This window comes from Onychostruthus taczanowskii, unplaced genomic scaffold, assembly GCF_017590055.1.
Source record: "Onychostruthus taczanowskii isolate IOZ18803 unplaced genomic scaffold, ASM1759005v1 scaffold17, whole genome shotgun sequence".
In the NCBI taxonomy this organism is placed as follows: Eukaryota; Metazoa; Chordata; class Aves; order Passeriformes; family Passeridae; genus Onychostruthus; species Onychostruthus taczanowskii.
Window position 1 is genome coordinate 10,764,742 of NW_024498906.1, and position 72,089 is coordinate 10,836,830.

Sequence of the window (72,089 nt, forward strand, 5' to 3'; positions counted from 1 at the left end):
CACAGAATCCAAGAGTTATTTTCTCATCAATACAGAACCACTAGAAAATCCTGCTACTTGGCAGAGCACAACCCTTAACCCAGGGAAGTGACCTATTGACTGGAAAACAACAGCAAATCTAAGTGGTCTGCTAACCCAGTTAATTTGCTCTATTTCCCTGTTGTTGGAGTTAAATGTTAGAAACTTCAAGCATAATCTCAAAATCCAAACTTCAAGCATAACCTATAAACCCCAAAAATATCTGCTTCTCTCCATTTTCAGTTCAGCTTTGTATTTAAACAGAATTGTCTTCCTGTGTATCTTCTAGACTTTAAAACCTGTCACTTGTAAGGTGTTTCCCTTTAAAGAAGAACATGTGAACAAACAAGACATTTCCCTTCTCTGTGACAATTTGGGACACTGACCATGGGTGCTGCTGATTGCTGTGCCCAGGGTGATGTGCAGTGGCATGAAGAGTTTGGTTAAAATTCAAAAGAATTGCTGCACATTTCCCCTCCTCTTTAATATCTTTATTTGCACTCTTCTCTGCAGAGCCTTCTGGACAATCCCTTCATGCTTACAATTTTCCTGACCCCTTCATTATCCTACATTAACTTCTTGTTAAAGACTTTCCTGCTGGGAAACCTAGAAATTTTCTTCCTTCCCCCAGTGAGATCTTAACTTAGAAAGAACAGTTATAGCAATAATCCAATTTAGGGAAGAAAAAAGATAAGACAGCTGCTCAGCCATGCTATTCAGCATTGAAATTTTTTTCTTTTCAACCTTCTTAAGTTTTTCACTTTTTTTTAGGAATGAAAGCTGTGTGGAGCAGAAATTTTGTTCTCATTTTTTTTGAAAATACATAATACTAGTTATTCATGCAAAAGCAGTTCTAAATTTAAGCAAAAATAAACCATAACCTGAAATCCCCTTTTTTTTTTTTTTAGAGCTAGCAATCACACCAGACAATTCAGCACAATTTTGACTGAAGTGCACGAGCTTAGCTTTTTACTTGAGATGGATCAAAAATACTCCCTAAATAAACTTTCCTAAAGTATTTCCAGCACAACCTTCAAAAGAGCCAGAGACAAAAAAGAATCTTCGAAGTCTGCTGCACAGAGGCAGGAGGTCAAAGTGCTCACAGAAATTGGTAAAGAAGTCCTGTTTTATCAGTGACACTGCAATTACGGACGTTTGATTTCTGTTCGTAGGACAAGGTCCTCTCATTGATGGAGAACCCACCGGGCATGGAAAGAAAGGGATCTTTGTGTGAGGAGCAGCAGCACATGACAGGCATCCTTGTGACCGGCTGGCTGACACGGCCCAGGCTGTCCAGGCTCAGGCTCTCCCTGCTCTCACTCGTTCCAACCCCATGACTGGAGTCTGCTCAGCTCTCCACAAAAAAAAAAAAACAAAAAAAAAAAACAAAAAAAAAAAAAAAAAAAAAAAAAGCCAAAAAAAAAAAAAAAACCAAAAAAACCAAACAAACTTAAAAAAACCAAAACCCAAACCCACGGCAACAGCCTTTGAAAGAGCTGTGCTCATGGTTAAAATAAATAGATTAAGAAAGAACAAACTGCAGCCCCCTGGGCAGTGCTTGGCCTGGCTGTTCCCTGAACAAGCTTGTTTCTAGATTGCAGCAGGTATCTTTCCCAGAGCTGAAGGGTTCTCCAAGGGAGTGATTTCCTTTTTTTTTTTTTTTTTTTTTCCCCCCTCAGGCATTTCAATGGGAAAGTTAAAAATAAATGAAACGAATCAATGCCTTTTGGCTGCCGCTGTTTCAGCTGATGCCTCCTCTAGCAAAACACAAGCTTGATATGGTGCCTGAGAGCTCTTCACAAGAGAAAATGGGCTTCTCCACACAAGATTTTACAACTGCAGCCTTCCATCCTTATGACTTTGAGTAATGTTTTGCTTCTGAATGTTTATGCTTTCCAGCTATGAGTGAATATATGAAATAGTTCTTCTGTGCAGTGGGAAGCAATCTAACAAGCCTGAGCTACACTGAGGGCACTGGAGGAGTTTACAAATGTGTGGAGAGCCTGTGCTGAGCAATCCAGGGGATTCCACTCAAGGGAGTCCTCTGACAGAGCTGGGGACAGCACTGTGCCTGCAGCGGAGCAGAAGATCAACCTAAGCAAACAAAGGGGCATCTTAATCTCCAGCTGAATGTAGGTACCCGAATCTCTGGTCTAGATTGTGGTCTTGCTAGGTCAGAGGGAAAATCTACAGGCAAAAGAAGGCAAGCTGGGCTGATCTGTGTTTTACAGGGCCAGTGTCTTACCTTAATTAGGCAGCACAGGAAGTGGATGAGTGGAGGAATAAATAACATGTTCAACCAATACAGAGCTGGGGAAGAAAAAGTCTCCCTAGGGTTAAAATTTTATTAAAGTCTTGCTTTTATCTGCTGAGAGAGGCATTTATTGGTCGGGGACAAAACAACATTGGTGGAGACTGAAGGGGCTGATGATGAGTTTTTGGGAACAGGCTCAACCCCAGCAGTCTCCCCAAACAAATTCCATTCAGCTCTTGTAGAGAGTGAAAGTTTAGTTCTACCTCCAAGGCAGAAGCTAAAATATGGGCTGGAAAGGTGAATTGCTCCATTAGGTACAGAGATTGAAGGAAAAGCTCCATGTTCATGTACAGCCACTAGGGAATTTCAGGGTGAATGTCACATTTAACAGTGATCCTGAAAAAAGCAAATAATTATCTGAAGGAAGCAAATGGCAGTACTATGTTTGAAAGTCCTGTCATACTAACTATTTTTCTGTGGTTTTGCAAGAGTGGAGTGGCACAAGCGCCATTAAGAAAAAGCCGCCTACCATCAGAGATCACATCAAGATGAATTGAATACTGCCCTTAGGCACTTCACAGGAAGCCAGAACACGTTCTGGATGGTAAAATGGGATAAGAGGACTTACATACTGGACACTTTAGTAAAAAGAGACTCAGAAGAAGAGTACAGCCAGAGTCTGCTGCTCCACTGATCAAGGTAAGGGTACAAAGTTCAGCATTCCACAAAATCTATCTCACTGGCCAAAATCTAGCCTGAGAGAACTCAAGAGCAGTCTGTGAGTGGACTGTTCAGGGACAGCGCTCCACAAAGGATGCAGCCCTTAACAGCCTGCCTGCCACACAGAAGCAGATGATGAGAGCAGGGCAGGGAACACAGCTCAGCATGCAAGAGATTGAGCATGTGGCAGCACAGAACAGGGACTGGATAGGTGACACCTCTTCCCTGTGGCCTCCAAGCCTGGTGCACCAGTGACACAGTGACACAGTGCCAGCACAGCACACCTACACATGGACACCACAGCAGCGCAGCCTTCTCAGCATGAGGGGATCACAGAATTGGTTCAGAAGAGGGGTCATTTGGCTACTGCTCTGTCCAAGAAGACCAGGGCCAGTGGAGTCCCCTGGAAGAGGCACTTGAGGCTGGTGAGGGGAGGCACAAGGACTAACACCAAAGGGGTTGTAGTCACCACAAACACCCTCCAGACAGGATGTCCCTCAAAGGGTTTTAATTTCCCTTTGGATTCATACCTGTTGGCCACAGAGGAAAGAAAGTTGTGCCCAGTGGTACCCTGGCCAGGCTGGTCAGACATGGGTGCTGGGACGCCCTGCTTGACTATCCTCAAGTGGCCACTGTCTCCTTCTGCTTCAACACTGCCTGCCCAGCTTTCCAATCCCAGGGCTTGGCCAGGCAGTGCCCAGGGCATGGGGCCAGCCTGTCTTCTCTGATCAATACCCAGCCGTGGGGTGTTCCTCCACATCCCTCCAAAGCCCCACAGTGGTGTAGCAGACAGGGAGAGCAGCATGTGGCTGGCTAGCCCCAGGCTCCCTGGCCCTTCAAGAGGAAGGCGGCAGGCTCTCTTACACCATCCTTCAATAATTTACTAGACAGGCACTAACAGCTTCCCCCTCTGTTGCAACAAGCAAGTCAAAAACAGTAGAGCAGAAGCATCCATCTCTGACATTCCTGCAGATCCTGTAATGGATCACTTTTGATTAATTAGTGAAACAAGTTTGAAACAGCCTGCAGGATTCTTGGTGTGTGCTTGTGTCTCAAACTGGAACAGGAAACCAAATCTCTCCCTATAAAACATGAACATAAAAACTCTGCCCTTATTGTTTCCACTTTCACAGAGGTCCCTTTTCTTTGCTATCCATGCAGAAAAGAAAACAATATCTAAAGCATCTTTGCTATTGTACTAGAACTAAAAATGAAAAAAAAAATTGTTTTGCTCACCTTTCCCTCTCTCACCTGTGAGCACACAGCAATTGCTTGACAAAATGTAGCACAAACACACAGCATGGCATTTCTGCTGTAGGTTTGCTGTCTAGAGTTTCCTCAGTTAAGTCTGGGACTCGCTTCCTACAGCTGGTTACCAGTTCAATACTTGAAGCACAGCTCATCTTTGACAAAGTCCCGAGATGCTTAATGTGGTACCAATCTCAGCCTGCATGGGCAACACCACATCTGGAGTCTCTTGAACATCAGCACATACTGTGAAGAATACGTCTCAAGATGCTCACTCAGAGAATTTTTGTTAATTTTATTATATGTTGCCCAAACTACCATTAAAATTTTTTTTAAAAAGTTAAGGACAGCAACTTTCTCCTTTTTTTTTTTTTTCCTGAGGCCTTGCACGCTTTCCCACGCTGGCAGATTGCGGGTTATAAATGCGTGGGAGTAATGCAGTTTCGATCAGTCAGGTAGGCTGGGTTTCTGTTAGCTGCCTGCATACCTTTGAGCCCTATCAGCACACAGTGATCAGTGGAATTCCTGGCATTTTTGTCATAGCATCAGAAGCAGTACTTTACAGAGTAAATACCAATGACCTGCTGTTCTGTCAGGGCTCTGTACTTACCTTTTATTTTCAAGTCAAAGGTTAGGCCTATTTATGTAAATCCTCAGCCATGGGCCAAGTAATCTGACCTCCTGGTTTTCATTCTCTTAATTGTTTCAGGTATTTTTCTTGAAAAGTTTGGTCAGTTAAAGCTAGGGATCTTTTTTTAAGGCGCCTTTGAAGGGCTCTAGGGGCTTTCATAGCCCACCCAGTTTGCAAAGTGGAAACATCAGTGACCTGATGCCCTGGGCACTTATTTAAAATTCATTACCAGGAAATAAGGTTTTGATATATAGCCTCTCTATGGTGAAGAATATCTTAGGGAACATATGCATGCCATTTTTTACTTTGGATTATGTGATCTCTGAAGCCACATAGAGAGGCAATAATAAATTATATTCCTGTTTGCCCTTCATTTCTAATAAGAACGTTTTCAGCTGCAGATAGTTTTGACTTCCCACATGCTGGCCACTGCTTACAATTCCTTTGTTACTTCACGCTTGGCCGTGCCATTTTTATTCATAAAAGGGTGTCCAAAGCAGTATAACAAGAAAAAGAAATTTACTGGTTTTTTTCAAGCTTTTTCTCTGAGATTCACCCATGCTTATATTCTAAGATTAAAAAGCAAGATGAATATCCTCTGAAAAAGAGAGAAATACAGCCAGTTTACTCATACATAGAGGAGTACAGCTACTCTAGATTTTGTCCATCACGCCTGGGCACAGAAGTTACATATTTCCATATGACCAAAACCAGCCATAGATAGCTCCACAGTGGGAGTAATTCTCTCCCCTCTTCAGGTATACTAAAACTCGAAACACTTATCCGGTCACTGTTTTCACTCTGACCATGGGTAAATCATATCAAATGCATGCTATCACATTTCAGTATTTATTTCTTCTCTAGTCTTCCTCCTGTTACTTGTCACTTTGAGGTATGCACTGGAAAAGAATAATTAATATAGTGCTGATACCAGAGCTCATGCTACCATATGAAAGCAGCAGCTCTAAACTGGAATTTGGCTTGTGCATTTTAGATCTATGGAGACCAAAAGCACAATCAGAGAGCTGAAGTTTTAACATCTGGGGCACTCATTATGCAGCTTATTCTCCAGGTTTATTCCTTTTAATTATTGGAATAGTCACTTGTCCGCTCTTGGTGAAAAAAAAAAAAAAGGCTAAGTGAAAAGCACCACTTACTTTCCTCACTGCTATGTGCTACTGCCTTGAAATACAATGTTCATTCTTCAACTTTCAGGTAACTACAACTTCATTCTGAGGGGAAAAAATTCCTGCATTCCATACCCAGCAACAGAGGAACACTGAGGAAATGTTAAGGAAGTCATTAGTAGCTAAAACACATAAGCTGGGGTAGAGTTAGCAGAAAATGCTATGGCAAACAGATGAGCAATGGAGGCACAAAATAATAACAATGGCTGGCAAATGGAAATAGAAGTCAAACTGTCAGAAAAGGTGAAATTACAGTCAGGGTCTCAGGCCTTCACAAAATGTGAACCCACACTCAAGAGAGTAATTGTACATTGGAACTTTTCCCCACCTCTCCTGATTTCACAGGCCACTTCCCACACTGAGCCACAATTGCTCAATATTTCTGCAGCAACTGCAACTGTTACTTACATACCAAATTTTGAAAATACTTTTACTTCCTTTGAACTGAAGGAGATGTTGTTGTTTGGTAGGGCAAGTTCCCAGGGGACACCATTTGAGTCCATCCTCTGAAGCCCTGTTTTCTACTAGTTCTACCAAAGTGCACATTTCTGTTCATACTTGTGGCCCCATAAAGAAGATGGGAGCAAATAATTACCATCCTGAGGTCTACTTTTTTTCATACATAGATACCTTCTAACATTAAATAGATGTGACTGCACAGCTTGCTTATGCCCAGAGGATGAGTGATTATCTTAAGGTTCACCAGCATTGGATGAGGCCAAGAAACTGGCACCAATCCATTTTTCTTCCCAAGAAGTCACCCAAAAAAAGTCAGCATTAACTCAGTTACATGGCAGGGAGCCTTTGTATTTCTCTATATGTCCCTGTTGTCTTGACCTGAGAAGGAGACATCAGGGTGGTGAGATTTAAGCCTTCCAAGCTGGGAACCCGCAGCATTTTACAGACCCAAATGGACACATGCTAATGAGTGCAGGAGTCCAGTTACAGAGTCTACAGTGAATATAAAATATCCAAGGGGACTGAAGGTATATGAGCGGATGCAGTGGAGCAGGAGGAAGGATGAATTATTTTAAGTTGAGGTTCCCCAAGAGCTCAACCAATCCAAGTCCTGCAATTTCCTTTTCACCCCAGCCATAAATTCCAGTACGAGGTTGTGTGCCAGTACCAGGCCTTGCTATGATCCTACTATGAGCTGGTTCAGGGAGTCAAATCAGGTAAAAAGTAACTCTGCAGAAAAAGCTGAGGCCTTTAAGAAGTTTAGTTCCCTGAACTGGCTCATGACATGACCATGCAAATATCAGTGCTGGCAAGAAGAGAGGGAGCAAGGTGCAAGACCAAAGCTCTGACTTGGACCTGAATCAATTTGGACATGAGCCCTTAAACAAAGAGCTAAACTAGTCAGTATAACGTCACAAGCATGCAATAATCCCCCAAACTGCTGCTCACATTCCTCTTTACACAGCAATCCCCTACTTCAGAAGAGTGCACGAGGACACATCTTTCTGAGGCAACAAACGTTTTTCTTCCATGCAGAATAAACCCATTCCACACACTGTTCAAACACAACCTGCCTGACCCTTAATTTTTCTACTGGGTCCCTAACCAGATATAAAAACTGAACTCTGAGGGCTCTTCAGCAGGGCTTGAACAGCTGACCAGATCTCTGCCAGCGTTTACAGGCTTGTTGAAAGACAAAAAGAGCATTCCAGTTCAACTCAGTTGCGCTTGCTAAACCACAGCGTTCCCAACCAAATCCAGCAGGTTTTGACTCAGCACTATTGTTCTTAGGCACATGGTAGACAAAACTTACTTGCTTCCCATTTTGTTGTTTTGTTTTGTTCTAAAGAATTGCCTCACATTCCTCTCTAATTCCTAGTGGTGTTTCATGGAATTTTGTGCTTTAAACACACAGCTGTCAGAACCAACAATTCTTCTGCAGATATTTCCCTTTTGTAGTTGTCCCTTTTCTCTTTAGAGACAGAATGGTCCTATATCACTTTTGACTAAAAGATATGTGATACTTGACAGTATCTTGGCCTTACTCCATAAAAGCACACTGTTTTATTTACTGTCCATGTAAGCCTGCCTGGGAGTTATAGATAGAGATATAAAGCATTTTCTATTGCTATTTCATTTAGCATTAAACAATTTTAATGTACTTCCATCAAATGTCCACCTTCATTCTACAAGTCAACTGATGCTGTCCTGCTTACTCTTTCCTCAGGCTTCTGATTTTTTGGTTTGCAAAGCCAGCTGTGCACATGGTGCTTGCACCACCTACCACCTGACTGACTGGGTTATCCTGTTTAAAACACCATCGTGACCCTTGGTGCTTCACATGGTCTTGTGACAGCAGCAGTTTGGTCTTCTTGCCCAAAGACAATTTTCCTGAGCAACATTTTGTATACTTCCCAAACATGGACCAGTTCCCACAGTTACAGAATATAGCCTTGGGATCCACAGTGCTGCAACCCAAGGAGCGCTGCTCAGAGCTCGGCAGGGCACAGACGAGATGCAGGCCTGGTTTTCAGCATGGCCTCTGGCTGGGCCCTGCAGGTCCTGCTCCCACAGCTCCCACAGCTCCCACAGCCATCCCAGCTGGCATTTGCTGCTCCACAGCTCCTTCCCTGTCCATTCCCTTCTCCAGGGTACACCTTGTTACAGAATATAGCCTTGGGATCCTCAGTGCTGCAACCCAAAGAGCACTGCTCAGAGCCCAGCAGGGCACAGGCAAGATGCAGGCCTGGTTTCCAGCATGGCCTCTGGCTGGGCTCTGCAGGGCCTGCTCCCACAGCCATCACAGCCAGTATTTGCTGCTCCACAGCTCCTTCCCTGTCCATTCCCTTCTCCAGGGTACACCTGGCACAGTGCAAACTGGCGTGTCCACACAAGCAGATGTGGCCAGGGGCTGTGTGTGTGTGTGGTGCCACATCCTGCTGCAGCCATTTTGCATGCTTCCCAAGCAACATTTTCCTGAGCAACATTTTGTACACTTTCCAAACACGGACCAGATCCCACAGTTAAAGGATATAGCCTTGGGATCCTCAGTGTTGCAACCCAAAGAGCACTGCTCAGAGCCCAGCAGGGCACAGGCAAGATGCAGGCCTGGTTTCCAGCATGGCCTCTGGCTGGGCTCTGCAGGGCCTGCTCCCACAGCCATCACAGCCAGTATTTGCTGCTCCACAGCTCCTTCCCTGTCCATTCCCTTCTCCAGGGTACACCTGGCACAGTGCAAACTGGCATGTCCACGCAAGCAGACGTGGCCAGGGGCCGTGTGTGTGGTACATGGCAATGTACAAACAGCCCTTGTGTCCAGGACCAAAACCTCCCCTCAGAGAAGGTGTGAGGACAGCGCAAGTGGAAATACCTGTGCAAGCTTGCATAGCTGCCTTAATCCAGTGACACAGCCTCTCTCAGTTCTTGGTCTGAACACCCTCCCTACATCCACATGCCTTTCCTCTCTTTCACTCTCTGCCAGTGGCCTCAACAACCAGTCTGGGCTCCAACCAGAAGTTCGCACACAGGAGAACTGGAATGGTTTCCAGCCCTGTCTTCACACTGCTTGGCTGGGGTGTGAAATGAGGCTTCATTCTCAGGGGAGATATTTGGGTCACAGTCAGGGATGGAGTGACCTACTTCTGTATCCTTGGGAATTACTTTTGCTCTCCATTTCTGACTCAAGAGCCATGCCCAGACAGATGTATTACCACAATATTGCAACTGTCCTAGTGAAACCTGCCAGCCCTGACTGATCTTGGCACCCCTCCTAATACCCCTGGAACCATTCACCCCTCCTGGCTGGTCTGCTGGCATGGGAATAGACAGAGCATCTCGGCAAACCTCACTAGGCCATCCTTGCCCTTTGGATTAGCCCATTACAGAAGGATGTTTCAGCATATGCAATGCAATTACGTCAATATCAAGACACAGTGGATTTCTCTCCAACACAATTTCATCAAATCAAGAAAAATGTCCTAATTCCTACAGCAGTAAGTTCTCTCCCTTCCCCCTCAGATACAACATTAACCTTCTCTACTCAGCAGCCCACTCACAGGATTGCTGATAGCTACTAATTAAAAAGGTTTTTAACTGACTGCAAAACTGGACTGAGTGAAATGATGAATATCACTGCTGTAGATACGAATTTTAATTTGGATTTTTCAAATAGACAATTACAGTTTATATATATATATATGTATACATATATGCACAGACATCCTTACTTATATGTTATTGGATATTACGCAGAGCATGGCCCTCCCATGAATGAGCATGAAAAAAATACAAAGCTTGTGAATTCAAATTCACAAGTAGAAAATGAAGAATATTTAATCCCTTAAAAATGTTCTTTCCAGAAAGTAAGAAGTCCATTTTCCAGGATTTGCCCAACTCTGCCAAAGGGCAATTTCTTCCATCCTGTCATCTATTGACAAGATCACAGCTCTGGACCCTCTCAGCTGAGACATCATAGTTGAAAGTGGCTGTAGTTTTGAACTTCAGAGCCAGAAGTAATAAGTCTCTGAAAAGAGGAGCTAGTATTAGCTCTCACTGGATGACTCAGGACATTTCAGCTTTCTCCTGAAGAGCTTTGGATTTAATCTGTTCATGTTTTCACACCCAGAAATGAAGCAGATTCAGCAGCTGAAGTCTGGTCTGGATGGCTGCAAAAAATGATTGAAATGCAACTTGAGTGAACCCTAGGGGCTCATTATCCAGAAGATACCCTCCTCAGTAGCAACTGGAAATATCATGCTTCTCTTACAAAAAATACACAGTCCTTCTTCTTTGAAGCCAATTTCCAAGACCATTTTTCAAATAAGAAAAGAGAAATTTTGTGAAAAGAAAAGAAACTGCAGTTCACTGGGACCTGGCAGAACTGATTGCAGCATTGCACAGACATAATCCATCCTGTTTATAAAGAGACAAAATATCTCTTCGAAAAAATTTCCTCCATTCATTTGTACATGAGCATGGTTTACACCCCCACTCTAAGGACTGAACTTCATTTTCGTAAGATGTTTTCTGCCTCCTCACAATGGAAATCCTTCCATTTATTGCCCCCCTAAACAAATAAATATATCAAAGAGGATTTTTTTTTTTTACATTTGTTTTCTATCTGGCTATGAATTAATTTGTTTAAACTGGTAGGCCAGAAGCAGATTTTTGGTTTTCTAAAATCTTATCACTCAAATCTTAGTCAATGCTAAATGAGCAAGAAGTCAACTGTGCCTCATCATCAGGGTTTTCAAGGAGGAGAGAGAAATGGAGATTATGTTCTAAAATCTGGTTTTGATTTGTCCCAGAAGCAAATTAGCTTTCTTTCCTTCCAGCAAAGCAAGGTGTATAACCATTCCATCACTGGTCTCTTTTTAAAAGGATTTCAACAAGAGATATGAACTGCGCCTTCATTTTCAATCTATAGAAGAATTGCAGAAGTGTTTCTTTAAAGGAAGGAGGCGTTAAGAAATGTTATTGAAATGTGGGAAAATAAATAACTTTTATCCCTCATGATCAATATCAGCAAAGGTGAGGAGACTGTCAGAGGCCTAAATCTGAGGCAGAGCTGAAACTCCCCCTGTTGGCATCTGGTGGGCCATGCCTGAAAACCATCTTTCCTCTGTCTCCACAAACCTTTGGGGGCTCATTTCCAATGAACAGGTACAAATAGTCAGTTATTTGCTCCTTAATGCCAGCCAGGAGAGAAATTAGCCAGATCCTCTGGAATCTGTGCTACTGCTCCTCCCTGCACCTCGCGCTTGGCGAGCTGTGAGATCTGAAAGTGGAATAAACCTACGTAACAGAGCAGGCTGGTGATAAGCTGCAAAGTAGGAAGGAAAATTAACCACAGGGTGCAGCTCAGTGAAAAATAAAACATTAAAGGAAAAGGTGCCTCCAGCCATCCTGAAAGCTGGGGAGAATGGAGCAGTGCCTGCTCAGTGGAGACGACAGGTATCAGGCAGTGCTTTTGCTAACAGCCCATGAATTTATCCTTGGGTTCACAAGGCGGTGATGGCATTATCAGTTGGTTCATCCATCATCAGAAAAAAACCATCCCACCACAAATAAACAAATTGATCTATGGAGCTGGCCCCTATCCAATGGCAGAAAAAAAATTAGAAAGAGGAAGAATTACACATGTTAGTCTGGCTATGGGTAGCAAATGAATCTATCATCAAATCCAGCTAATAAGCCCACTCACTTTGTGTCAGGGAAGCTACATATCCTGGAGGGATTCTTGATTCTTCAGGAACTGAGTTTCAGTCATCCTGCCAACTGCATTTGCTGTCAATTGGAGCAAATTCCTACAGCCCTTTCTCTTTTTCTTTTTTTTTTTTTTTTCCAGTCATAATTAACTTCCCAGACCATCTTTATGCACATGGATCGGGGTTAGCACAGACAGTGCTGTTTGCCTGCAGACTGAACATATGCTGTGGGTCTTCTTGTTCCCTCCTTTGTACCTAATGGTTCTTCTAAATCTCAAAATTCAGAGTAATGCATCTGACGATGCCAAGGACAAGAACTAACAAGACTTTTAGCACTGCAGAGCCAATACAACTGTGAGGAAACAAATCAGCACCTATTCTTCTCTGCGAACCACAACCACCTATATCTGCTAACCTGCTGAGAGTAGAAATATTACTTTTGACATTGATGTCAAAACCATAGAGCTACTGTTTGATGGTTGAGTGTTTCCAGCATTGTTAGCCACACAGAAGTGTTTGCTCTTCCAAACATGTTGTAGAAATTGCTGTATTAAAGTCCGCTTTGTATAAAATAATACCACCATGACACGGCTGAGTGAAAAATTTATGTGACCGTGGAAAGGGCTGGACAGCACAGACTCAAAACATGCAAGATCTGTGAGGAGACATCTCACCCCTTTCACAAAAGGCAACAGACACCAAAGATTGCCTTAAGCCATGCCCAGTTTATTCTTTGCAAGGGAAGAAGTATTTTGCAGCCAGAGTAAAACTGTTCTTCAATAAACACTGAGTGTATCCTTTCCTTTGCACAATCCTACTGACCTAAGTGCAAACTCTCAAGGAGTGTAGTGCTACCCACAATGACACAGACGACAGGATCTCATTCTGCTGTATTGACCCTGCAATTCTGCAGTTCCTGCTGTATCTGTGCTACATTAGCAGGAGGTCTGCTCTGATCTTTCTCTTCTTGTGAAATCATTACCCCAAGAAAAGCTAGATAGTTATTAAATATTAATTGAAATTAAACTCATACATGCAGTTGTTCTGACAACTCATTTTAGTGACAGCAGAATTTTGTTCTGTTTTTCACATGAAAATGTGAAGAGACTACAAGAGTGTTTCAGCACTGCACAAAAAAGCAAATATCATTTCTGTCTGTTCACCCATGACAGGAAGAGTTAACCACAGGCACGCTGCTCCACATTGTACCACATCACGAGCAGGAAGCCAGGTTCAAGCATCCTCTACACCATCACTGAATTCAGCAGCACAGAGTTTCTCACCTCTGTGCAACTGCCCTGTGGCCTCCCCTCTTCTCAAGTCATGTTTGTGACTCGAGAGGAGCACACACACACTACAGGCACCTGGCAGAGCCCTAAGGATCTCACTCATCACTCCCCTCCTACAGCATTTCTGAACAGCACAAATCCCCATATGGACCTTGTCCATAATGGAAATCATATTTAAAACAGTCTTTTAATGATAAATCATTTGTGGGGGTGCTTGAAGTTCTTCCTAAGCTCTCAGCAAGCACAGGGGTGACAAAGGCACAGGGAAAGAGCAGTGGATGTCAGCAGGGAGTCAGTGTTACAAGTGGGACCACCAGTGGCTGCCTGGGTCAGGAGGTCCCTGCAGCAGCTGGAAGTCCTGAGTTTCCTACTGGAGGCCACCTAACAGAGATGCACTATTCAACACCTGTAGAAGCATCTGTTAAGTGATCCAGTTTCAGCTCAGAGGCATCAGCAAAGGTTGTCCGGAGATGCTGATGTGCCAGAAGGACGCCATCCACAGCCCATGCACATCCACAGCCTGTGCATCCTCAGTGCCACAAAGAAAAAGACATAGAGAGTCCACCATGGAGAGCAAGGCAGTGGACAGCACTTACAGCAGGCCCTGAGGAGGCTGCTGGTCAGGAGTTTCCTTCCTGGGCATCAGCTGCAGCTGAGCACATTGACCCAACACTCAATCAAATGAGAGGTGCTCCAGCAGCCCCATGCTGCTTCCCCAAGAGCAGAAGCTCCAGCAGTTTGGTGTGTTGTGATAGTGAAGCTCTTCTCATGAAGAGCACAAGCACTTCATGCCAGGAGGGGAGCAGTCACAAACAGTTTGAACATGGTTTCATGCCCTTTCATGAGCTACACACAGTGACAAATTTCCTTTGAGCATCCCTTGCATCCCTACCAGGCTACCACTGGTCTGGCTTTAAGACCAACTGAGCATCCACTCTCTTTTCTCAAATGCATTTTCATCAAAATGCCTACTTTTGCTTTAGGATTGCTTTGAATGCTAAGGCATTCATCTTTTTTTTTCTTCAGAACAAACTGTTCGTAATTTCACAGGTTTTGTTCTTTTCTCAACGTGCTATCTGCAAATGGATTAGCTTTACTTTCAGCCTCAAGTGCTTCTGTGCAGGCATTTCAAAGTGAAAGAACTTTGGAAAAACAATTTTCTGGAGTGCTTCAAGAAAACAAAAAAATCACATGTAGTGACTTTGAATTATGGCTTTATATTAAATTACTTAAATTCTTTAAGCTGGAAATTTTAAAGGTTTTTCTAACTGTTCAGAGAGAGAAGTATATAAAATAATACTTCTTAATACTTTCACTTGTTCTTTAGTCTCAAATCAAGTTCTCTAGATGCTCACAATGGTATGAAAGGTGAAAATCATTCATTCAGCATAAAACCTTACTCATCAATCAGGGCAACAAGTAGGAAAGGGAGGGAAAATAAACTGCACTGTTCAAAATAAGCAGACTAACGGCGTGATTCAGAGCATTTAAAACTAGGCTCCTGTTCTGAATCATCCTCTTGAGAAGTCTCTCCTTCTCCAATAAACAGAGGGGAGTTCAGGAGGCAAGTCTCCTTTGGCTGAAATAAACCACTGTGAATTAACCCTTTCACTCAGACCATAATTTTCTTCAGAAATCCATAATGCTCAGCTTCTGGATCCTCTCTCTTTTCATAGCTTCACTGTGGGGTTAAGTCATCCCCCTTTAGAGGGACTTCTCATTTTTCTGTTCAGCTTCTGGATCCTCTCTCTTTTCTATGTGGGGTTAAGTCATCCCCCTTTAGAGGGACTTCTCATTTTTCTGAATGTTGCAGTCATCCTTGAAAGACATAAAACACAATCAGCAAGGGGAAAAAAAAAAAAGAAAACAAAGGAAAAAGTGAGAAGAGCTGAATGAACAATAAAAATATCAGTGCCAAAGGACATTAGTCTTTGTTGTCTGGGGCAGCACAACACGAGGTCTTTCCCTTGTTCCTATTGCAATAAGAAATGAACAAAACTTGCCTGCAAATATTTATTTCTATTTAAAACACATTAGTTTGGCCATATTTGCAGTCACTATGTATCCACTTTACTTGATCATTCCAGCACCCACATTCCACCAAGCTGCATATTTAACAGTAAAATTCACAATTTGCACTGCTTGATGTGCTACAGAAGCCATTCAATCAGAGAACAGAAATGATTTGACCGCAAATTTGCAACTGTAAATATTTATATCTAAGCATTTCTAAATGATGTGCAGTACAAGAATAATTGCCAAATCAATTCAAAAGGCAAAACTGAATAAATTAATGCATCTATGAATTATTCATGAATTTTACCTTCTCATATAGTAAGTTCATTATTTCTCTGTGTAACAGTAAGCAGCTAATATGTCTGAGTGCATTTAAAATATCGATTAGTCTTCTGGATACACTATTCAGAGCTTTTAATCAACAGAAGATTTCAATAAATATTAAACTTTCATTTAGGGAAAATATGAGAAATCTTAGTTCTAGGGATAATGTGTGCAATTATTCCAGAGTATAAGGAAAAAGTATTTGCAATTTATCCAAAATATCAAGAGAATTTTCCATAGCTATTTTAGCTCAGATGAGTGTAATAATAAAGTGTTCAAGAATTAATTGACCAGGAATCTTTCCAGCTTGATTAATCTTGAGAAGATCAATCCAAAAGACAGATCTTGACTGTTCCAAACAGCTACACACTGTGGAGAGAAGCCATAATTTTCTCTAAAGAAAATCCCACACTTCTCTTGCAAGGAAGAAAAGACCAAGATACATCTCTTATACCTTGGCAAATCTGGGAAACCCTGTGAAGAGCTTGGAGACAGGAAATGAGAGCAGCTCCTGGAGGTTTGCTGTTCCATTGTGAGATGGGGCTCAAGGACAGAAAAGAGATGTTGGCCTCAGCTCAGCTGCGTGCCCCAGAGCTGGGCGTGGGTTTCACCCCACAGCCCCCATGGCACAGCCTTGGTGACAGCACAACATCTGTGCCCGTGGACCCAACACATGTTAAGAGCTGCCACTGCTGCCTCTGACCTTCCTTGGGGACTGTGCATTACATTCTGTTTCTGACTTCAGGCAAGAGCTTGGAACAGCAGTGCTCTAGGTCTGTGTAAATTGGGCACTACTGGTAGGAAAACCAAGAGCAAGAGTCTCTCTGGGAGGCATCTTCCTGGTTACTCAGGTACAAACACCAGGAGCAAGGTTTAGAGTGATGGGGGTTTGTCAGCCAAATCAGTCAGAAATGCTTTTAAACCCTTGCAGAGTCTGGGGCTGTTGATACAGATTTTATATTAGATTGCTTTATCCCAATTATTTCCACCTGTTTTCTTGCATTTTGTTTAGCTGTGTATGTGTTTGCTTGGGAGACAGAGAAGGGAAAAAAAAAAAGAAAAACATTGCCAGGCACATTTGTCTACCACTGCAGAGAAGGTCCAGTCTCTGATCTTATCTTCAGAGGGAGATGGCACTCTACAGTTAACCCATGCAGAAACTTCAAAAAGCAGACTGTTGATGACAGAGTCTGGTTTATGAGACCAGATAGTCCAACCTCACAGGTTACTCTACAGTATGAGGAGGTGTGTGCATCTGCTGTGCTTAGAAGTTTCAAGTACACAGATATTTCCAGATAAGACCAACTTATCTCTGCAAACTAAGCAGTGAGCAGAGGCTGCAGCACAGAAGGGATCTGCAGACAGACAAGATGTAGTATCTTCTAGATTTTGTGAGCCCCATTCAGCTATCCTACTTCTCTTTGCTTTGCTTCATTTTGGTGGTGCCCTCAGGGAAGCAAAGGAAACATTTTTCAGTGTGCACTTACCTACAAGCAGTTTGAAGTCATACAGTATTATGCAAGATATGAAGAAGTCATAGAAATTAAAGGCCACTTCAAGGCTGTCATCTAGCTCAGCCCTTCTTTCATGAGTCAGAAATAAATATTAATAGGTTATATGTAAAATAAGTTTGTGAAACTCCTAAAGGAAGAGGGCAACACTGAGAGGGACCTCAGAGTGCTCAGTTAAAGCTCACTCCAATCTTTCATCATACAGTCTGTTCTGCCTCCACTGAAAACCATCTGAAATTTCCTTTTGCTGTAAAGCTTTAGACCAAGCTCTGAGCAGCTAAGATGGATAGCTAAACTATTGTCAAATTTGTGCAATACATGATACAGAGGTAAGACGCTCTTCCTGTTTAAGTGTGTATTGGCTAAATAGTTATGTAGAGGTAAGGAAAGCACAGGGAAACTAAGGAAGACATTTGCATTTCTGTATTTCTGTATTGCTTGTGCTTTAAGAAAAGAGAAAATCAGAGTCTGCGTGCAAGATCATTTTTAGCTTGGTCCCCACTGCTTTTAATAAAATGCAGAATTCAGATTAATTCAATATAGGATCATGTGCTCATCATCAATCTATGTCAGCCAAGTCATATGAATAGATAAAGTCACAAAACGTTACCTTAGCCTGCAAGGATTTCCTCAGATTCTTCCAAACAATGGGAGTCCCAGGAAGACTCCCTGGGATGTCCTCTGCAGCACCTTGTCTCTCTCCACAGAAAAATTCGCTCTCACAAAGCAAGTCCAAAGAAAGGAGGCACCCCCACACTGCACATGGGCTTTAAGAGCTTTTACACCAGGCCTGTATCAATTAATTCAAAACAAAATTGGAGATGTCTTTAGGCTGACTGCCATAAGCCAACCTTCCCAGTTGAATGCTTCATTTTACTAAGAGCTAGCTATAATGAATGATTTGGCTTTGCAAAAATAAATGGAGCATCAAGACAGAGGATAAATGGCCATCAAACCTAAATGAGGCATTTGTCACAGAAGTACTGGTAAAGAACTTTTAAGATTACCAAACTATTTAAAACTCAGCTTCAGCCTAGGGTGAAATTCCCTTTTTTTTTTTTGTTTGCAATACCATGCTGCTGACTAAAAGAGTGTTGTTCCACTCTCATCTCTAAACCTTCTTCTCCCATACTGCTGCTTAGCAGACAGTACCCACCTGGCATTTGCACTCTCCTTCCTAAATACCACAGTGAACACCCTTTTGCTTATTCACTATTCATCTCTTTGACAAGTTCTCTATTCATCTGTCTGTCTGACCCAGCTCATTTTGAACTCTGATCGTGTCCTTCAAAACTTCTTGCAACTCCACCAATTGAAGTGTCAGATTTTAAAAGCATCTCTTCCATCAGTCAAATTGTTTGTAAAAAAGATAAGTATTTTTGCATCTTATTGTACATCAGAAGTAGCACAAGATATATTAGAAATGTTCCATCTTGATAGCACTGACTTTGTGGATAATTTCTAGTCATTTGTGAAACTGGCTGACAGTGATTATCATTTGACATCCCTCTGAGCAAAATTAAAAAAACATGGTCATATGGAGTGCAGACCAGTTGTATTTTTCATGGAGTCTGGAGACCATTCAGGGCAGGAATGTGAGGAATCCCCTGACTGAACTTGATTTGTGAATGTGTTTGAGTTTGCAAATCCCCATTTAAAAAATGGACCACATTCTGTCATCACTGTCTCAGGGAGGAGCTCTCTCATGGCAAGCGTGAGGAATGGCCAGAACCAAATGTTTTGCACATTCACTTGAGGATGAAACAGAAAAAAACCTCCAGCTGTTTATTTGAAACTACAAAAGCCCTGAAAAATCACAGAAACAAGATTTCAGGTTACTTTTCAATCACTAGTAATGTATGTTAATGACAAACCACATATGTAGCATCACTGCAGACCCTTCAATGGCTTTTTCCAGCCAAGAAAATTTTATCCAGGTGACCTTGTTGGGAGGATTAATCACAGTGCAGGCTTCTCTCCTCATCTTCAGTGTATAGAGCCAAATGGGAGGCCAGAACCCCAGAGAAGAATTTGAGAAGCGTGAATATTTGTTAAACCTTTTTTAAGCTTCATTTTTGTTCAAGGGCAAATTACAGCACAGCAAATCTCTGGAGTACTTCTTCATTTTGTTCAGCCTGAGCACAGCAATACACAGTTTCTGGAAACCTGCAGTTCCTGATGAATACCAGGAAGATCTTTAAGTTTCCTATCAGACATGTATTAATTTGATTCAGCTCAAGCTTGGGGAAAAGTCTCTAGCTAGAAGAGAAGGAGCTGCAGCAGTCACACACTGATTTTCCCCACTGGCATGTCCCACACTCTGTGCTAACCCAGGTTCTTGCTGGTCCCATTGGCACAATGCTCCGCATCATCCCTCATGTGGGGTGGACAACCAAATTTTTCTCATTCCACACCTGTCAAAACTGAGACTATTTCTCACTTGCTTTCCAAGGTATTTCTTCTGCACATGCTGCTGTACCTCCTGCCTTCCTCACTCCTTTCCTCGGAAACATGCACATGGGGACACCCTTCCTTTATAATCTCTCTTCTCCTTAAAGTCACATCTTTAACTTTATGTTTGAGGGTTTTTACCCAAAAATTTCAAGAAAAGATCTGATGATACACAAACCCTAACTAGCTTTCCAAGAGTGAATTGCTGTAGGAGAGATATCTACTGAAGAAAGTGTTCCTCTGATTTATCACCCCACTCCCTCATTCCTATTGCTCACTCCTACTACTGAGGCTGTACAGACCCAGTAATCCCTACAAAAAAAGAGCTTGACCTTTATATTTCCCAATAAAGGATGTAGAAAGCTTTGGTGCAATTTCATCAGATTTTCTTCAAATAGATTATCCTATCCCTACAGACTCAACACAAGAACTGAAACCACAATGAAAGGTTTTGCAGCTGGAGGTAGATTGCTACTTAATAATGGGTGCATGCACAGAGATAGCTGAGCCAAAGCTGAGATTGTTTGATTAACCATTAATTTTTAGAGTCACTGGAAAGCAGTTTCAAAATCACTAAGAATCACAACACTGATTTGAAAAGGAATCAGAACAAAAGTCTTGCTATCACCATGGATACAACAGAAGGGGACCCAGCATCTAAGCAAAAACCTTGGAACTTCATACTTACACTGTTGGGCAAAGTAGATCACTTAATATTAATATTTAGAATACGTCCTGCTCGTAAATAAAATGGTAATCAACATACAAAGCAAATCTTGATCTGGTTTGTTTTTTTTTTTTTTGGAGTACAAGCATTCATCATTAGTTCATTTTATTTTTTGTTTCTGTACTGCCTGTGACATCAACACAATGCAACACAACAGTGATGTAAGCTGATAGTGGTGTTTCAAATGCAAGGTAACCATGTGATACTTTAAACTATTTGAGAATAACTATAATTTTCCTGTATTCCCATAAAGCCTGAATCAGCCAAATCAACACTCTGATTTAACAAACATTATTAACGTTAGGATCCAGATTATAAAAATATTCAGACATTTTACTCACAGAGATTTTGGTGAGCTTTAGGTGTTTGAACGCTTTTATTGATGTGGATCCCTGGCTTTGGTTTACTGTCAGTGATGGATCAAAACCAGTGGAATGCTGATGGGTGTTTGGTCTTGTTCCAGCCTCAGCACTCCTCATGACTCTATTATCATTTTTCCTTCACTGACACCTCCAGAGCCTTGTGGAAGACTTCAGCTGCAAGAGGCAATGCAGCTACAGACACAGCGCTAATTGCAGAGAGCAGACACAGCTGAAGGGAGCAGGAAGGATTTTTTCTGCTGCCTTCATGCAAAATTTCTTTAAAATTCATAAAATGCCCCACTGCATCAGACTGAACTAAGTATTGATTAGCCAAGAGTTCTGTCTTGGACAGTGACCACACAGCCAGAAAAAGGTGTAAGGACAAGGTAAAGATGGTAAAGATGGCATGGATTTAATTCAACACACTTGCCCAGTTTTTATTGATTTCTTAAACTAGAAACAGCTTTTGCTGATGCTTCTTGACGAGATCTTCTATGATGTTTTTAAGTGCCTTCTGAGCATTGAATTAACACTGTGCCCTGTGACAGGGAATGTCATACTTCATCATGACATGGAATTCAAATCCTTATGAAAATACTGGGCTTAAATGATGTCTCTACTTCCTTCAGGTTAATGGCCCTCTCAACTCCAACATCATGTTTCATAACCGCATATAAATAGCAATATTTAGCAATTGCACATCACAAACATATAGGCTTCATAGAGTCACAGGATGGTTTGGCTTGGTTGGGTTTTCAAGATCACCTAGTCCAACCCGCTTTAAATCCTCTTTCAAATGCCTTTCAATTTAGACACCTGAAATCAAGGGCTAAGTCCATCTGCCCAGACGTGCTCAAGCAATTGCAAGCAATTCTAGCCCAGAAGCTGTGGTAGCTACATTTGTTCAGCAAAGTATTACAGATAAAAAGTCCTTTCTGTCTCCTTTTCTCCCCATAAAATTTCACCTGGGACCCAAAAATAACCTTCCAGATAACAGAAATTGGTACATTGCCACAAAATGTTTCCACCTCAGCAAGCTAGCATTTCTGGCAAAAAAAAAACAACCCCAAACTTATTTAGTGAGGAATTTCAAAGAAGCTGTAATGAATTACTTGACTAGGCTCCCCAGGCCTTGCTCGTGGTTCAGTAAATGTGCTGATCTCTGCCTGATGGCATTTGGCTTAGTTTTTGTATCCCTGAAAAATAAACAGAAGGTTTGCCAGTGGCTTTGGTGAGAACAGATTGAGGCTATAAAGAAATCAAGACAATTTCCTTCTGGAAACCGGTAGCTTTCTGTTAATAGAGGAATTCAGAGGAAGAGAAAGCAGCATGACCTGTGGAAAGATTTCATTATCTCAAAACATCCAGCCTTTTGAAAAGGAGGACATGTAATTAAAATGTAGAGATTAAAAAAAAAATTATCTCTGAGTGTGCAAAGCAGCAGCCCTGGAAGCAGCTTCCATGGGCCAGGAAAGGAAGGCAGGGAAATGGCAATGGGCACTGAGCCACAAAAGTCCTCTCAAAGGTGGAAAGTGAGGCTTGAGCTGTGCACTCTGCCTGGAGTCCAGCAGGATCAGTGTCCAGCCCCAGCCTGGGTCACACACACTGGGTGGTGTGCATTTTCTAGGGGGAGTCTGATGAGGATATGAAAAAAGAAGGATATTTTTTCTAAAGTCTTCTGCATCCATTTTCAATGAAGAAAGGAAGCAAGAAAACCTGCAGCTGCTGAATGTCGGATGCATCAAATCCAGGACTGATGGTACAGCTTTTTGCAACTTCTTTCCAGCCTAATTTTGCACTAAAAATACATTATGCCATTTCCTAAAAGGTTTCACAAATGCTTCTAGTGCACCAGGAAGTGAATAATTTTCTTTATCCTGACCAAAAAAAGTCTCAGTTCCTCATTAACCTTTTCACAGGATGTAATCTCCTGTAGTTCTGCAGAAGAGATGTTGCCTAGCTGGGGTGTTCTTGCTTCCTGTTATTTCATAGCCCTACGGGGAAATAAACAGGGTTTCGAAGAAAAAGAGAGGAAGTGAAAATGGCAAGGGAACAACAGAAGCATCTCTATTATTTTTTTACACCAGGTTATCTCTAGATTGCCGTGCCATTGCCTCAGGTTTAAAGAAATCCAAGGAGAAATCAAGCAATTCACACACAGTCCCAACTGCTGCATGAGATTGTACCTGAAGCAGATGGTATTTAAAACCCATTGTAGACAGAGTATGATCACACAGGCTCAGGCATCCATATCATTTTTGCAGCAACATGAGAGGGACAATGATATTGGATAATTCAGGACTCCCGACACAGGGAAAAATTATGAGGAGGACTCCATGATATCAGAAGGCTAATTAATTACTTTATTATACTATAGCATTCTGTACTATATTACAATACATCTAAATTGAAATTGCACAAGCACTCAACTCAACATCAACAAAATCTCCTGACCGACTGTCAGGACACAGTTTGCAGAGATTGGTCAAGAAAACAAAACACTCACACCAGAATCCAATCAAGAAATTCCTTCAGGTAAATAATCTTCCAACACATTCCACATGTTCCAAAACACAGGAACAGTAAATGAGATAAGAATTGTTTTGATCGCTGTGCTTCTCCAGGAAAAACCTGAGAGAGAGAATTAGGTCTCTCTCTGTTCAGAGAATGTGAATGCCAGACCATGAGCCCACAAAGGTAGTGAGAGCAGGAGGACAGCAAGGTGACCTCGCTGCGGCGTCACAGAGCTCCAGGAAGGGCCAGCTAGCCCTCACCACAAGGCAGAGCTGCACAGAGGAACTCCCTCCTCCTCACAGCTCCTTCACCATCTCAACACTTCAGGACCTCTGAGAAGAGCTCAGGCCAGCCAAGTCCTCCTGTTCAGCCATGGCCTGCACATCAACCAGGTAAATGCTGTGATTCAGTTACTTCTTGTATTCTCCTCAGTCTGTCCTCTTCCACAAATGCACCTCCACCACCTACTGAGATCTTATTCAGCTGCAAGGGGATCTAGGCTCATCTTCAGGACTCTCTTGCCCTCACAGGGACATTTTACTGTCAGCCTCCCTCCCACACCTATGAGCCCCAGGAGACATAACCATGGCTGGCAGAGATGGCCTTCCCCTTCCACTACTCGTCTTCAGCTATTCACTCACTCCCTGCAGCTCACAGTCACTTGCCTTCCTCCCTCCAGCATCCAAAGCAGTTTCCTAAGCCAGTTTGGGAATTATTTGTAGGAAGAAGTCACTCATGACTGACACACGAGCAGAGGTTGAGCAGTGTGCTGTTTCCCAAGCTGATTGCTGGCTGTAAACAGCTGTATGAAGGGAGGGAGGTGACAGAGGCCAGGCAGCCTGACCCTCATCTGAGCTGCACAACCAGACAATTAGCCAGAGTGTGTCGCACATCTCTAATCTGCACACAAAGGTATTTTACCTAATAACTTCCTGCGTGAAGCAAATGGACCAAATAATTAAAGCACCATGAGCAATCTTACTATTGATGCAATTTTCTCACATTTTTTTTCACACACTCATCAAATATTACTAAAAGGCATTCCAGCAATATGAGACACTAACAAAATTCGAAAAGGTAAGTGGACATGCTGTTCCCAAAAAGCGTTTTTCCACCTTTTTTCAGCCTTTAGGAACCAGAGGGTGTGGAGGATGCTCATGGAAACCCAGCAGAGCTGTCCCTTGCCTGTGATACCACCCAGGGCAGGCTGAGGGGACATGCAGCAACCTGAGCAAGGAGCGGGTGAATAAATCACAACAGATTCCAACCCAAGCACTTCAAGCTGTATTTTTTTATGGCTGTAGCTCATTCTTCCTCTCTAGCTCCACTATTCCAGTCTCTTACAGCAGGACATTGCCTTATATTATAAATACATGTTTACCATCCACAGTCAAAGTAGCAGTGAATAATGTTGGATTTTCCCTCTAGCCAGTGGGCATCTGCTGCCTAGGAAGTGACCAATGAAGTGATAAAGCTAAATCAGAGTCATATTGTATGTTATAAGAAGAGTCACATATCAAAGCTGGGTTCTGAGGTTTCCAGTTTGAGTTATTTACTTGATTGTATATCTTTCTTGATCTTGAAAGGACTCCCAAAAAGCCTAAATCTTACCAAGCTGTTCCCTTGCTTGGCATCCTATGGCATTGTGTGGTTTTTGTATAAATAAAAACATAAAACCTTGGTAAAAGACCAGAGGTTTTGTCCTGTAAAAACATGCAGAGCGTGTGGAGCTAAATTACAGAAACAATGACAATATTTTTCAAAATGGAACTCCTGAGGGTTTTGTTGACTAAACACATACATATAAAGCTGAATATTTTTTAGTGCATTTTGAATACTTAAAATATATTAAAATTAAAGAAAAAAAATAGGACAGAAGCAACAAAACACCTCATCCTTTGCATAGACTTTTAATGAAACCAGTATCTCATCCTGGTTGTTTTCTTACGTTGTTTTTGAAAAATTTAAATAATTCCTGCTAACAGGAACAACTGAAAATTAACTGTTCAAGCTCAAATGTTTTCTAAGTGTGCCAAGAACAGACCATAAAATGGGGAAAAAAAAAGAAAGAGCACTAATTACTTTATTTGTCTCCTAAAAGTAAACTAACAAGTAAAAGCCTTTAAAGAACACCGGTCAGAAATACTGATATCAAAGGAAAATACTGCTGATAATCCTGGATTCATTTGCAATGACTTATTCCATATTTTATTGCACAATTTATAAAAGAGAATTGCAGCAATCGGAGCCCTTGCATTGCTACAAGAGATTAAAAGATTTTCTTATCAGACAACTCAGAATTGTGATGATTCACACCTTCATTATTTCTTGAAACACTCCAGCTTCCTCCAGAAGGTACAGCAAAGGTTTTGCATGACTACATCCCTTAAACTAAACAGTGCCCGTGTCATTTTCCCACGGTGCTCAGAACAAGCTAGGGGTGAAAGAGTAACCCTTTTAAGCCAGTTAAACAACCGTCATTATTTTAAAATAAATGAAGAGGAGCCGAGTTATTTACAACTCTGTGCTCATGTTTTATGCATGCCTTACCTTGGAGACATTTGATAGCCCCCCACAACACTTTGTTGGCTCTAAACTTCAACAAGTGTTTGCCAAGAAGGTCACATTGGCCCGTTCACACTGAGAAAGGTGAGATTTGGAGACACAGTAAGTAACAGGACAAATGGGAAGACACTGGAAAATTATTTTTGCTGCCAGGGTTTCCACACAAGCATAAAACCTGGGTCAGGGAGAGCCCTTTCAGTTAAAAGTGAGTGCCAGGACTTCTCACTGCCAGGTTAAATCAAGGATACACCCAGCCTTGCTGTGCAGGGAGGACAGCCAGGAGAATGAGCTGCTTGCAAGGAATTTCTTGAAATCAGCAAAGAGGAGCCATCATACCCATCGAGAGTTTCGTGGGATTCCCCAGCCAACCATTAGCACAGACCAGACTGGCATCCAGGGTCTCCAAAAAAGATGGAAACTCAGAACCAGAGAGTAAGCACCTGAAACCAAGAGGGGGTGGTCCAGGGGAGACCTTCCAGTTTTGCAAACAGGTTTCTGGAGAGCAAGAGACCTGAGAAGCTGTGCTTGAGAACCATCTGTACCCAAATATCTTGTTCTTCAATTGCTCTACAACATCCCCATGTGAAATTATGTTTTGGTTCTGTAACAGGTAGATACCTTCTCCAGATATGGCTTTTACCAGGAACATCAGTCCTGCCTTGGTAAAACCAGGGGAGGGCACCCATTACCTTGCAAAGAGTGATGAGGGGCTGTGTTACAAGTCCTGACTTAAGGACTGTGTGTTTTTACCCCACATTGCCCCCATTATTAACCTCAAATATGACCCCAAATAAGTCTAGGAGCACCACTTTTCTTTTGTGATCTCTCCCACTATACAATACTGAGCAGTATTGCAGTTGGACAGTGGCAGTCACACCAGAGATGTCCAGCCTGATGCCCAGACTCGGGGCTGACATTCTTTGTCCTGCACATAGTCCTGCAGCAGGAAGGGTGAAAGGTCTCCCTGTGCCCTACAAGACACAGACATGCCCTGTTCAGGAGGCTGCAGCTCTGTTTTGAACACAAAATATGCCCAACCACACATACATTGGTGTCTCTTGGTATTTCTGTTGTAATCTCATCTATTTGTGTGGCGTATGGAGACTTGGAGTGAAGCAAAAAAAAAAAAAAAAAAGCACACCTCTGTATTACCTTCTACCCTGGGAACCCCCAAAAAAGGTCCTTCAGTGACTTTCCAAACTCCATTTAAAGTTTCTTTTCAACTGGAAGTTTCATGGGTGAGATATTTAATAGAATGTGACCCCCCTAGCTCATTTAGCTTTGTAGACAGTGTATTGTGCTTGAGTCTCTCATCCATTCATGCACTTGTATTACCTCATAAAGGTATTTTTGAGAAATAAAACATGAATAGGGAGATTTTTTTTTCCCTCAACCTTAGCGATTAGCTGGAGATTAGAATTCAATTGAACAGTTTAGTTAAATATGGGTTTGTGTGTGTTGATATGGCTCCCCATTGTCACTGCAGGTATGAGAGGTTTGGCAGTTTCCCAGCTTGGCTCTCCAGTGGGGGTTCACAGCAGTGCAAAAAGCAGTGTCCCACCTTTCAGTAAAATAAAATGAAATACTTCTCAGAAAATGCTGATTGAAATCTTGCCAGTTTTAAGAGAGAGACATTTGCATGAAACTTATTGTTTGTTCCAAAGCTTTACCTTTTTTTTTTTTGACAGAAATGTCTGGTTTTACTTGATTATATATATGCATATATAGATGGGGTTTGTTCCCCCTTCAAACTAGCTCTGAGGAAACAATATTAGAAGAAGAAATAATTAGGGAAGCCAACAGTCAGCTGCTTTCTCTGAAAAATATTGGGCAGATGACAAACCCACTACAACATTTGGCACACTATTTATGGGCAGGAAATTTTAACAGAGAAATGAGAAATGACACTCTGCAAATCATGCTGAAGTTCTATGAAAGTTTTTTCCTGCTAAAACTGAAGGACCATAATGACAGACAGACAAAAATGAACTTCTGTGCTTTCTCCTTGTCATGATAGTAATTCATAGTTTTCTTAGTGTGAGATATGTCTTTTTCTGAGTAGTGACAACATTTATAAATGGTACTCTAAATGAGAAAGATCTTTGGAATAATCTGTTCCAGGTTAGGCTATCATTACCAATAACATACCTCTGATTTGCACAAAACATGCAATTTGAGAGGGTTTTTTTCCCCTGCTGATGTAACTCCTTTGCTCTCTTAGTTTTCAAAACCACAAAAAATGCTCTCAGAAATATTCCCAGCTGCTCAGGTCATGCTCAGCTGTGCTGATACCAGTTTACAGAGAACACATTTAGCACATTAAGTCTTGATTACATGGCAAAATTGGAGAGTCAAACAAACATCTCCTCATGCATTAGGGAACTGCACAGCTACAGTAAGTCCTGAGGCACCATAGTGGAAGTTCCAGTTGCTAAATATATAAAGTAGAGGCAAAAAAACCCCAAATCTCCCTCTGTGTCCCCATTGAGCAACCCTGGTGCAGATGAGCAGCAGGGTGGTGCAGTCTCTGCAGCTGAGGGATGCCACTGTGACACTTCTCATCCTCTGACACAGTTCTGCTCTGCCCCTGGAAGTCTGACCTTGAGCTCAGGAAAGCAGGAGCAGAAAAGACATCTCCATTTCATTAATCCCAGGCCAGACTCTGAAGGAATGTGACTAAGGAAATGCAGATGCACCTACAGAGCTCTGCAGCACAGCCAAGCCATGTTTCCCAAAGATAAGGATCACAGCTGGGGTCGTGTTACAAATCCTGCACCAGGAGACCCTTCCTGCCAACACCCAGCCATGGCAAGGAAGAGCAGTGATGCAGGGTCAGCCCTGCGTGCTACCAGAAACCTGACTTCACACTCCCATCTCCTCTATGACCTGACTAACCTAGCAAGTGACAGCCCCGTTATAAATATCCAAGAATCATGAGGTGGTCACTTTCCCACTGTCACAGCTAATTAACTTCTAGGAATAGCTATGGGAACTATTTCATTTCGCCATCCCAAACATGGGCCTGGAGTGAATGTGTGTATCTGACTGAATTGGCTTAGAAAAAACAGCTCTCTGTTAAACATCAGGGCAGGTATAAAATATTGTGGGTATGTGCCACGTATTCAAGGCTCTGTAATTTGCTAGAAGCAGCACCAAGACTTACAACACAATTTTCAATCACTTCCATCACAATTTTCAATCTATTGCACATGGTGGTACTTGTGGCATCAAAGAGTTCATCTGTTCAAAAGCCTCAAAAAGTGACTGTGTTCTTAAAAAAAAAGTGTATATAAACTGTCATTTCAGTTTAGAAAAATCTAGGCATAACCTCATAATTAGAAACATCTAAATTGCCTACTCTTTAGTCAACGGCACGAGAAATTTATTTTGTTTAATAAACCGCACTTAATGATTACTGTTTGTTTGCTTCCTAAATCTCAGAGTAATCATGTACTGCAAGTGGAAAATGCTGGTGAAGAGGTTTGTCTCCCAAGCTTAAATGACAAAAAAATCTCTTCAGTTTTCCAGTTTGAGGGAAGCTTTTCTCCATAGCCCCTCACCATTGATCTGTGAGCCTCCTGCTAGCTCCTGGTCAAAAAGGGGGACCTTGACTTATGGGTGTGGAAGGCTGCCAAGAACATGAAACCAGCACCTATATCTCGGGGACACCAGAAAGCTGTAAACTGGCTGGATACAGAGCAGTAATTGTTCTATAGTAATTGTCCACCATACCTGCATCCTGTTCCTGTTCCAGGAGTTTACAATGGATCAATGTACCCAAAGTGTTTGTACCCAGATGAACCTGGGGCAACCCAGTTCAACAGACTTTTCTTTCCCTCTTCTGGAATGGTCAAAAAAAAAAAAAAAAAAAAAGGAGTTTGTTCTCCTTTCAAAGAGGGATTACAAAAAAAGCAACCATCTCTTTCCTGTTCTGCCCACATGCTGGAGCACAGAAAGGACAGCACAGGTATGAGTGGCAGGAGGGAGGCCACAGCATTCATGATTTCCCTTTTGCAGAAGATTTTAGAGCTGCAGGGCTTTGCAGACAGCTTTCCAGGAAATGCCAGCTGGAATGCCAATGCAGAGAAGCCATGCTTTGCACAGAGACATATGTGCTCTCACACACATGCATAAAGCCTCTGAACTCACTGCAGGAAAGGTTTTACCCCAACAGCAAGATAAGTAAGGTGTGGAAATTACCTTAATGTAAAATCCATGTGAAGATCAGCCCCTTCGATTTTACCACGGTAGCAAGGTGATCCCACTCACAGCTGGGACAAATGCTATTGCTTCCACTTCACTATCTGGTGGCAAAAGCTATTTTAAAATTCATAGACAGAAAAAAATGACAGAGCTGAGAGGCTGAAGTTAGAGCGAGCCAAGAGTAGGAAGTGCTGCACATTGTATCCTAGAAACAGCTTTCTGTTCCTCGGTCCTTTTCAGTTATTCATTGGAGAAGGGAGGTTGGAAGAAGTGGTGCAGCTAAAGTAGATATCAGCTGAATGTTTGCCAAGTGGTCATTAATCCCTAAAATTTCAATCTTATTTTCATTAAAATTTAACAGCAGAGACATGCCCTGGGACATGCCTACAGAAACATAGCTGAGTTTGAGCTTCAGGAATGTGTTTATGTGTACATGGGTGGGAAAAAGCAATAGCTGGATGGAACAGCCTGAGACAATCCCTCACCTACAGTACAAAAGCATGTAATTATGTCATGTGCTTTTAATCTGTAGTTTACACCAAGAACACACGTGTATGAAAGACTGAACACATTATGATTCAGGAAGCATCTCTTTACCCAGATGAAGATGAGGATGGTTTCCTCCAAAGAAAAAAAAAAAAATGGATTTTTTTTTCCTTATTGTGAAAGAGAATCTCATCATGATTTAATGGTCCTATGAGGAAGAGTGCTTTGCCTTCGAGAGTCAAACAAAGCTGAGTGAAAATCCAGAAGATTTAAAAGTAACCTTGGAATGATATGCAGATGCTGGTTAAGATGTAGACATGCCTGAAAAAATATCCAGCCCTTCCTTATAAATCCTCTACCTTCCAAAACATATATCAAGCTTAAAATGGAGCAAAATTTCTGCATATCTTCAGTGAAATCTAAAGTGACAAGGAATTCACCTGTTTTCTCTCCCCTTTGGAAGCAAGTCAAGATTGCTTTGGTGAGAGGAGCTAGCATGTTTTGCAAGTTTATATCATATGCAGTGGGGAGCCAGTGATTAAAAAGGCATCATTCTTTTGGGGTTTAGCTTTATCCAAGGCTGAACCTTCAAATAGAGATTCCAGTATGTAGGAGGGGAGGAAAATCTAATTGAGGAAAAGGAGAAGACTGTAGCTTGCAAATTCAGAAGTATTCCATCAAAGATAACTAGATCATCTTTTTCATAGCAGGAATTAGAAGTGACAGATGGTCTTGCTGCTGAACCAAAGGTGTAGAAGTCCTGAGATTCAATCTGTACTTCTGGCTCTGAAACAGATTTCCTGTGCAAGATAGAGTGAAAAAAGCAGCATTTCAGTAATGGCCAGTTTCTGCAGACTTCATCTGAAACAGATATAAACCCTAATTTTTAGAAGAGTGGTCTGCAAGCTCCAGTTCACTTTCAGTGGGAAGGACAATAAAAAGGCACTGTGGAAAAGACAGCTTCTTTCTCACAGATTGGATTTTTAAAAAGCTGAAAATTTTAAAATGCAAAAGTGGTGCCAAATCTTGAAAACTCTGACCAACAGTGTTTCTGAGTGGTGGGGTTACATCTGTGAAATAGAGACATTTATCCCCTTTCAAAATTCCTGTGCATCCACAGAAAAATATGACCTCAGACAAGAGAAACAGAGCAGAGATAACATCAGTGACAATATCTACAGGTAAGGCACCTTTTACGTTTTCAATTACATAAGCCTGCCTTCAATTAAACCTCATCAACTTTGTTCACATGAACTGAAATTGCCTATTATGGAGCTGAATTGCATTAAGCATTGAATTTGAATTTTATTTCTGTATGCAGATATATTTTTAGTTGGCTTATGCTTTTCACTCGTTTCTGAAAATGGTAAATTGACTTCACTTTTCCTCTAACATTAAAATAAATATCACCATAAAACTAGAACTCTCCAGCAACTCCGTGCTTTTGACCAGAAATTAAAGTTCAGCAAAAATGTGGATTAAAACAGTGCTGATATTTGCAGCCTCTGTGAAAATCTGCTCAGGTTGTGCTGTACAAGACTCCAAGGTCCCAAAATACTCACACACAGCCACAGCGGATGGGGCTGAGCAGGACATCCCTGCCCTGACATCTTCCAATATGCTGAGGATGCTGCAGCACCACACAGAGGAGGTGAAAGTGATTTCTGATGCACTCTGGTTGCTCCCATCCTGGTGCTTCAGCGAGGGGGAGGAGAAGAACTCCAGCTGACATGGAAAAGGAGCTTGGGAGAGGATGAGGAAGAAGGGGATGAGGGGGAGCAGCTCAAACTGCAGAGCAGAGGAATGGAAACCTTCAATGGGGACTAAAGGTCTCTACAGAGAAGGCAGCAACTGGTACAAGAAAAGGTGCAAAATGAGTCAGCTGAGGAAAGATGGCACTGGGGAGAAAGTAAAAAACTAAACTGGAACCTGCACTTCTCTGTCATCACCATGAATCACAAAAAAACCTCATGGGCTTCTCCACTGAGTTCCCAAATAACCTCCTGGCTGATCAGCCTGTTACCCTAATTGGTAAAGATCTCTACTTGGCATCTAAATTCTAAAACTGTTAAGAGAGCACAAAGGCATAAATTTAGCTCCAGATGATGGATTGTGTTTTATGATTTTGCTGCATTTTAAAACTGAGCAATTTTTGGGAAAAGATAAGGTTGTGAAATCAAGTTCTGTAAGAATTTAGTGTATGCTAGGATTAGAGGTTCTTGTGCAGATTTAATCTGACATATCAAATGTGTATTTTGACACTGTCTTCATTCTTTAGGTATCTGAAAGTTACATGATCTTACATTATCATTTATACTGATTTTTTTTCCTTTCCTAGCTCATATGTTTTTTCTGTATTTTCTAGTGTGAAGACTTTGCACAAATGGCATGTGAAATTCCTAAGACATATTTGGTGAAAATTAGCTTCTACTGCTGGATCCCTTCTCTTCCATCTTCAAAAAACTTCCATGCACCTTCATATGTTTGCTGAGTTCCAAAGCAAAAATAAAAACCCAGAACAAAATTTCCCTTTTTTATTTTTGCAGCAATAATAAAAAAATCTTTGTACCTGTGCAATTATTTGGAAACAATGCTCTTTGTGAAACAAGTTAAAAATTACACGATAAATGAATGGAAAATAAAAGTACAGTCTCCTGCCTCCTCATGATACTTTGCTATATTGTCAGGGAGAAGCTGAGCATTTGCTGCCCTCAAGTGGTATCCTATTTTTTCTTCCTACAGGCATTTACTTCATCCCTTTAATAGCTTAAGTTCAGACCTGGGGTTTTTTGGAAAGAAAATGGAAAGCTTGGAGCAAACAGAATTCAGCTTTGATTCACAAAACATGTGTTTTAAAAAGTATATATATTTTTTTTCCTTTTTAAATATTAGAGAAATATTTGGCTTTGTTTTGGATGTGCTTCATCTCTGCTCTACTGCATTGTAGTAAAGGATGCTGACATACACAACCACACAAAGTGTGGATTTCAAAAGACCTAAATGTTGTTGATTTTGTGGCTTTGAGTTTTGGACTATGCAAAACAAACTGAAAAATACAGTCTGAGAAAAATGTTATTGCTTAAAAAGGCAGCTGTAATGGGGAAAAATTGAGTTTGTCATATCTTTATTGAAGATCATGTTGAATTACTGACAATGGGCTAAAAATGAGTCAGGGAAAATGGGACTCCTATCACACTTCAGAAGTGGATTATAACTGACTCAGGAGCTAATTCAGCTGCAGCTCAGGCAGCTGGGTCAGATTCTAACTCAGCCAAAATGAGCAATAAGAATTGTGTCTTCACACTGCATTGCAAGAGAAAATACACTCCTTCCAAATATACTCCAAACAGAAACCTTCTGTAACAACACACATGCCTTGTTGCAATCCTCACCTACATTTCCAAACCAGTTCCTATTGACTGCAGAGGGTTCAAGAGCTCCCTGGGCTGGAGCTTGTTTAATTCACACTCTGGGCCGAGGAGCACCAAGGAAGGGCAGAACTGCCCCATTCATCAGGCTGTTAATGAGTGTCATCAGAGCATTCAGGGCCCCTGTGTGCCAGGTCCCAGGGTGGTGTTTCAGACAGGCACAAAGCAAACAGATGGTGCCTCAAGGATAATACACACTCTTGGTTACAAGGAAATGCAACAATAAAACATAAAGCAAAAAAACTGGGGAATAGGACTGGGACAAAAGGAGTGAGGAGAGCAAGTTCCACATGGTTCCCCACGTCCTTATGCAATAAAAAACATCTGCATATTAACATGAAATAACAGCTCTGGATGCATTTATATTTTCCTCCCTCTCCAATTTTGTCCTAATGTCCCCATCCCTCTGACATATGTTGCAATCCTATTGTGAAACCAGTAATTTTCTGAAATGTCTGAAAAATAGCAGGTGGGCATGACACGAAAAGGCTAAACACCATCATTTGGGACAGATTCCAAGGGAGATGTATATTGCACATACTAAAGAGAAAAAAAAGGAAAGGAAAGGGAAAAGGGAAAAGGGATGGTAAACAAAGCAGACTTTTCTATTTCCGTCTAAGATCATACATACTCTGAACTAGGAAAGCTGCATCCTCTTGGACTGCCACCTGGACAATTCTTGCTCCTGCCCCTCAGGAGCCTGGCTGGTGCAAAAGCAATGCCAGGGAGGAGTCTCTGCTGTTTTGGGATGCAGCAGGAGCTGCAGTGCCTGACAGCCAGCACAGCACACCGAGCAAAATATTTTATTAAAGTGCAAATGCTGCTGGTGCTGTAAGCTGACAGCCTCAGCTGCCCCCTCACCTGATCTACCCCTCAAAGCCCAGAGTTCACCATGGTGGTAGGGCTTGTCTGCTTTTTATAGAGCTCCCTTTCCTCTCAGTCTGTGAAACAATGCCATCTTTTGTACTTATTCCCTCATCCATGCAGGAGCACACGTCCAGTCTCAGAACACGCTTCTCTTCGCAGCTGACAAAGTCAATTACATTTTGGGTTTGTTTGGCAATTTTAGCAACTGCCTCTCTTCCATTTCTTCAAAGGGTCAGTAATGAAGTCTAGGCTTTTTTTTGCACCAGGAAGAGAAGCTACAGATATTTCCTAATTCCCTGCATCCTGCCTGGATACCATTTCCCAAAGAATTTTTTGTCTGGGGAAATGTATAGCACAGGGCTGCAACAGAAAAGCCCACCATGTTATGTGATGGGAAGACTTTGGGGAATTTCATGAAGCAACCAAGTGGGAAAGCTGAAGGGTTTAACAGAATGCCTGTAATTCCAGTCATTTTGTGAAAACATCCAAGCATTTATTCTAAATAAAAGCAAATACGAACTCTAGACTTACAAATACTCCATCTTTAAACTACAGTACTTTATATTCCTAGGACAGATTTTAAGATTATATAACTTGCCAAGTAACATAGACCTTGTCTTCATCACACCACACCTGGTTTTCTGTACTAGCAGATGTCATGCAAATATCAAAACATATGTATCAGGAGAAGAATCCAAAACGCCACCAGTGGAAAGATCAGCATAGTTGAGTTCATGAGCTGGAAACAAGAAAATCTATCTCCAGAGCTTCTTTCTTGCAAAAAAAGCCCTCAGGACAGTGCTCACAGAGATGTATGTATCACCCTACTCTATCTGAACAACAAAAACAATAATCTGCATTTAAAGAGAGGAGTAATCACAGAGTGGTTTGTTTTGCTTTAGTTACTTGAAAGGTACTTGTAAGTGAAATACAGCATGTCTAACTGTAGATGAAGGAGAAAATAGAGAATTCCTTCTGCTGTTATCAATGTTAAGCACAGGACGAGAAACAGAAGACATAGGGAAAATTTGACCTTCTACAGAGGAACATTTCTCCTCCTAAATCCTCCAGTTCTAAATTCAGGCATTATCAATGCTGTTACCCTGAAAGTTTTCACACTGCATTGCATGGCACTCACTGCTTTGTAGTTCTGCTTCTGGTTTTGCCATCCCTCACCATTAATTCATTCATGTGTTGTTTCAACCCTTCTTCTGTTTTAGCAAAGAAGGAGCTACAGAAAACAATAAGGAAGGAGACTCACTCAATTTTTTTTCCGCTATTTTGTAAAACTGAAAAGCCCTAAATGGAACAGCTTGATGGAAGAAGCCAAGAAACCAGCTTGTGTGGGTTTAGGTGGAGAGGAGCAGAACCTGCAGCATCTCTGCAAATAATGTCCCTGGCAAGGAGTGAATATAGCTTCAGAGACTCTGGCTCCTTTGTTGTTCTCTAATAAATATATGAGAAGCACAGCACCAATGGTCAGCCAGGCAGAACACACACCAGAACAGAATTTATGATTGAACAGGCAAACAAAGCAGCATTTACATTTCTGAGTCTACAAATCTGGTCGAGCACTGGAGCAAGAGTAACAACAAGGAAGCCCATAAACAAACCTATTCACAGGGAGCAGGGCAGAGAAAAGAAAGGTGGAGCTTTTGCTGTGTTGTTGAGAAGAAAAGACATAGAAGACACACATTCTTGCCAAGAGTTAACACAAGGCCAGCCATGAACTGCTGTGACTCTTGTGACAGAATAGAGGCCTTGGACTAGAAGTTAAGCAGCAAAATATGAGGTGCATGCTCATGTTATGGACCCAAGAACTCACACATCAACACATAACTTGGAGTTGTTAAAAGTTCCTTAATTAAAGGCACATTTGTGGCTCACTTACTCCAGCCAACAGGAGAGGTTCTGGTTTGTAAAGACAGGCGAGATCCAACCCAGGAAAAGGCATGCAGAGAGCATGAGGAGATAAACTTGCAAGAAAAAAAATCATGCTCTGAGCACAGACCCTTGCACACAACAAGGTGAAGGACCAGCAGCTGGTTCAGAATGTTGCTGCACAAAGCACCATTGCTCAAGGCAGTGCAAAAAGCAAGGTGAAAAATACCCTGCCCACAAGTAACAGGAACAGGGAGCCTAAATGTCCTCCTCTGGTCAGAAGGGGCAGAGCCAGGCATAAAATAAGCAATCAAAAGTCTCCATGCTGGAAAGGATAAGAATACTTAAAAGCACATAACTGGGGCAGAGTGCAAGTCCATGTTCCTCAACACTGTGCCCAAATATCAGGGAAACAGCAGGAAAGAGAAGTCCAGAGCACCACAAAAAGCAGAAAGGTATTTAAGATGGACAGTTCTACTTTATTCCTTTTCTTCCACTAAACATAATTTTAAGTCTTACTGTTTAATTTTGGAACATAACAGTGGTTCTGGATAAGACTGAATCAGGGCTATGGTTTAATTTCTTATCTTTTCTATTGTCTTGCAACAAGACATTGTAAGATTATTTTCTCCTCTGCATCACTACTTCACCTCCTAAATCTGGCTATTCTTGAATACTCAGATAAGAGAAATTTCCTGTCATGGAAAAACTCCTGTGAGTTTTTACAGTGTCTGGTACAGTAGGACCTTAACCTTAACTTATACCTCAAGGTGCTACTAAATTTGGAAATGGTCACTTACACATTTTACAATGCCTGAATGAATCCACTGCTGCAGAGGGAGCTTCACATTAATGTAGAAAAAGTGGGTCATTTTATCAAAGAAACATTATTTGTAAACCAGGCAGAACCAGTCAGGGCTCTGATGTGAGAGAACACCCCAGCATGGGGACCACCATGACTACACCCTGCAGGACTGGTTTCATGGTCTGTGGACACAAATTCAGTCCCTGAATCCACACCATGCCTGAGCTTTGCCAGTGACTGTTGTCACTCATGTTGTGGTGATTTCTCGTGACTTTCTGCATGAGTGAGACCCCAAAGTGCCTTTTGAAACAGGGACCTAACCACTTAAAAGAAAAATGCTTTTAAAATCTAAGTCTATTTGTATAAATCTTGGCCTAAATCTTGATATATATCTATATATATATATATATATATATATATATATATATATATATAGATATATATATATTCTTATATATAGATATATGTGTATATGTGTGTGTGTGTGCATTTCTGTCAGCACTAATTACTATGTTTTTTCAACAGATTTGTAGGAGATAAGGTGCCAAGTAGGATAGAGCAAGGAAGGCAGCTGGGTTGAAAGCAGAGGGATCTTTGTGTCCCATCAGAAAGCAGAGCTGGTGGCACTTCTACAGCTTCAGCTGCCTTGGTGGAGACCTCCTACAAAAAGGTTTCCAGTAGCACTTCAAAATACCACCATGGAGACAGGAAGAAGGTAAGGAAATAAATATGCAGAAAAGGTAACAGGAAACCAGATGAAAAAGCCATATAAAAACACAGTATGTCTGTGGTCTCTACTGTTTCTATTCCTCTCACCAATCTGTAACCTTAGGTAAATTGATTTATAGCTTGATCTGTTCATTATTAAAAACAATTGACCAAACTCATGGTCTTCAAAATAAGCTACCACCTCTATAAATTAGGCTACTGCAAAGTACCTCCCTTTTTCCTCACTCTGGAGTTCATTTGCCTCTGATAAACAGCTATTGATGGGAGATAAATATTCTTTCACACCTTTTCTACATCACAGGGTAGGTGAAGAAAGAGGGGCAGGTGATAGGGATTGTGGACTGCAGCAGGTCAGGAAGATCTTCATATCACAGAAAGGGTATTTCCAGCTATGGACCAATAACAAGAGATAAAAAGGGGATTTCTGACATTTTGGATACCATTTCAAACCACTGTTACATTTACTTTAAAAGAAAAAAAAAATCAACCACACAAAATTCAAGAGACCTTGAGGTCTGCCAAGGATTTATTCACTGTGTGACTGCAACCAAGTTCATTCCCTTCCAGATGCTTCTGTTGGCTTTGTCTTACCCATTTTATTTCTTTGGGGCAGGGAATATTTCCTTGTCTGTGTTTTCACAGAAATCAGAGCAAGGGCACTCCAGTCTTTAGTGATATCCCTTGCCGATATTTTAATAACAATACCTAAAGATTCATTTAGAGCAGATGGGCTCAAAGTCTTCCAACAAGCAAGGAAGTAAAATCTTGGTTTTGGTTAAGGACACTTTGAATAAATTCAGAGCTCTGAACCCACAGACAGCTCAACAGAATCAATTTAACCACTGGTAGCCCCTCGTGAGAAATGTAATCTGCTCCCATAAAGCAGTTGCAGTATTTCCTTCCACACAAAACTCTGCTGCCCCAGCAATTCCTCACCAGTCTGCACAAAACTGAGCTGACCTACAGATTCTGCTGTGCCTGGGGCTGGGGAGGCAGGAAAATGGCACTGAGTCAGTTGTATGGAAAAAAAGCTAAAAGTAAAAACAGAAACAAACCATTCGGGCAAATAATTTTAAATAACCCCATGAAAACACAAATATGATGGGAAATGCAACACTCAAAGGGAACTCTCAAAAAACAGAGGAAGTTCTTTTTTTTCAATTAAATGAAAGGATAGTAACAACTTCAGAGGAGATACTTAAACAGGAACTTAATGTATCCCATATTTAGTTAATTTATGTAGTTGCCAAGTTTACCTATTTTATTACCAATGGAAAAGTAGAGGGTTTCTCAACATTTAGTAGTTATGAGTATCACACATTTTACCATTAAAGCACATTCACAGAGTTTTCTTAGTGGTGCTTCATAACTGATTCTTTCAAGTTTGTAATATATATACTCATTAAAATGCTGGTTAATCAATGACCATATATTCAATAAAGGGGTGAGGGAAATGGAGATATTACAGACCAATTGTCTATTTAGAATTTGATTTCCCAGTCTATCTCAACATTTTCAACTGATTTCCTTATACAGATCCCACTAGCTGCTCATCCCTAGACCCAAAGCAAATCCTGTACCCATTTCACTTAATTCCTTCACATGTTTATTCATTTCAATACTTTTTTTTTTTTTCACTTCTGACACTTCCCAAGATGTTTTCATTTCTTCAGGTGATGTGAATTGTGCCATTCATTCTGCTGACCTTTACAAAAGTAAGAGGAGCCTTCATTTTTACAAGTCTCCCATTAACATTCAAAATGTCTGTGCCACGTTTCCTCTAGCCAGGTAAATGCAGCTGAGGAGATTAAATGGTCTACTTAATTTGCTGATTCCAGCACAATCATTCAGACTCACTTAAGATACCCCCATTTAAACCAAATTATTCATACAGTGACTTTGGAAACCAGAGGAATTCCTAATTATTAGCTAAAGTGTTAGTGGTAATGTAAAAAGATTGTGGATGGTGTCTCAAGGAATTTTAGCTGGTAGGGTCAGCCTTTTTTGGGGGGTTAAAGCATTATAGCAAACCACAACTAATAACTGTGCTTTTTTAGCTACTTCTGGTTTTCAGCTGCTGTAGATTTCAGTTCTCAGCATCCTTCCTTGCCCCACAGATTGAGGCTGACTAGGTGGGATACTCCTGTCAGGAAATTTACATTTGTCTGCAGTTTTGAAATAGCTGCTATATTCTTTCATTTTTGTTTCCTCTATTCTGAAGTCCTTTCCTGGTCCTTTAATGTTTTTGAAATGCCCAGTTTTCTTAAAAGAGGGTACCTAAGTCTCCTTCATGTTTAAAGGGATGTGAAACCTAGAAACAGACAAATTGTTTCTGTACCTCTTGCAGTATCTCTGAGAATATAAAATACCCTTCAATTTCTATTGCACTTTTTACAGGCATCACAAAAGCAAGCACATTTTACTGCAATATTAAATAAAATTACAGTTAAACAGAGAACTGACTTCACCCTCTCCTGAATTTATAAGGACTAACTACATTTAACTGCTCTTTCTTGATGTCACACCAATCAGTCTCTGGAGGATCAGAAAACCCTTTGGAGAATTATTTTTCTTTCCTGGAATTCTTTAAGCAAAGTTTCCAGGAGAAGGAGACAGACCATAGTCCACGGTGCCTTTCAAGCCTCACATCCACATCTCAGACAGACAAACATCTGAGCTGCAAATTTGGCTGAAGTGACTCACCAAAGCCCTGTCAATAATCAAACAGAAATCCCTGGGCCCGTGCAAAGGGCCAGCTGGGGCTGTGTTTGTGCCTTGTTCAGAGTCTCAGATGCTCTGGTGGTTCAGGTACTCATGAGGACACTGTTTGTGTCCTCACAGTCTTTTGAAGACACACAAGAACTTTCTAGTCCTGGTCTGAGTCACCTTCCAGGCAGAGGAGCACATTTATAGCTGGTGCTGTGCTCAAGCAAATAGTGGTGAATGCAGGGACCCAGCAGCAGCCCTACATCCATGAAATCAAACCTATAGGCAGAAAAAAATCTCATTAATATGAAATCCTACCAGCAGGATAATGAAGACATCTGCAGCAAGACAGCTGTCACAATATTTACTTTACATATGACAGGGGAAAAAAACCAAAACGTTTTAGACACTCTTAAATTGTAACATCTTAATTTGATAATAGCAATTTATATTAAACAAGCTGATAGGGGTTTGAGAGTGGGGGTAATTTAGAAAGAGTCAGGTTGCATCCAACATTACAATTTCAATAGAAACAAAATGTTATTTAACAAATCTACAGTAAACCAAGTTGATTTATCACTGATGCCACATACTGCAAGTTTCAGCAGAAAAAATTTTCATAGCTTCTTGGGAAAAGGGATTTTAGTAGATGCCTAAAGAGAACTCTCACTTCTCCAGCACAGCCAGTTCTGGTTTAGTTTGTGCTAAACACATGCATATATTTACAAAATAATACCACTGTCAAATAGAGATACATTGAAGAGAAGGCTGGGGTGGAGGAGGTCCTGGAAATAAAGTGCTCTAATTGAAATTGCTTTTGGCAGTAGATAGGCAGGAAACTGAAAAGTATAGTATATACCACACAAGTCACATTTAATAAATTCCCTAAGTCTGGTAGGCAAGCCTCAGTCAGCTGAAAACATCAGCTGAGACAGACTCAGTTTGCTTCCTTCCACTCAGCCTTGACGCAAAAACATCAAGACAAAGCTTTTCCTTACAGAAAAATTATCCTATTGGTGTATCTACACAAAGACTGATTACTCTCTGCTGGAAGAGAGTGTTACCACAGAATCAGCCCCTTCTGTTTGGACTCATCAGAAAACAGAAAACAGAAATCATAATAAGCACAAGCCAAATAAGCCATGTAAAATTACAGTTGCAGAGGAGTTTATCATATATGGCTCCACTTTGCCTGAAGCTCAGGAAGTTTCAGGTTTTCTGCTCTGAAGTAACTTCTCAGCCAGGAAATATGAGGGTCTATAAAAAATAGCTCTTTTGAATATGTATCTGTTACATGCATTTTAAAAACCATGACAGAGAAACAAAGACAAAAGGAAGTGTGAGTTCCAAGTCAGCAGCAAGTATCTACCATTTATTCATGATTTTTAACTTGTGTTTGGGGAAACGTCCTTCTGAGACAAACCAGCCCCTTCCATCCTTCCCCTGCTTTTCTACTCTCTAGAAGAAACTTCCATTGTATTTTGCCATTAACAGTGTTATTTCTAGGTATCTGAAAGTTCAAATGGTCTCATGCTATGAATGATATTTTCTTCTTTCATCCCATCCTGAATAAGCATATCCTCTGTCTGGTCTGCAGTGTTCATTTTGGCTGAAGTTCTTCCTTCCTACCTCCCCCTTAAACACAGACACACTTTTTCTACGTTTCAGGTCTTAAAATCTGTCACTTAACAAAGAGCTGAGAACAGGAGAAAGGAAAGAATAAAAGCTGGTTTGTTCCATTGTGGAAATCCTTCATACTCTGTTCTAAGGGGGTCTCCCACCTCAGATATTTACCAATTCCAGATGTTTCCGTAAGAGGATTAATCCTGGCCCCCCACCCCCAATGAACCTAATTGTTCTATAGCATCCTGCAGGATATGGAGAGGGGAAAAAGAGGGTATTTTCTTCTTGACCCTTAGCTACAAAACAATTTTTATCCTGAATTTGGGAACAGACAGTTTCTCCAATGCTCCAACAGTGTAAACATGAGCTGTTCTCTGCCCTCAGACTGTCTCATTTCATTAAAGATATCTAATTGGTTTTTTTCAATGAGAGAACAGGAGCAAACTCCTAAACTACACACTCATGATTGCTCCTATCCTAAATTTTCTCAACAGGCATTTGGGAAGTTTTTGATCTTCAGACACCTGCAATTCACTCTGTAAATAAAGTCCCAAGCAAGACAAACAAAGCAGTACATGAACAGCTCAAATCTGGCTGGCAGAGCTGGCTGGCAGTGCACAATGCACTTTTGCAGCAGGTAGACTCCAGAAACTTGCTTCATTTACTTCAAGAATTCCCTGTGAACTTACTGAATACAGCATACCTCTGGAGCCAGAATGTACTTCAGGGGTGGCTTAATTACCTGTGGGGTTCACAGACAGAGCACAATTCAACAGAATCTCATAAAAAAACCCAGTGGTTTAAAATTTAAAACACTAAAGGCAGGTGGAGTGTGCTTTGGTGATGGTATTTCTTCTTGTAATAACCAAAGAGCATCATGTGCTGTGATGATGGAGCTGTTCAGCACCAGCTTACAACTGAGGTACTTGGGATACACTCAGGATTTTTAAAAACCTAACACTACTCCTCTGCCTACAATCTATAAAAGTTCTTAGCTACATACCTACTTTTTTGTGCTCCTTTGGGATGCAGCTACCCTGTATCCCCTCATCAGGAATCACACAGCCCATGGGGATCACCTGGACTCCACGGGAATTCCCCTGCCACCACAAATTAATGCCACCCATTGGCAAAACACCTCCAAAAATCAGCCAAGCTTTGAAGACTAAAAGGTGGCTGTCACACAACAGGGGTATAAGACCAGACTTTAACCTCTTCAATACAGGCTTTTCCTTTCAGAATTTTCTATTTCTCAGATAAATGACCTGTCAGAAGCATATATGGAGTTATAGAACGTGGCTTCTGGGAGAACAGCTGCCCCACCAGCCCACTTTTCAGAGTTTCAGTTCTCTCTCTCCCTCTTTCTCATCTGGCCTCCATTATTTCCAGGATTTTTCTGTCAATGAATGCTAAACAGTAAGAGTTATTTGCCATAATTTCTTCTCAATTAAGTGCAGAACTATAATTAAGTTAGAACCAGTAAAGCACAGCATACTTGAGTTATTTTATGTTCTCTTCCCAAAAAAAGGACAATAAAAATAGAAAGAAATCAAGAGGCAAGATTGAAGAGTAATTAGGAATTTTGAGTTCCCAAAAGGAAAATGCTCTGTTGTCAATATATTTTCTCTTCAAATCAGGTTCTTAGAGAAATCCATTCAATTAGAAATATACATCCAGGTATAAACCCTCCTCTCTTCCAGATTTTTAAATAAATTTGCATAGCTAGATTTATTTCTCTTTACCTTGCCCTAGTAGAAACAGCTATTAGAAACAATTACATTATTAACTAATTAACATAGCAGCTCACCATTAACAGAATTTTTTTGCCTTACATTGAGAAGTAGCAGTGTGGAAAATTATCATTCTGCTGCCAGCAGAGCACTAGGAAGCTCTTCAGAAGCAGTGTGAAATGCAGAAATTCACTTTCTTACCCGTGGGGTGCTTTTTTTCCCCCCCACATTATCACCCAAGTCAGTACTGCAGAAGAGATAAATGTCTGAGAAACAGAATTATTTTATGGATTAACTACAAGCAATCAGGCTGCAAATTCCTCAGCATGTTGCCATTTTACAGCTGGGTACTGTTCTGATCTCACTGGTCAGGAGAAGGAGAAATGCCATTAAAAGCAGAGAAATTGTCCCAGCAAAGCAGAGAGAAGAGCATCCCTACCTTGGCACCCACATCTGCCTCCCTGGGCTGGGTGATGGAGATCAGCTTCCCCTAAACTGGAGCAAGACATTTTGGTGGGGGGTGTGGGCTATTTTTATTTGGAGCTTTTAATTTGGAGTCCTTGTGTTTCACATTTTAAAGAAACCCCAAGAGTTTGTCTTTTTCTTGCTGAAATGCAGGTTAAAATACACAATTGCATGACACCAAGTTGCTGACGTCATTGACATCACATGATGTCATGAATGCTGTCAACACTGTGCCATATTTATAAAGTAAAAAATAGCCTTTTACAGAAACAGCTCACATTTTCACTGCTGCACAGCTCTCCTCCTTTGCTTTTATGCATATAACATGCATAATTTACTTTCCTATGCAAATAAATCCTAGCCTTTATTCAACCCCTCTGGTTGCAACTATTTATAAATGATTAATTCAAAGGCATACAACTTCCTTTTTCACAATTTCCTGTTCAAGACCTCCCTGTAACACCTTTTAAATGACAGCAAATAAGTTTCCAAATATCTGCTTTTAACCTTACACAAAGTAGAAACAACACCACCCCACCACAAACTAAACAGAAATTAAACACCACCTCCACATCCCCACATATTTTTATTTTTTCCTCATGTAAGGCAAACCCATTCAGCCTGTGAGCTGTCAAACACACTGCATTCCTTGGTTAAGGAAGGAAAAAAAATAAAGATGCATTGTGTTTGGCCAGGATGGCAAAGCAATGTGCTTCTCACCAGCTGTAAAACTGCACTCCTAAAACCACTGTTACCACTCTTTTTGATAATTCTTTCAGCATTTTATTATCAGCCAGTGATCAAAGGTGGAAATCATGTATTCTTTTGCATAATCATATTCAGCTACATTTTCTCCCTGGGGCTGGACCATCTTTGCAGGAAGTGCAGCAGAAGTTCTACTGGAACATTCCCTATATTGGCACTTAAAAAGAGTTTTGTTTTCCTCATGGTATTTAAACCACCCTTCTATTTCCTGCTCAGACATGTAGCAATAATAATTAGCAGCAAAATAGAGAAATTTGAGTAAATTCAAACTAATACATTCTCTAGCAAAAAAAACCTGACAACTTTATTATTCTTTACACATTTTCCCAATTGCCTGTAATTCCCTAAGGTTGGAAGACCTGCCCAAGGAAAAGCCATGGATACCATCTCTGCTGGCTGGGTTATCTTTCTTCTGCAGTCTTTAAAGGAGGTGGTGGATAGGGAAAAATCTAGAAATTATGAGCGTTAAGGCTTAAAGTCAAAAGATGTGGTGAGAGGATTTACTTAATTCAGTTGTGACTCTTTGGATTTTTGCAGCCATAATGACACTCAGCCAATTAAAATGGGTCTCATACACTTAGCTGTAGATAAAACATTGCTGTTAAGTCCATTTTGTACCAATGCAAAAAGGCCACTGCTAAGAAAACCTGGACTGCATTTCTCTGAGCCAGCCTTTACATTACATCAAGCACAGGCTCCTCAGTGAAAAAGAAGAACATGGGAGTAACACACTGTAAAATATACTGATATTATTATAAAAACTAATATTACAAAGGGCAGCACCTTTGCAGCAGGATGCTCCTCATATAAATGAAATAACCCAAGATCATTACTAACACTTACATTCCTTCTTTCAGAAATTTCTTAAGCTGTATATATTGTGTGATATTGTTTCCTTAATTTGAAGAAGTTAAAACTCACCTGCCAACACCTCTGACTTCACAAGGATCATGAGGAGCCACTATCTGTGATGTAGGAGATCTTTATAATGCTGTATCTGGTTTGGAGCTCCACTTCTGCTTTTGTTTGGATTGACACACAACTCCTCCAGTGCTCCCCTGCTTTCTAAATTGATTAAATCACCCTGACTGATGGCAAAGGGGCAGCAACACAGACATTAGTTAGAGTAAAATTCACCAAAGGAATATTTTGTGACACACCAAACACTGCTGGCACTGAACACATACTCTGTTGTGGTGTCAGTTAAAACTTCTTAAGTTGTAGTTCTCAAAATTGCACTTAGAACAACCCTATTTCCAGATGAAGAAAGAAACTGGGTGTTATAAAAACCCATTATAGGAATGATAAGGAGTGCAAGAAAAATATAACATTTAGAAAATCCAGGAACCTCCTCAGACCTGAACTTAATAGAAGCACTGGAAGGGCATACTGGGAGGAAGGACAGCACTGCAGGGCCATAATTTGTAGTATTCCTTTACTGCAGTTGATTTCATGGCAGTCCCTGCTTTGCTGTGCTGCAAATATGGGTTTTGGGAATCTACTGAAAATCAGGATCACACCCACACTGCAACCAGCACACCCCAGTGCAGCTGGGAGCCTCCTCTTCCCAGGCTTTTCAGCCAGGAATGCAAGTGTGCATCCCATTGCAAAACAGTTCCAGTTAGCATTTACTAAATTGCAGGAGATAGAGGGAAAACCATCCAAGCTCCTGTGTAACTCCATTCTCTCTCCAGGAGCTGTAAGTAGTAACCTTCCTCCCAGCACCCCAGGAACACTGACACTTTTAAATGGTGTTGCTCTCCCTGTTTTTCTAACCTGCCCTATGGATTTTACAGCCCACTTGCAGCCACCACCACTTGAGCTCTGTTTGGATTAACCCACGGGTTATTTTCCTGTGGTTTGTGCTCTAGTCAGTCTCACACCCAGCTCCAGGAGGCAGTTTGCTGGAGAACAGAAACCACTGACAGCACATGCTGCCAGAGACCAGGTATCCAGGAGAAACCTCCCGGGGGAGAGGGCAGGAGCAGGACTGCAGCAATGCCCCAGAATACTGAAGGTATGGTTTGAAAGAACATGTTTCCAACAAAAACCTGGCAACACAGCACTGGAAAGAACCCACATCCAGCCAAACTCAGCTGCAGGCACCACAGAGCAGCACAGGTGAGACCACTTGCTGTGACACCTGGGATGGGAAACAAAAGCAGAATAATCACAGTTCATTTACTGTCCTCTCCCTCCACTGAGGAGGGATCCCCCACACTCAGAACACATCTGGCAGATGTTTTCCAAACCTTTCAAGACTGCCATGAAGGAGATGTCGTGGCAGGAGCAGATGAGAGGTCCCTAAACCAGCTGGGATTGCAGGATTCCCACACAAACACCCTCTCTCTCAAGCCAGTAGGATGTTGTCATGGGTGTTATAACCTCCCTCTGCCCCAAACACACCAAACAAAAATTCTGGGCTCCAAACACAACCAAGGGGATGAACATTTCTGAGGACACATTGGGTGATGTCTCCAAGGATGTTCCAGTTTGCAGTGATAGGATTTTTCTCTTTTTTTTTTTCTTTTTTTTTTTTTTTCTTTTTTTCAGCCAGACAAGAATTCTCTTATTATGCCCAGAGATTTCAGGACTCAAACCCCATTCTCCAGCAGGAAACTGAACATGTTTGTGACTGTCCTTCAAACTCTGAGCTAAAGTGTCTCAAAATCTAACTTTTATTTTGAGGGAAATTCCACCTTTTTCCATGAAGTTTTACTCTCAAAGGAAAAGATGATTTCCAAAATTTCCCATTAAATGAAAACCCTGAAATTTTTTTCTTTAAGAAAGAATAACTAGGAATTTTCGTCTATTTTGAAGAAATGCTTTACCGCTTAGTTTAGATACACTGTTCTTATATTATTTAACAAATTGAAATATAGGAAATTGGTGGTTCAGGAATTAAATACAACTACTCCCATTAATTCATAAAATATTAAATTTTTATTCCATTTTAAAAATCATTCATGACAGTAGCAATTCAAAACAGACTGAAGGCTTTGCTCTTCTTTCTGCTTAAAACTTCTTTCTCTGTGCTGAAAGTTTCATCACATTTTTGCTACTATAACATATATAAAAGATTAAATCAAATTTCAAGAAAATATGCAGTTTCTTTTTGCACCATCTTATTCTTTTGAAACATCTTCCAAAATAGAAAGAAGTTGCTGTTGTTGTTATTGCTCTTCTTCTTCTCATCCTTCTTCTTCTCCTTCTCCTTTTTCTTATTTTTATTTTATTTTATTTTATTTTATTTTATTTTATTTTATTTTATTTTATTTTATTTTTTGTGAAATTGCTTGGAAAAGATACCACATGGGCACATTTCCACATAAAAAATTCATCAGATTTTTCTGACAATCTCTTTTCTGGCTAATTGCACTGGGATTTCCATGAGGAAGGCCCCTAAAAACCTCACTCAGTCAAATGCAGAATTTTGTTTCCTCTGTGTACTTCCTTTTGGGATCTTGAGTGCACATACTTTCCCAGCATGGACTTTTCCTTTCAAAATTAACCTGTTCTCCATTTCTCAGATAAACAGACCATTAGGAGACATCTATTAGGTTGCAGAAAGTGGTTGCTTTTATTGAAAAGAGTTTTATTAAAAACTTTATTTATTTTTTTTATCCAGAAAAGCTGGTGCCCCACCACATCCCTTTATGGCAGTTTAAGTTCCACTCTCATTTGTTACATCCAGGCTTTTGCTCCTGTGAATGCTGATCAAACTTCTGCTGAGCCTGGGGAAGGGGCAGGAAGGTTTTTTTCCCAAAGTGTTTGTTTGATTAGTTTTATCCTTTTTTTCAACACCAGAACCGAGGTGAGCAGAAGTTTGTGCTAATTGGCAGTAAATTAGATTAAATAAAATTTCTCCAAGTAGGGACAGTTTTACCTGCAACAACTGCCTCAGTCACTTGTGCTTCTCTGCCTGCACTGGAATTTATGACAAAATAAAACCAGCCTTATAAGCACAATGACAAAGCAAACAACAATTTCACCAAGGAAACACTCACCACTAAAGTGCAGGTGTTAAAATGAAGATCCCAGAGCTTCTACAGAAATACATTTCACATCCACCTGCTGTAAACAACATCAGACTCCTCACACTGTGACAAATCAATGGTCACAGGATGCTTATTCTGAGAGCAAGCAGGTACAGAACATTCCTATCAAAGATGAATACATAAAATAATAGATGTAAACCTGACATATAATCACATGAATCATCATCTTTTTAAGATTTAAACAGTCTTTTCTTACAGACAGAGTTAATTTTCCTACCTTTCTGCTTCTTTACTTGGCAATAATTCATATTAATGAATCAACACAATTTGTCTGACTGCAGGCATATAATCCCACTGAAGTCCAAACTTCCCAAATCCTGTCTTTCATTTAAGGGTTCCTGATGGTCTGAAGTGCATATTTGGAATGTCAGAAAATCAGAGTGCCTCACACTGTCAGATCTTCTGTTGCCTCAGAGTATTTGTCGCAGAAGGCTGTCAGGGTTAGGTGCATTATAAGTTTCCAGAACTGATCCCCTGCCATGGATTTCTTCTCACAGGAATGGGGAAGACAAAAGGGAAGTGAAGGGTGCCAAAATCTCAACCTCTAGGGCAGCAAAACCAGTGCATTTTAAAAAGTTACAAATAATCCAGGAGGATCCTAATGGATGGAGTAGACCCCATTCCCACCTCCCTCCTGGTGGCACAGGGAAGCTGTGGCTGCTCCATCCCTGGAAGTGTTCAAGGCAGGCTGGATGGGGCTCTGAGCAAGCTGGGACGGTGGCAGGCAGCAGAAACAAGATGGATTTTAATGCCCCTTCCACCCCCAAACAATTCTATGACACTTTACAAAGGCAGAACCTGTGTGAGGGAGCACTTTAGTTGGAATTGGAAATCATGGAGTTTCCAGCTCTGGATCAAAACAGGATTTCTCCACTGCCTGAGGAGGGGCTGTGCTTCAATCTACCAGCAGTACAAAACCAAACCTCCACCCTGAACATCCTCCCAGCATGAGATCATCTAAAAGGAAAAAGCTTTAAATTTTAGTTGTCTGTATCTAGGGAAAAAAGAGGAAGTAGCAAAGAAAAGAAGGCAGGTATTAGTAAATCAGAGAAAACTCTTCTACTTTCATACAAGCTCCTTTATAAATTTCTTGAAAGAATATTCTGTTAGTTAACTCAGGGGTTTCCTACCTCTTTTTTATGTGTTCTCATGTTTGTTTCTTCTTGTTGTTTGGACTGCACCAAACAAAGCTCTGCTTCCCCACCCCGTGAGGAATTAACAGACTCTGTAAACTGAACCATGACGTTTGCATTCGCTCATTCTTGTTATTAACTTGATATTCCCCCTTCCTCCTCCCATTCTCCAGGTTTCTGAAGGAGGCCACTGTGTGGCAGCCCAGTACCAAAAAGAGATGGCTGACAGGGTCAGCAGAGTCCCAGTGAAAATGCACCATGGCAGTAAATAAATAGGAAGCAAATATTCGACTCTTTTTGCTGCAGTCAGAGATGGCAGGAGTGAGAGGGACAAGATCACTTGCTCTGTTGCTGAAGGAGCCCACTCCATGCAGGGGTAGTCAAATACTACGTCAAGGATCTTTTCCCAGTCAGCTTTGCAGGGAAATACTTTGCAGAATAATAGATCTGACAAAATTTCTTTGTGATGTTTCAACTTAAAATTACCTTTTTCAGTATCATTCCATTCAATTCATTATACAACTTTTATTTTAGAAAGGTGAGTAATATACCAGCTCTTACATAATCATAAAGTAACTTTTAGCTTCTTGCATTACTCCCTATGAGAAGCACTGCAGCTGATATAATGGTGAGTTAAAAAAATAAACAAGTCCACAAAACTCAAACCCCACCATTGTGAAGGCAACTCATGCAGGGAAAACAGAATCTGAATCAGACAGGATATTAACATAATATTTCAGTTCAAAGACCCCAAAGAGTACCTGTGTCTTCTCATTTCTGAAGTGCGAATGATGATTTCCCTTTAGAAAATTCTAAAATAAGCGTCCAGAGAGCTCCAAATCTGGGTGTCCTGTATCATACCTCCTTCTACACCCTGGACAAACAACCAAGTCAGTGAAAATGTCTTCTTTTTTTCTCCTTACAAATATGTTCTGATGTGACTTCAGCCTCTTGAGCTGTGATCTCATCCCACCTAGCAAGCTGAGTAGATCTGTAGATCTGATCACAGTTCGGATGGACAGAGCCAAGGAAAACCTCGCCTTGTCCCTGAGCTCTGTGGCTGATTCAGTGATGGAACCTTCTCTTCTGAGTCAGCACTGAGTCACTGGTGGGGCTCAGTGCTATGGGACAAGGTATTTCCAAAGAAGTGTTTCCACTAAAACACAAACCAAGTTCCAGCTGAGGACTAAACACAGCTCTCTTCAGCCAGGACAATGAGGGCAACAGCTTTACACAGGTAAAAACTCAGAAAGTCAAACAGTCTTTTATTTCCTGCATCTAGAAACTAGATAATTTCATCCAATGGTTAAGCAGTAAGGCCTTCACATCAGGCAGTGACACTGATCTGTCTTGCCAGGATCAGTCTCCTCATCACTTCCACACACAGAGAATTGGAGCTCTAGTCCCGCTCCTCCCACCCCATTTGCCTTACAAACAGAGCCATGGTCAGGCTCCATCCTGCACCACCACAGCTCCTCTTCCCTCCCTGTGAAATGGAGCTGCAGCACTGGATGTGTGGCCCCATTAAACCCAGTTTTCTTCTAGAATAGCCTACAGTCACAGCAACAGGGCAAGATTGTGAGGGTGAGGGTAGGAAATGCTGCAGGATCTCCAGAGCTCACTCAGGACTTAAACCCTTCCCTTCCTTAGCACAGGTCTCTGTTCCTGCAGAGTCTTCTGAGCAAGCACAGGGTAGAAAGGTTTCCATAAGCAAACCCCTGAAAGAGTTAATCTCTGTCTAACAGCCTGTGTGAAAAAAAAAATCTGCTTTTGGTGGTGTTTAGATTCCTAGACACTGAACAGTAGATGGGACCTTTGTCCACTATACCCGCCAGGACAGGAGAAATTGCTTCAGCTCCTGTCTGGTGCCTGGGGCCAGACATTCTGTTTCTGTCCTGATTTCACTTAAGCCCTTCCATGTGCCATGCCCTGGGATACCCAGTGGGAATTCCTGAGGGGCTGAACATGGGCCACGCTTCCCCACTCAGCCACACACCCTCCTTCTTTTCTCCCGCACTCTGTCCCTCCTGTGGTGCCACAGCAGCTTGGCCACTGGCCTCCAAACCATTGTCTGGGGACAGCACAGCCCTCAGGCTGCTGAAAAAGCAGCCAGTGCTCAGCTGGTACCAATAACTGATGTTTAAATCCAGAGCAAACACCCAATTCCTCAAGTCTTGCAGCTGTTGGCACCATGGGGTCAAGCCCACAATCAGAAGGTTGGTTTAAAGGAATAAATTCCACAGGGAAATGCACAGGACTCACAGATGTCACACTGAATATGCAAAGTTGAAGAGGGCACATGTTCTCACCGTTCTCTTCTTTTGCTTTCTCTGGTATCTCAATTCCACACAGCCTTTCCCTGCAAGGTAGAAAAATATCCCAATAATCTGCTCCTTCCAGTGCTAGCTTTGGGTGGACAGATAACAGTAAAAAAAAATCCTTAAGGATAATTTTAGATCATCCATAGGCTGCATTTTAGAGGTCTGGTAGAGCTGCCTAACTGCATGTTAGATTGTCATATATTTACATACATTTACAAAGTACACGTGGCTTTCTCACCAATGCAGCTAGAAAAGCATGCTCACTAATCTCCAGTTTTAACTCAGCAAGACTTTTTCTTTTTTTCCATAGGAAAATGCCAGTTCCTGAAAAATATGCATATATATTCTGCAGGAACAGATTGATTGAATCAAATCTTCTAACACATTTCCTAGGGAAACCTGGCTGGTTTCCTGCTAGCTCCTGGCCTCCCTGGGAGCTTCCCTGGTGAGCAGCATGTCTGGGCTCACAGGCTCCCTGCTGCAATCATCACCTGTCCTTTTCTGTTTAAAATTGTAAAATAAAAATCTTTCTGTTATTAATTAAATGAAATTTCATGTTCCTGCTCTGTGAGAAGTGAAAAATACCAATCTACTTAATTTTAATACACAAAGAATGCAAGAATGGTGATAAACTTGCTCATTTCTCCCTCTACAGGAATTTGAGGTTCTGATGAGCCCTTTTTACACATCATTGCTTATTCCATTGCCCACCTCTGGCTGGGTAAAGACAACTGGTGGAAGCTCAAACCTGACAAATAAACATTTGAAAGAAGTTAAACTAAACTAACTAACTCTTATGAGTTTAACAACAAACAGGAGCCTGCGTTCCCCAGAGACCAACCACGGAGAGCAGCTGGCAATAAAACCTGATTGCATGTGGAAGTGGTTAGGAAAACAAAACAAAACAATAATACAACTTCAGCACGCAAACTCAAACTTCGAATCTCACCCAGGCCTTGGGAAAAAAAATAATCAAGTAGCAGAAAGAGCAACTCAATTTTTAAGCAGCACTTTCCGACAATGAATCTCAGAAAGTTTAATGAAGTTAAAAGTTTTACAAATAGAAAAACACACAAAAAAAACCCCATAAGTTTTACAAATAGAAGAACACACATAAAAAATTAAAAATAATAAGGACAATGAGCAGGCCAGTGATAGGAGAGCAGAGCATGTTTCACAGCCCAGCACCCAACCTTCAAGAATTCATCAAGGTGAGTGAAAGACTCAAGTTCTTATGGCAAAAACCTTGTCCTCTGCAGTTGTTGTCTGTGAGCCCTGGACTGTTCTGCTCCCCCTGCCAACAGGCAGAAGAGCCCCAAAGGTGGCAGGATTTCCAAAGAGGAAGTTTTTCAGCTGGACTGATACCAACATGATCACCTTCTCCCTCCTGTAAGCCAATTAAATGAAGTCTTCCTCTTAGGGACATCTTTTGTGGCTGGTATCTGCATCCCTCTGGGTGAAGGAACAACCAAGAAATATATTTCTGGCCTTAGAGCAGCCTCCATTCCAACAGCACGTTTCCTACATGGGGAAATGGCTGAGGCTTGATTTTGCCCATCCCAGAGAAGAGCCAGAAAGCCCAGAGACATCTTCCCAGGATCCTGAGGGAGCATTTCAGCTGCAAGCATTCTAACACCCAGGCCAGCATGAGATAATGTTTTGGCTATCTGATAGAGGTAATTTGCACGACGATCCTTTTGCAGCTGGTGTTAAAAACATTTCGGATCAGGGCTGTAAAGGGTGGCGAGAGAAACCAAGCAGACATCTGGTCACACTGTTGGAATTTATGTGGGAAGCAAGAGAAGTCTCTTCAAACCACCAAAAAACAAGATTTAAACATAGAAATGGGGGGGGGAAATCATAGTTCAGCAGGCCAGGATGGCAGGTATGAGGAGGCTGCTCCTCCTGCTGAGTTTTCCACCATGCACTGCTAGGCAATACAAGTGCAAGGAGTATTTCCATGTTGAAAGATACAGAGGGATCCTCTAAACCACTCGTGCAGAAAGCAGTGTGATTAGATTTCCTGCGGCAAGAAACAGACTTCCAGAACAGATTAAAACATATCTTAAAAAAAAACCCACAAACTCTGCCCTGACGTAGCCTTGCAACAAGCACGACCATCCACCCCTCCTTGCAGCAAAGGCATTTAGGGTAGGTGTTGAAGAACTTGGTATCAAAGATCAGCAAATTAATTTCTATACTGATTTTTTTCAGCAGTGAGAGTCATCCCTTTTTGGTTTTGTTGCTGCTATTTCTTTGGTGCAATAGCTGGGAAACCTGTGGGGAGACAACCCAGGATTTTGGTTCCAAGACCAAACCTGAGCCAATAGATCATGGCATCTTTCTGCACAGAAAGGGCAGTTACAGGCACAAGAGAAATATCCCACATGAAAAACAAATCAGAGAAGAAACTTAACTTTTATTACTTTTTGGACAGGATTTTTTTGTTTATTTGTTGATAACATAGATTTTGAAGGGAGGGAAATGTAACTGATTACAATGGAAGCATCCTTTTTCTAAAATAATTCTCAGTTTACTTAAAAGCTCAGAATTCATGGTGCTCAGAAAAGTGGTAGCTCCAGCAACCAAGGCATTCTCCAAACCTAGACATTTATTATAAGTGTTGTTTGCTGTTTAAAAGAAAAATGTCTTCCACTAGAGGACATGTTGCCTCTTGACTGGAAGGAGGAGTTTCTCCACAGTCCTAAAAGAAAATTTTACTTTTTAAATTGATAGTCCTACGCATATTTCAAGCAAGACAAATATACTCAGTCACTAAGGCTTGTGTTTTGAATGATGCATTATTTTCATCTGCAAGGAAACATCTCCAAATTTTGGGAGCCACAGACCCAAATCCTTATTTTTAAAGTTAATATGGACACCTTTGGCACAAAATGGAATTGCAGTTTAGATAGGCACCACTGATAATTCTGAGATTGAGAAAAGAACTGAACCTAAAATTTCTAGAACTTGGAGAGCTCTTAGAGTGCTTTGAAAATTGAATGATCAGCTTGAGCAAAACCAGCAGTACCCATGAACTTATAATGCCCACTCAAACTGAAGACAAAAAAAAAATTTTAAAGTTGGCTTGTCTTGCACTTCCAAGTGAAATTCCAATGTCCCCAAGGCTGAAAGCAAGTGCTTGCAAAACTTAATATAGGAATCCTTTGCACCTTCCTATTTTATGTGAGTTCCAGAGTTAGGAGCAGATGGGTTTTGCAGATTGAAATCTTTGGGGTTTGACTGCTTGAGGTGCACTTAAATACTTCTCATTGCTGCTATTATAATGAACATATTTCACCAGTTAATAAGGTAGCAAACTTTGAAATGCAGGCAGATGGGCAGCGTGGGAATTCAAGTGAACTTGTGTTTCTGTGGGATGGAACAGCCTTGTGCCATCAAAGGTGAAAATTGTTAATGGCTGGAAGTCCAACATCTGCTACACCACCTTCACACAGTTCACGTGAAAACAAAATCCATATGAATCCCTGGTAGGAGGCAGGACCTCGTGAGCCCCCCTCAGGCTCACAGGATGCCCTGACCATCCCTGCCTGGCACATGCCCAGCCTCCAATTTCACCTGTCACATGAAGCAGGGCTGCACAGCACTTCAGTAAAATACCAACCTTATACTTTTCCTGCTTTAAAACTACTTCCTTTTTTAATATCTTAGGGAGATAATATTTTTAAATTAATGTTGATTTCTATTTTACATTTTTTCATGTAACAGCAGAAAGCTTCAAAAATGAGACTGTTGCTGAGACTGATTTTGCCTTACCAACACTGTCTTTACCACCATTCTCTTTAATAAAAGATATTTGTTAAGAAAAAAATTGGCTGTTTTTAATTTTATCAGTGTTCACCCTGAAAACAATATTCAAAAACTTCAGCAATGAGCAGAAAATTAAGAACCCTCTCACCCTGAAAAATTTGTATTTGATTCGCAATAATTTTTATTTCAAGACTTCTAAACTTTTTAATATACAAAGCAAACATTACAAACACTTTTTCCTCATCAGAAAGGATCCTGCCTCACATCACTTCATAGTTTAAGAATAGAAATTGTTGAAACTTGCACATTCTGGTGTCCTAATGCGTCTTAAGGCAGAGGTCATTCCTCCAGCTAAGGTGACTGTATTGATTAGGGTGTGTAGGTACTTGCACAGAAGAGTTGTTTGAAAACTTTTCACAATTTTTTAACAGCTATAATTAGAAACACTGGCACAGTTGAGTGAATCAGTGCAGCCACACCAGTGCAGACAGTGGTACAAATGTGCTTCCCTCCCTCAAGGAAGAAGAAACCACACATACAAAACTTTGCTGGTTAAAAAAACTAAATTACCATACCCCTAATTAGTTTTAAAAATATGCAAAGGCCAAGCCCTGGGAGAGAGTTGTGGTAACAGAGTTAATTGGCATTTCCATGGATAAATATCATTTGAGAGCTTATTTATTGAGTAAATGTGGGTGTTGGTCACCTGACTCAGTACAGATTCTTCCAAGAGCCTTTTTACAAATTACTGAGAGAAACAGGTAGGACATAACTGCTCCATCCAGCTTCCCAGGACATAACTGCTTCATCTTAAGGAAGAAAGATAAAGCACATCAGGTAAATCACACCCAGCAATGCCTGTTCTCTCCACTGACTGTAACTGGAGCCAGGGAGATTAGCTCTGACAAAGACACCTTCAAATATCTGTAGACATGAAGGGCATGCATGATCATTCCTGCTCTAGCTAAGGCTCCAAGAGACCACAACCACCAACAAGTGTTGGTTTAGAACAGAAATCTCCCACTTTAGGGCAAGAGCTGCACCAATAATCAACTGAAGCAGAGTTACTACTCACTACATTCACAGGGCAGAGCTCCTGCTGCTCCACCAGCAATCCCCAAGGCTTTTGGCCAGACTGCCTGTGTGGCAAAAGGTTGGATGGCTCCTAGTGGATTAACCACATCCACATCCTGTCACTGGTCAGGAAGAAACCTGAGGACTTCCATGTCCCTTGAGGACAAATTACTCAGAGAAAAATCTATAAGGGTTTTATTAGTAGTAGTAGTATTTAAAATACAAGTGCCTTAAAATAGCATGACCAGGAAGGGTGGATTCAGAGTTGACATCTGACAGATGTTGGTAGTTAAGAAAAACTCTGGAATTCAGCCCAAAGACTCACTGACTGAAATAGGCTTGACACCCAGATCTAACCAGGGAAACAAATGCCCAGATCCCTCCATCCTCTGGTGCCTGGGTGCCAGATGTGTCAGTGTCTAGTCAACAGCAGAGAGGCCACAAAGCACTCCCTCGCTGCTGCAAACAAAACCCAGTCCTGGCATGTGTCATTTAATAAATGTGCCTTTCAGTCCTTAATGTTGTGGTTCCCAAACCAGCCCAAGCAGCAGGAAAGGAGGATTAGTGTCTTTCCAGAAAGGATGCAGCAGTGAGTCACAATCTCAGCATTGCTGTGAGTCACTCCAGCAGTGCTGCTGAATGGCTCAGCTATGAACATAAAGCAACAAAACATTCCCTTTGCATTAGAGATCACAGGCAAATCCCCAAATCCAGACTGGGAGATGTCTGTGGTCCAACCCTGTACCCAGATAAGAACTTCCCCTCTGCTTCTGCTCACTTTTGTGATGACAGGAAGCAGAGAGGAGCTGAAACAGGAGACAGCTGGACTGTAGCTGTGCTTGCAGCTCTGCCCCATCACCACTGGAGTAATGACCTGCACCAAAGTCCTGACTTTTCACTCACTGTGGGAGGTGCTGCTTCTCAAAATCCAGTCTGTGCCAGTCCTTGACAGTCATCCCTGCACCTCTCTGGGAGGAGCACAGGGTCTGTCCTGGGGCAGGACAGCCCTCCCCAGGCACAGGGTCACAGGGAACAGACAGATTCTCCTTGCCTTCCAGTGGCTAGAAAAAGCCATCCTCATTGGGACAAATCTCTAATAAATAACTCTTTTCATAGTCTAGGTCCAACAGGACCTAGGATGGAGTCAACATCTTTCTGTAAACAAGTGACTTCCCTGATCAGATGTTGGACCTTCACTGGAAAACCTTCATGTTTTCTGCTAGCAATGTCACATAACTTAAGTCCTCAACTTAAGCTCAACTCAGATGGTAAAATGATCCCAGAAAAAGGTGATTCTAAACACATTGCCTGCTGAGCCAACCAGATCATTCACCCTCCAACCCTTCTTTCATGTGCATCAGAGTGAAGTGAAGCTAGGTAGATAGACCTGGAGGTTTCCAGCAAATGAGTCCTGCAGGCAAATCTAAGCCCTTGAACAAGACACCTCTGCTGTTTCTGAGAGTATTATGCACACAGATAAAGCAGCAGCTCACAGCTTAAAGAAATCACAGCAGTTCATGGCAGGATATAACAGAATACCTGGTATTTAGATGGAGATGAAAAATACCTTTCATGATATAAAAATTCCAACTCACAAATGCTACCACACAATTTTAGATTACATATTTTAGTGAGTAAGTAAAGCTGAGCAGGGAACAAACCCTTTTCATTAGTGAGAAACTTACCTGGATGCATTATCCAGTTACTTTTGGATGACTGCAATTTGAGAATTGCTTCATTGCATCTCAAGTTCAAATTCCCTTGGAAAAGGAAGGAAAAGCTCGCATGCAAGAAAAAAGAGAAAATACATCTAGAAAACAAAGGTTTGAATTCAGATTGTACATGAGTTGCATTTTTCAGCTGTTTCTGTCAGTACTTTGCTGCCAGAAAGCCCCAACCCTTTGTCTCCACTTCTGAAAATATTTTATAATATGGAGTTTATGGAAAAGACAAAGGAAAGAGCTGCTAAAACCTTTTCTTTACTATTTAATTTTCAGCAAGGTACATAATAGTTCAAAGAAAGTGGTATCCAAGCAACAGGTTTGAAAGGGGCAAAGTATTAAAAGATTGTTCAGTCAATTATCATAGCCTGAACATGCTGTTAACTGGCATAATTGCCTTTGATGCAAAATACACTTTTTGTAGTTATAAATAATCACAGAATATCCAAAAGTTATATTAATAATGAAAAAAGTCTCTCTTGAAGTATTCTTCTCACACCCAGCTCACACTCACGTACATTTCCTCCTCAGCCAGAACATCATACCTCACTGGAACTAAAAGCTGACACCCTGAAGCAATATATTATTTTGATTTATTATTTTGATTTTCAGTTAACTATAGTCAGAAAAGTGATATTTCTTCAAAACATATATATATATATATGTAGATATATATATACATACATGTGTATATATATATCTGCATTTAAAACATATTTAATGTCAGATCTTCCTTCCTGAACAAACTAAAAATAATTTTTCACCTTTTTATTCCCTTAGTTCCATGGATCTAAAGATCATAGGTAGGATTCTACATAAGCATTATTAAATAAACAATAAATAACACAGCACCACAGAGAATCTTTTTGATCAGAAGAACACACATTAACCATGGCCTGAGTGCTCCCCTGTGAACGCTGAGTCAAGGTTATAGGTGATGATTCACAAGCCAGAAAGGACACAGCTTGACTTTGAGTTTTCCATGGCTGGCAGATAGATAATCTCCATTCCTGCAATGAACACAGTTGATGGAAAGACAGCAAATGGATAATCTTAGAATGCTGCATCTGCAGAACTGGGCAGCAGTCCTGGAAACATTCATATTTAACAAGGACAGTGCTGTTCAGACATGCAAAATGGTGTGTATGTGCTTGAAGCATTAGGCTTTGGTTCAAAAGCCAGAACTGCACCTTGTGATGTGACAACACCTCCTCAAAACTGCCACAGACGGAGCTGTTTCCCACACAGATTTAGACATGAAAAGACTTCTCCCAAAGCAAGGTGTCTGGCAGTGCAGAAATGAGCAGACAGGTTACCAGGCAGCAAGAGAGCATCAGTGAGGAGATGCAGCCATCAACCTTCCCTCCCTGATCCAGAGCTGCTCTGGCAGAACCTGAGCCTTCCCTGTGGCAAACCAAGCGCTTGGGCACAGTTTGGGGAAGCACAGAAAGGGAGGAAGGCATATGGCATCTGCCTGGCTCCTAGCACACCTTCTCATCTCAAGTCTCTCCCTGTCTGCATTCCCCCGTGCCAGAGAGATCCTGGGTACAAGGATGGGGAGATTCTTCATTGCTCCCAGCCTGCAGCTCAGGACAGGGGCACTGCAGGGTCCTGGCAGCCCCTCCCTCTCAAATCCTCCTCTACCTGGCACAAAGGGATCCCATACACCTCCACGGTGATTTCACCAATCCCTCAGGAAGGGGGCAGTTGAAAAATCACATTTTGTCTCAAATAGGAGACAAAACTTTGTCTTTTCTGTCATACATCATTATGAAAAGTATCAGGAATGAATGACACTTGGAGATTAATACAGAGAAATTAACTTATTGCAGGCCAGCTACCTGGTTTGGCTCCAAGGTGATTTCTGTTTTCCACTCAACTGGTTCAAGTAAGCCTTGGGATAATTAATGCCAATCAGATTGCATGGCAAGCCAGTTTTCTTTTTGGAAGAAGCTTTCCAAAAAAGGCTCTTTAATGCGGTATAAAGCCTTTCCACTAATTGTTAAATCTGATACCACTTGATTTAAGAAAGAAAACACCTTAAAATGTTCCCCACGTAAAAACTCTGTGACAGTTTTGATCACTGTTGAGTAAAGCCGTTTTCAAAATGCAAATTCACAAATGGAAGATTCAGCAAATCTGGCATCACCTTGACTGCAAGCAAACAAAGCAAACATCTTTTCTGGCAGGGGAGGTAGGTAAGGAAATGTTGCACTATTTGTGTAATTAATGTACATTAACACCAACCACCCAAGGCATACCAAATACCCTTTAGACAGATACATCAACAAGAAGAGGGAAGATGGATCTTGATAGGGGTGAACACAATGTTCAAAACAAAGTGGCAAGAATGAGGAAAGTATTACCAGCTAACATTCATTTTTGCAACTATCACCTAAGACACATTCTCTGAACATGGCAAAGAAAACAGATTATTATTATTATTATTATCATCATCATCATCATTATACACTTGTGTGCTCATGCCCCTTGAAGCATAAGGGACTGTGTGTTCTGGTGAGAGTTCAGGTCTCAACACTTACCTTGGGGGTACAACTCAAGCTGTTAAACCCTTGTTCTAAAAGCCAGTCTGGAAAATGTTAATATAACTCTTTAGAGTCTCCTGTGCACTCAATGGCTGATACACTGCATATCTTAAATATAGCCCTGCCACCAAGCTGTGCATTGGTAACTCATTTCAGACCAATTTTTCTTTGTTGGTTACAAAGTGGTTTTAAATTAGAGCTCCTGCTTTGAGACTGTGTACTTGGTTGAACCTAAATTTCATGGTTTTTAGTACAATTCTGAAAGCAGATACAAAGTAGTACACAAATGGATGCCTCAGAACTAAATGTAAACAGCTCTGTCCCAAGCCAATAACCAGTAAGTAGTTGGCAGGTGCTGCTTGAGCTTGCCACCTACACACACAAAATTTGACAGAGGATGAAAGACAAGTACTGTACTTGTGTTCCACCTCAAGCTCTCTGAATTCACTGTTGGGACTGACATTTGGGAACAGATTTCTGCAAAAACACAGCACAGTGAAGTATTTGAGAAGCTCAGCTGTACTTCACTCAGCTGAAGTGGCACACCAAACTCACTGCACTAAGAAGGAAGTCGTAGCAAAGGATTTATTGTGCAGCTGGGATGTAGATGATAGCAATTCCATTATCTTCTGCATTTTAGATATCCCACCCTATTGCACAAGCACCTCTATCCCTGAAACAAAGGGATAACACCCATAATAAAATGATAACACCAGCTCACAGCAGTGTTGTAAAATAAATATGTACAATCTAACTGCCAAAACTGTGACTCAACAACACCTGACTCAATAACAGTTCTTTGTGCGGATTCACAAGCTGACCTTCCATAGTCATCCTCCCAACAGATTCTCTGTTTCAGCCTTCAAATTTCTTCTTCTTCTTTCTTGCTTTGGATGCCTGCAGGTGGTAAAGCTTCCTGGAGGTGCAAGATCTCACATCTTGTTGTTCAGGCTTGGTTCTCTTAGGACACCTGGAATGTGAGAACAATCCAGTCCCACAGGACACCCCTGGCAGTCCAGACCAACCAGGCCCAAACCTCTGCGCAAAGATGATGAGTTGAAATCCATTCTTGCAGCTCAGGGCAGGAACAGCTGCAAGGCTGATTTAGGGAAGGAGTGCCATGGGAAATGGAACCTTTAGGATTTACCAGTTCTGGGGCAGTCTGGGCAGGGAGCAAAGGGCAAAGTGAATCAAGGCATGGGGCTCCAATGCACCACTGGCTTAGAGACTCTACTGGTTCTGACACCATTCACACCATCTTCTTCCAGAAAGAATTCACATTCTGCTTAAAAAATGGTTATTTCAGAAGCCTCTTTTACTTCCTGTCTCCACATAATCATACACTCTAATAGTACATCTTTAATGCAGTGTTAAGTCTTCAGGCACATTTAAAGGCTAGAAAGAACATTAACTGCTTTGTAGGTATTTTTAGGAGACATTTTGATGGCTTTGTACCATAGAGTTCACTTAGAGTTTTCTTTCTAAAAACAACTAAGTCATCAACATGATTAAAATATGGGTATTAAATCCTTCAAAGCATTTAGATAAGTTAGTGGCTAGAAATAGAAGAGTTTTTCAGTTTTTTGGAGACACAGGATATCCTGTGCTATGGTTTAAAAGATAACTTTGACTGAGAAAAGGTCACTGGGCCTTCATAACCCATCTACAGTTCCAAGGCTAGAACCCACATAAATATTCTTTACCAACCTCAACACAATTCAGACCTAAAATTATCTCATACATACAAATTCTTAAAATTTAATCAGTCATCACTGATTTCCCTCAAATGTGGCAAGTTCATTGGTGTTTATGAAAGAAATAAATTATATTTGAGCAGGGATGAGAGGCAATAAAGCATTAAACAAAAGATGTAATTGAAAATCTGACAAGTTCGACACAAAGTCTGTTAAACACATTTGCCCACCTTTGGTAAAGCACAGCCCCTTTCTCTGCAGAGCCACTGAGCTGTGGATGAGCTTACACAAAACTTAAGGGGCCAAGCCCACAAATCACCACTCGAGAATTATCCCCATCATCCAAACATTCCTGCTTCTTTTAAAGGTTTTCATAATGTGGATAAGAATTACCTTCAGAAAACAGACTCTGGCAGGATGAATGGATACTGAACAGAAGTTTAACTAAAGAAATGCTGTTGTGGTTTACAACACAACCAAGCTGCAGTGAACACCCCAGACCCTTCCCCTCCTCTGGGGAATGCAGAGGAACGCAGCTCTCCAGCAGCCCGTGGGGCCCAGGAAACACCAGCAGATGGTGCTCTGAAAGCAGGCAGGTTTCTAAGAAAAATCAGCTCTTATGAATTGAAATCTGACAAGCACCGATGAGAAAATGTCTTCAGTAAATACATCACAGGAATATAATAAATTATTCCTTCCTTCAGAGAAAAATACAGCACCATAAAAGGGCAATTTCTGCCCAGCTCATCTGCTTTCAGGTGATGCTGCTTTAATTATAATGGCACTGCTCTGTTTCCAGACAAGTGCCAATGCAGCAATCTCCTCCTTACCCATCAGAATATCTCCAAGACATCATTCCTTCTTGATACTTCACAGATTTGCCTTGGAGGCAAGAACAGTTCAAGTCATTCATTTATGAAACTAAAGACATTCTCAGTGTTGTCAGAGATTGTGAAAAAATTGGGTACATGATTCCAGTGCCCTCTCTTTTCCTTTTGCTTGGCAGCATAAAACAGCACTGATTGAAAGGATCTCACACTTGAAGTTTTTTTTCATATATTTACTATTTAACAGCTTCCAGAGTCGGACTGGCTTTCAGCACATACAGGAGCAGTCACACAGCTGCAGAAGGATGGAGCACCACCTAAAATGGACTTCAATATTGGAGAGCCAGAGTGGGATCACTAGAGGAAGAAATGGGTGATAAACGAAATCAAGATACTGAATTTCACTTATAGAAAGTTATCACAGACTCAAGAGGTCAAGAAGTGTTTGGACAACACTCTCAGGCACATGGTGGGATTCTTGGGGCGTCCCCAATGATCCTGATGGGTCTCATCCAGTTCAGGATACCCTGTGATTCTATGAAAAATGACCATGAAAAATGTGACTTGAAGTCCCCAAACAGGCAAATCTCCTCGCTGGGAGCAGGGAAGGGATCCCCACCACATCAGCTGTACCTTGCAGAACAAGGTACAACAGGAACATGTCATGGCCAGCCAAGGTGTTCCAGTCAGTCTGGGCAAGACTTACTGATCCAATGAAGGAAAAAAAGCAGACAAAAAAAACCCCCAAACCCCATGTATAGTTAAAATGTAGGTATTTTATATACATTTCTACATTTATTTGTTTGCAGAAATGTATTTTCTGTTCACTAAACCAGGAGCAAAATCTTTCTAATAGCATCAAATAAGGTATGAGGTTCTCTCTTTGGCTCAATGGTCCTGATGGGTCTCACCCAGTTCAGGATGCCCTGTGATTCTATGAAAAACGACCATGAAAAATGTGACCTGAATTCATTTTCTGTTCACTAAATCAGGAGCCAAATCTTTCTAATAGCATCAAATAAGGTATGAGGTATGAGGTTCTCTCTTTGGCTTAAGAATCATGCCATCTTTAATTAAATACTTAATCATTAGGTGCCTCTCTGGGGACTCAGAAGACCTGAGCTGCCTGGCCCAGCTCAGGTTTTGGTATGTGATAAGACATCCCAGCTGCCAGCAGGGAGACAAATCAGCAGCAGAGGGGAAGGAAGGGCAGCACCAGGTCCTGGAAGGAGCAGAGGCAGCTTTGCTGGGCTGCAGCAGCAGGGACAAACAGGGGTGAGGTGAAAGAGGAGTGGGGCAGGTCTGAGGAGCTGACACCCAAGGCAGAGCTGCTGGGAAGAGTGTGGAGGAAGGGGAGAAGGGTAGGAAAAAGAAGGGGAATGCAGTATCCTGGATGGATGTAACCTGGGAACAACTGGAAACAGGTAACTCATTACACCACACTGCTAATCCTCATTACCAGCCTTGGATATCAAAGACTTAATTTGTGTCTGAGCACACTTGACACCTCTGTCTGGTGTGGGTAAGCTCAGGCCACCACTGCCTGCACACAGGAGTGGGATTTCAGCCTCAAGGACTGCCAACCCACAGAGCTCATCAGAACCAGGTCTGTTTCATGTGGTCTGTGTACCTGTGGAGAGAGTGGGCAACGCTTTTCCTCTCTAATTGGAGAGTCCAGCCTTTGCCTGTGCATTTTGAAACACAGATTAGACCAGCTTTGAGGACATACCTCACAAAGCTGTTCACCTGCAAGGACGGATTTCCCCCTGCGCATTTCCGTGTCAGTTGCTAGCCAGATATTTTGCATCAAGGTTTGTCTTTGGCAACCAGTTTCACAATGAGAATATTCACACCTGACTTCCCTCACCACAGCATTTAGCCCCAGGCAGAGAAAGACCTGCAGTGGCAAAGTGGGCACTGCTCAGTGGGGATGCACCACTTGCCTCCCACCCTGGGTCACAGTAAAGACTTAGAAGTTCTCTTTTTATTTACTTGTGATCATTACAAGAGAAGCAGAGAACACACCTCACTCACTGCACCAGAACACACATTAATTTGCTGTATCAGTGGACTAATTCATGTGTTGATTTAGTGCTCATTAGTTCCTATGATCTCTCCCTTGCTGGAACCCTGGATGCTGAGAATTTTAAACTTTCTGTGATTAAAGGCACAGACCCACAAGAGAACACTGCATTTGACCTAAGGCTGTGGAGAGGCTTCCAAAATTGGTTGATAGTACTGGGATTTTGGTTGTGTAGTTGGTTAGAAGTGTGTAATATCACAGGGTGGACAACTTAGAGTTTGGGATTTTAGAATATAGAAATAAATATGAAGCAAGATGGAGGTTTTCCTTTTCTCTCTGATGCCCTGCCTGATTAATAGGACCTTAAATTACTGAAGGACTGTGCATTCTGAGCAACATCTGTTTCCCCTAAGATTCTTACGCTATTGCCTGTAAAATATTTCTATATGTTTCAAAGTGAAAGGTCAAAAATTATCATGAGCTTGTTTCCTCCTACTGAAGCACTGTTTTCCCACCAAGTCATTGATTTGCATGCAATTGGAAAGTTCCCCTTGCTTAACATCTTTGTCCATTCTAAATCTTTCATTACCTTGATGAAGAAAGCAGATGATTTATCATTTGACACTGTTCCTGGATTAATATTTCCATCATCTCCACTAGAGTTTATTGTCTACATTTTTTTCTCTTGGAACAGTGATAGAGACATCAGGTCATGTGGTAATGTTGCATTTATTAGATTTTATCTCAGCTTTAACTGATGCAAGGAATTCACATTTGCTGTCTGCCTCAGTTTTTTGGACAAGGGCATGAGTTTGGGTCACAGATCAGCCTTAGGGCCTTTTTCCTTCATGAAGAATCTTTCAGCTCTTCATTTACAGCAGAAAAGTATTCTTTCATTCTGCTGGATGGAACATTCTACCTTTAGCCTTATTTTATTTTCAGTCCTTTCTGAAGGAATTCCATCTTTGCCATCAACTTCTGCTGGTACTACAGATATCTCCATCACAAAACCCAGCACATTACCCAGGACATGCTACAGAATATGATGGGTTTAATTTCACTTTCTAGCACATCAGAGAAAAAACCCTGAAGTGTGAGAAGCAGGCAGTGGATACAGAGTTTGTTCAATAGACAAGAGGAGCATTCTGCAGCTGCAGAGCACATTTCAGCTAAGGGCCTCAAAACATAAAATAAATTTCACAAGAGCCTCGCTGAGACAGGGTTTTGTGAGGTTCATTTAATTAAGTTTTAGTTGATGAATGAGGGTAATGTTTGTGTTTTTGCAGAGGAAATCACAACAGTGACAAACAACTATATTTCTCATTATTATGTGAAATTTGTGATGTTTTTGGAGAATTTTATAAGCTGTGAAGACAATCCTGGATAATGTTTCTCACAACAGAAAATTTTTAAAAATCTGCAACTCTACTGTGTCAAACCATAATTGATTTCATATTGAGCAGCAGTGTCACAAATTTGTATCAAGGCACTGAGGAGGAAAACACACCACAAAAGCAGAAGAGAACAATTGTGTGGAAAATAATTGATGGGATTATTGAATAAACTTTATCTGATACTGCATGGGAAGATGACTTGCCATTCAGGTAGAAATTATACACACAAAAAATTCCCTAAACTAGGAAAACAGTTAATTAATACACTCAGTTCACAGATGGTTTAATCAAGTGTAGTCTAGATGATTGAAATTGTAACTGTTTGCTATCCTGAGTAAAAGACATTAAAATAAATCTTCAGCACTGAATTCTTACATGAACATGGATCTTCTAATAAGGCAAAAATTTACAATAAAATTAGCATACCCATTTCTTAAGAATTCAATTATCTTAAAGAAATATATGGTTTTACACAGATCACCAAAGATCTATCACTTTAAGGAGCTAAAAACCCTTTTTCATTTACCACTAAAAAAATCAAACAGTATATACCTCAGGCAATACCGAAAGTCCAAGAATATTAGCCACATCCTTATGGATGTGTATTATCTTATGAAATAATAATTTCAAATCTTTTTGTGGAGTGGAAGGAGGAGAACCTTTGGTAGAGTGAAAATAGAGGGATGGGTCAGGTCCTTTTGCATGGTGTAGGCAGAGCTGGTCTGTGTTGGTTGCCTGAATAGCCCTGGGAGATTCAAGTCACCACTCCTTGAAATGGAAGCACAAGTCGAGTGAGATGTTCTGCAAATGGATCCAAACTCTTGGACTCGAGTGGTGGAAATACAGAGTTTCCTGTTTGCTGCAGAGAAAAACACCCAGGAAACTCAGCAGACTGCAGCAGGGGTTAAAAAAATGGGGTAATGGAAGTAGGGAAAGTTAAACCATAGAATCGTAGAATGCTCTGGGACATTGGAAAGGAAAATAAAGATCCTCCAGTTCCACCCCTCTTCCATGGGCAGGGACACCTTCCCCTATCCCAGGTTGCTCAGAGCTCCACCCAGCCTGGTCTTGAACACTTCCAGGGATGGGGCAGCCACAGATTCTCTGGGCAACCTGTCCAGGGCCTCACCACCCTCACAGGGGAGAATTTCTTCCCAATATCTAATTAAAACCTACTGCCTTTCAGTGTGAGGCCATTCCCCCTCGTCCTGTCACTGGGCTCTGTCAGTGCTGTCCAGCCAGTCGAGGGCTCCCACTAGCGTTGCTCTTTATTTCAGTTCCACTGCTTGAACAAGGAGCTAAAAGCAGAGGATTATTAAAGAGAGGGAAAAGCACAGTAAGAGAAAGAAGCTGTCATAAGGGTTAGGCTCACAGATACTTTCACACTCAGTTGTAAACCTGATCCATGCTGTCAATTCCTCAAAGCTTATAGAACCTGGAAATTATATAATCTGGAAATCTTGTTGAAAATATTCAGTTGCCATTGTCAGCACCTAATAAAGAATTGAAACGCTTTTTGAGGAGCACAGCTGGAGCTCTGGAGAAGGATGGAGGTCACAGGGTGATCTGTCACTCCTGCAGTTCCTTTTAGGAGCATCCATGGGCATTTTACACCTGGTACTCCAAATTCAGGGTGCCAGGACAACAGAAGGAAAAACCAAGAGGACACCAATTTAGTTAAAATATTTAGTGGGGGAGGTTTGTTTGGTTTGGTTTTTTTCTTTAAATCAAAGCTGCAAGTTGAAATCCTCCTCTCAAAAATAAATCATGGAGGACTGACTGTAGGATGAGGCAACAGCAGATACCACTGCGAAGTGGAAGTCTTGGAAACAGAGTTAAAGCTGGCACATCTGGAAGCAGATATTTCCATAAGTAACAACTTAAGCTGGTTTGTATGAGATAGAAATTTGCATGGCTTAATAATAACAAGTGCTTTTCACCAGATGACATTTGTGTAGAACTCAGAATTTCTAATGTTGGAACCTTTTGGTACTATTCCAGCCAAGTTCACATCTTTTGAAATATATCTTCTAACACACAAAAGTACACCCCTGACTTGGATTTTTTTTTTCTAGCAAACCTGCTGAATATGCATTAATAAGAGCTACTTATTGGGGAACTATGAGCTTTTTGGCCTACGTGTACAAGAATTGGATATCTAAACAGGAAGGGGCCACAGGAAGAAATTTTTACTTTTGGATTAGATAAACACATAGGACACAAATAGTATCTTTGTATTTTTATTGAAATTTGCATCTAGGCTGGCAATTTGCAGGCTCATATCCTGAATTTGTTATTAAATAAATACTTTATATTTGTTTCCTGTGTATCATGATTATGACGACTTGGGGGAGCAACCAGACTTTCTGCTGGTACTCAGGAATCTACTGAGAAAATTGTAAAATGCCAAGTAGGTTACATTTTTAAAGTGTGGAAAAATAATTATGAGGTAATTCCACTAGAGCATATGATAGAGATATTTGTAACTCTTCATATCTCTTGGCAGAAGAGTACAACAAAACATAGAAAGCCACACAAATCCAGATAAGAGACAAACCTTTGATGTGGAAACATGCAGCAATGACCTACTTAAGATATGGTCCATTTTCTGATTTTTTTATTTTGTTAAGACTTTAATTCAGGCTTGTGAAAATATAGATTTTTAAGTATTTGCTATTCACCAAATATATTCAGCCTGATTACCTGTGGGACAGCAGTTATGTAAGAAATAGGGAAGAAGTTGTGACTTTAAAACCCTAATTCCCTTTCTCAGTAAAAAATGGAATTCCCCAAATAAGTGTCACAAACTGCACAAATAAGTTATACCCTTGCTTTTCTGGAAGCTGTCTTAGAAAATAAAATAAAACATATAAGAAGATTTATGGATATATGTAGAATTACTTCCACTAATGAAATTCAAACTCCCATGTGCCTCCAGGACTACCATACGCCAAGTTTTTCATAAACAAATAGTAGTTTCTTTTTAAATCTTCCCAGACTTGTGTCCATTTAAATGTATCCACTTTATCAAAGGTGAGATATCTGCCAGCTTCTTTTGAAAAAGTTAAAAACTGAGACAAAAAGGTGATATCTTTGGGTTTGATTTTAAAACGAGAAGGAGTAAAATATTAAGTTGAACCTTCATGAAAATGAACCTGTACATCTTCAAAATCTGAAACTTTGCTGTTTCATATGAACAGGTGCCCCTGCTTTAAGAGATTGGATGCCCCTGACACTTCCATGAGTGTTAAAGCCACAAGTAACCAGCTGTGTTTTATATATCTGTGCTTGAGTACTCACAGGTTACTAAAAAGAAATTAGAAATAACCTGCAAAAGTGATGGGCTGTTATTTTAGGTATAAATTTTCATTGTCATTTGACTGATTAACTGAAAGGGGTGAGGTTATTACTGAGCCTGATCAATCCTACACTGTTTTCCTTTGTCCATATTGTTATAATAATGCATGCATCTGCTTTCAGAACAGATACTGAGCTCTTTCTTCTTAAAAGGGAATCACCATCAATTACCCTTGAACTTTAAAATCACTGTTTTGCAAACTTTAAAAGGATTTTTCAAGTTAATGAAGGCAAAGGTATTTTCCTGTGACTCAGAATTGAACTTCTCTATTAGGTGCACTCAGGGTTTCTATTTCCAGCACCAAAACAATGCCGATTATCACCACTGAACATTTCAACACAGCAACTGTGGGCTTTGATGACTGGACACCAAATGTTTTTCTAGCAGAGATAAAAAACATTGCCATAGCAGATTTCATCCTGCTTCCACTGGCTTGATTTCCGAATCACCTTGCCCTTCACAAGCTCTTTAGGTAAAGCCAGAGGTATCCAGAGTCAGCA